Source organism: Mytilus trossulus, chromosome 6, assembly GCF_036588685.1.
Source record: "Mytilus trossulus isolate FHL-02 chromosome 6, PNRI_Mtr1.1.1.hap1, whole genome shotgun sequence".
NCBI classification, from domain to species: domain Eukaryota; kingdom Metazoa; phylum Mollusca; class Bivalvia; order Mytilida; family Mytilidae; genus Mytilus; species Mytilus trossulus.
The window spans coordinates 34,318,866-34,378,304 of NC_086378.1; the positions used below are offsets into that span (position 1 = coordinate 34,318,866).

General features: G+C 32.3%; 1 protein-coding gene and 2 long non-coding RNA genes across 3 annotated transcripts; 1 reads left to right on the forward strand and 2 right to left on the reverse strand.

Moving 5' to 3' along the window:
- Positions 1-5,752: 5,752 nt before the first annotated feature.
- On the reverse strand, positions 5,753-55,999 carry LOC134721211 (sodium- and chloride-dependent glycine transporter 1-like). Its single transcript, XM_063584015.1, has 16 exons — positions 55,884-55,999; positions 50,013-50,104; positions 42,841-43,003; positions 40,771-40,902; positions 40,145-40,297; positions 17,392-17,458; positions 16,745-16,877; positions 14,319-14,453; positions 13,584-13,687; positions 12,876-13,000; positions 11,786-11,898; positions 10,598-10,738; positions 9,736-9,835; positions 8,484-8,584; positions 6,611-6,772; positions 5,753-6,020 (listed from the first exon to the last, which is right to left on the reverse strand). The coding sequence occupies exons 1-16, from the start codon at positions 55,891-55,893 to the stop codon at positions 5,814-5,816; spliced, it is 1,938 nt and encodes a 645-aa protein (XP_063440085.1). The 5' UTR covers positions 55,894-55,999; the 3' UTR covers positions 5,753-5,813.
- Positions 22,196-27,516, reverse strand: LOC134721212 (uncharacterized). Its single transcript, XR_010107830.1, has 3 exons — positions 27,422-27,516; positions 23,681-23,768; positions 22,196-22,806 (listed from the first exon to the last, which is right to left on the reverse strand). It is a non-coding gene; the product is annotated as an uncharacterized LOC134721212 (long non-coding RNA).
- LOC134721213 (uncharacterized) lies at positions 35,784-37,692 on the forward strand. The gene is made up of 2 exons (XR_010107831.1): positions 35,784-35,873; positions 37,305-37,692. It is a non-coding gene; the product is annotated as an uncharacterized LOC134721213 (long non-coding RNA).
- Positions 56,000-59,439: the final 3,440 nt, after the last annotated feature.

Genomic DNA, 59,439 nt, shown 5'->3' on the forward strand with positions numbered 1-59,439 from the left:
AAATTGGAAAGTACACTTACCCAAAAGTCTTTTACTGAAGTTAAAGGTAGATCACAAGTATATATTTTTTGAGACAGATTTTTTTTTAAATTTGCAAAAATGAAGATTTTACTATGCTCTTTTCAAAAATTTAATAAAAAGTATGGGTCACCGTGCTATTTTTCAAGCTGTGAGGCGTTGAAAATTGTCAAAATTTGGGTTAGTTTGTTCATGAAAAAACACATTAGTGTGCATAAAAAAAATTCTATGAGATAGAATTTTGAAATAAATTGTGAGAAGTAAGGTTTTTATAATATGTTTTAAGAAAATAAAAAGAAAACATGGTGTCACCGAACTTGTTTTCTTGCTACAAGTAAAAAAAAAAAAATCCCTATTAGCCCAGTATAAATTTTGTACTAAAAGAGTTATCTCCCCTAAAATGGCTCATTTGAAAAAAAAATGATTTTAAAATTAAAAAAAAATATATTTGTTAAAATAATTTGTATAATATGATTAATTAACAAGTTTTCTTTAAATATAAAAAAACAGTCTAACCATTGAATTGCAAATCTGTCTCCAAATTTACAGATTTAGACAAATAACTAGACCGATTTTGTACTGTGATTGTACAATCCAAGATGGCGGTATACCATGAATCTACCTTAAGAAAAAGCAATCGTCGATAATCTGGACACTGCAGATTTGCTTCATAGTAAAAAAAAAATGATATTGGATGGGGATCATGGAAATATAAATATATATAAAAAAAAAACTAAAGAAATATGGAATAATTAATATTTCAAACACACCAGGTGAGTTCGAAAATCCGTGCTACTCATATATTTGTAAAAAGTCTTCATACCCTATATATGTTTTGAAAAATTGCATTTAAGCGCTGTCAACCAAACATTTTCAATAGGATTATTATAAAATTGATATCAAACGTTTCTATTGGCAAGGAATCAATCAGCACCGATCAACTTTTGCCATCTTTACATTCATTGGAAATAGAAATTAAATGGGAAACACAATGTTTACCTTAATGTACCATTCAAGTGTATATCAATATTAAAAAACATCTCAAAGCATCTTCTTGAATTTTTTATTATCAATATGAAAATATAGCTTTTACAGTGGTACGATTGCCAATAAGACAACTATCCACAATAGTTTGAATGAAGTGGCTATAAGTAATTATAGAAAACCGTACACCCTTCAATAACATGAATAATGAGAACGTACATTTGTTTATGTTTTATACTTCTCGTTCTAATTTTGAAACAATGTATTCATTTTACCGCGTTTCGGAAAACATCGAGAAAATGTTGTCTACAAGGAACGTTTTAAAGGGTTATGGCCCCTTATGTTGCCATGTGAATTACAAAATTTTCAAACTGCAATAGTATCAAAACAGCACAGACAATGAATAATAGAGGTGGACTATTTTGTACATATACCTTGGGAAAAATTCATGCAAAGCATTATTATTTATTGTTTCATTACATTTAAAAGATAAAAGGGATTTGTGGTAAATAAAACCAAGACTTTCTTAGAAAATCCACCAACTTAAATACAGAGATTTATAAGATTTTAAACAAAGATTACGCACCTGTTTTCCATGATGTGTTAGCGTTTATTATTTACAAAAAGTATTATTTACAAAAAGTCCTAAACAAGCTTTAAATTCAAAAAAAAAAAAAAATCGTGATAAGTTACTAAAGTCGTCGGCACCATTGAAAAGATGTAGCTGAATTGGTCCATATTTTGTTTTGTTTTAACCAATATCTAGATTTATAGACTTGTTATACGAAATTCATTGTTAGCAGTGCATGCAATAATCCTCTATCTATCAAGCACCGAATATACAAATATGAGAGTCCAAGAGGAAAGGCTGTGGTTGGTCTATAAAATATCTTGTGTTAAGCATTGAATCAACACACGGGAACATAATCCTGAAGAACGGTATGCGTTGGTGGTTTTATGATCAAACCTACACGGCTAAATGCATTGTTTTGTTGTTGTTATTGTAGTGTAGTTAGGACCCACATTGCACACTAACCGAATCAGCCAAAATATGTATATATATTTCCCTTGAGTCCATTGACTGTAGGTAAAACGATTTGTCATTCGGGTTTTTGAGTTATTTAAATCAATCGAATTAGATGAAATAGCAACGCTTGATTTTGTCCACAACACATACCCATACCTTAGTGAATGACAGCTGTATAGTAAAAAAGACTTTTTTTTGTACCACAAATATGTGCATTTCACTATAAATTGCAAGTGTTGTAACAACTTTGTAAATTTACGTTCCTAACATAATCATCATTATTATGTTTTATTAAAAACATCTTGTAAATCATTATACGTTACTTATCAGAGTTTTACTTGTTATTATTAATAGAACATGAAAGTAAAATAGAAATTTGGAAATGATTGAGCAAACAAACCCATTTCCATGGTAAACAACAAAGATACCAGTCTTATAGTAATTGTGTTTCTTCTTGTACAGACTTCAAAAATCACATTGATATCAGAGAACCTTGACATTTGTTTGTTGACCTCTTGTGGAGACTAATAATGGTGGTATTATAGTTAGGAGGTGATACCAATGCTTTATTTGTTATTTCAAAAATGTTATCAAGCAATTTTACAACACTGAAAAAAACTTAAAAGAACAAAAATACCACGGAAAATAATACACGAAGGGTCCTCTATCAAATGGCATAATAAAAGGCTAAAACACATCTGAAACTGCCTGTAAGATAATTCAACATAAGTTTTTAATACATGTTTAAATAAGAATATTTTTTTTATTGCAAATGAGACAACTACACACAACCAACCGAACCATATACGTTATACTAGTAATAGGATCCGGATTTGACAAAATGGAAAACAATTTTAAAAATAAAAATAATGTTAACAAAAATACATCAAAAACTAAGATGAACTACAGCGAACAGACGGCCACCACTGCATTACTGGCTTCTGACCATAAAGGGGCACATACAGAATTTGTCGGTATTGTACAAATAAGTTGGCGATAAACACTTTCCCGGGATAGTGGTCAACCATCACAACATAAGAATAGTCTTAAGTTTTCTCGTTTGATTGTTTTTACGTTTTAATTCCGGGACCTTTTATAGCCGACTATGCGGTATGTTGAAGGTCGTACAGTGACCTATACATGTAATTGCTAAAGTATGTGCAAGTTTGGTAATTTTGTGAAGAGTTGTCTCATTGGCAATCACACCAGAGCTATTTTTGTAATGTAAAATATGTATGAAGGGCTTGACTCATCAGATCGACTCGAAGCACACGGCCCCCTCCTCCCCAGAAAAGAAACAACCCCAAAAGCACCTCAACTTACGAAACTGCAAAACACACCAATCATCTTGTTGTCATTTGATAGCTGTCTCATTATCGTTTGCTTATATTTACATTCTGCACTTAATAATACACATTCGTTAATAAATTATATCATTATATTTAAAGCTAAATATCGATTAAGCCTGGACAAATTGATCATTAATCCCAAATACCTATGATATTGCTGTTTTATATGATCGAACAAAAGCTCAGCCTTCAGTATACCAATGACGTTTATTTGCACATTGCTCTTTGCTGGTGTAATATCGGCAGTTAACAACACACACAAAATCTATAAATACTCCTATTGACAAAAAAGATACGATTCTACTTTAGTTTCAAATATAAAAGAAAAATGTTTTACTTTGAAAATGGGATTTTGATACCAGTAATCGGAAGATTCCACAAGTAAAAAATATAATAAAAGTACCAAACTCCAGTGTTTAAAAAAAGGGGAAAACCATAAAAACTGACATGATTAAATGCCGTCTCTCAACGGGATTTACTTTTTAAATTATAATTAGTTTTAATATACAGCTATCATGGATTAAAGTGTCACATTTTCTAGTAGAAAATATACTACTGAATTTTTTAATTGGTTTTATGGTAAACCAAACATTTGTTATAATACTAAAATCATTCTTGACAACCTGCATGGAGAGTTTGAAATATGAAAACAAATTTGCAAGTGATGTAGTAAAATTGATAACGTATATGATATTACAGAATAGGACCATTTTTGATTGCATTATCAATATATACTAGGCAAAAAAAGAAACGTTACATTGGTTTTTAATTTGAAAATATCACATATATTACTTTTAAATATTTTCATGATTAAAACTAGTAACCTGAATGATTTATCTATCAAATTTTCTCATTTATAAAAATATCGGAAATGACGTGACGTCATTTTCTGATTTCCAACAAATAACCATTTTTTTTTTAATTTACCTGTATAGATTTGGAATCGAGTTGTCCTTTTTGTCATTTATTGTGTCGAACACGATTGTTAACAAAAGGTCGCATTAAAAATTGAAAAAGTTACACGTAAAACAATGTCCCGTCTACGCCAAAATGTGAGAGAACGAGCTATTGGGATGTTGGCAGCAGGAATGACTCAAGTGCAGGTTGCAAATTATTTTAATGTCTCTAGAATGACTATTGCAAGGCTTAAGACTCGTCTTAGAGATACTGGCACAACAAATGATCGCCCCCGTAGTGGCAGGCCACGTGAAACAACGTTACGTCAAGACAGACATATCCGCATCATTCATCTCCGGAATCGATTTGTAAACGCGTCACAAACTGCACGACAAACCCACGGAAGACATAACAACAGAATATCTGCTCAAACAGTTCGTAACCGATTGCATCAAGTTGGTCTAAGAGCTCGTCGTCCATTGAAGGGACATATCCTTACGCAGCGTCACAGGATAGCGCGACTTCAATGGACACGGGTACGGATTCGATGGAATAGGCAAACATGGATACAGGTTCTTTTTACCGATAAATCTAAATTCAACTTGAAATTTAGCGACGGCAGAGCCAGGGTCTACCGGAAACGCAATGAACGATTTTCTGATGCGTGCGTGCAGGAAACAAATCGGTTTGGTGGTGGCGGAATAACCTACCAGGAACGCACCGAGCTAAAAAAACATCGTTGGTAACCTAAATGCAACAAGGTATAGGGACGAAATTTTGGCTCCAGTTGTTCTCCCGTTTCTCCGAAGACATCGTTTAAACCACGTTTTTCAGCAGGACAACGCCCGTTGTCACGTGGCACACATTTCGATGACCTTTTTCGAGAATAACCATATTCGTGTGTTGCCTTGGCCAGCAATGTCTTCAGATTTATCACCAATTGAACGTCTTTGAGACGAACTTGGACGACGTATCAGAAATAGCCAAAATCCACCGGAAACGCTAGCCCAGCTCCGAACAGCACTTTTCGGGGAATGGAACAACATCCCTCAAGATTTTATTCGACGTCTTATTGATTCAATGCGACGGAGGTGTCAGGCGGTCATAAATGCAAGAGGTGGTCATACAAGGTATTGACATGTTAACCCGAATTCTGTACTCGTCCTGTTAAAATTGTCCAAAAATGTGCAATATTGTTTTCAATAAAAAAACTTGTCATTGTTCTCTTCAAAATTATGTTAGCTAACTATTCCATTAAATTTTTGTTATCATTTTTTTGTTATAAAATATTAAAATGATCTTATAATCATGTAACGTTTCTTTTTTTACCTAGTATATAAGTATTGACTTAATAAAATAATTAATTAAACTCGGGAGTTTTGCGAACATTTTTTTGTATCTATGATCAAAACATGCCATGCGTATCATATGTAGTATCTGTACCTGTATTGCAAAACACCTTATATCCCTTGTATATGTAGTTTTGGTATCATAAAACAAATGCACTTGTAATGTTTGTTATTTAATTTATATTCTTGTTACATTCGTGTTGATTCCTGATAAGTTGGTGGAGGTTCATTTGACAGTTTTGAATTTAGATAGTTTGAATCCGATTGTTCATCATGTATATATGACAGATTGGTTTTTCCATAAATTGGATTTTTAATTCTTTCATATTTTGTACCCCGTCTGTTTTCTTCGAAGGCCGGTCCCCACTCTAATGTAGGCTTCATAAGCGTTCTGACCTACATAAAACAAAAGACATTTTGAAAAAATAAATAATAAATAATTTGCTGGGTTGGTGTGTAAATTTTACGATAGTTACGGGAGCACCTTCGGGTCATACTTGATGTCGGAAGTTTGAGACTAAACATTTTAGGCCCTAAATTGTATTACTTCTAATGCATTTAAACATCTTTGAGCGCTTAAAAAAGGACATCGGTATCGAATGTACGAATTCCCTCATTTTACATTAACTCATGTGGTTTCAACCGCACATCAACCTTCTGGATAGAATATATACATTCCACTTTAATTATTTGTCCTTACATGTTCAAAAAATAATTTGTTTCATGGAAGAATTATTTAATTATTTGATTTAATTGAATATAAGCAATTGAATATAAACATCCTCTACAAAATAAGAAATGTAAGTAAGAATACGTTGTTGGTTTCTGTCATCATATTTTTTCCTTTGATAATGAAACAAAGAATTCGCGTTTTAGATTTTCAATGAATAAAATGGAAAAACAAACGTCACTTTAACATCATGATGAAGGTATGCGTTTGGTACGAATTACATAACGCTTAATTTCATTCAGTATTCCAAACTTACCCCTAACTGACGCCTTGGGATGTATTTGAACAGAAACACAGTAGGAATGGCTAATATTGGAAACAAACAAATAAGCCACCACAGAGCAAGTCCATAGTCCGGATATTCATAATCTTCCAGTGTCAATGGTTCATACTGGTATGCTTTAAACACAATGACAACCTAAAAATGTAAACAGATCTGTACGATAATGTACAAATTTCGCGCGACAAAATTAGTACTTCCATCGTGGCAATAAATTAAGGAAAAATGCCATTTATTTTATAATTAACAACAACTAATTGGTAATAATGACATTAAATTGCACCAGTTTTGACTCATTTTGACAAAACTCGAAGCCAAAACACAAAATTTTAACTTAACTGATTACATACTCTATTAATAAGAGTTATTTAACATAAGGCAAAGGACCCGTCGTTGCCAAACAAATTATAGAATTTGTTGCACCGTAATTTGTTGCACCACAGTTTGTTGCAACGTTTTTTCTCTCATAGTTTTTGTTCTCACATCCAGATCATTTTGGCTCTCATTTATAGGATGGTTCCTGATTGATTGTCGTTATTTGATTTTTTTCTTAAAAACTGATAGATAAAAACTAAGGTTTTACTTACAAACAATGCGAATGGCGTGAGAAAAGACCAACACAAAACAGAATCGTTTAACGTGAGTTGTAAAGATAAAACAGTGCGTAACATTATTTTATCAAAATAGTGAAACTAATTGCCGTACAACAAATGTTCGCATCTCGTCATTTTGTTATTGCCTTTACCATGCGTGTATATATGTAGCTGGGCGAACGCAGCCCGCAATCAATCAGTTAGTCTTCCTTGCGATCCTTTCTGTGGTTATGAATTTTCTCTCTCTTAGTTTTTGTTCTCACATTTATCCCTGTTTTGTTCTCACATTTATCCCTGTTCTTTTTAGCGTTCATTTATAGGATGGACTCCTGATTACCTTTGATAACTATTTAACACCACTGGGTCGATGCCAGTGCTGGTGGACGTTTCGTCCCCGAGGGTCCCCGAGGGTATCACCAGCCCAGTAGTCAACACTTCGGTGTTGACATAAATATCAATAATATGGTCATTTTTATAAATTTCCTGTTTACTAAACTTTGAATTTTTCGAAAAACTAAGGATTTTCTTATCCCAGGCATAGATTACCTTAGCCGTATTTGGCACAACTTTTAGGAATTTAGGATCCTCAATGCTCTTCAACTTTGTACTAGTTTGGCTTTATAAATATTTTGATATGAGCGTCACTGATGAGTCTTATGAAGACGAAACGCGCGTCTGGCGTACTAAATTATTATCCTGGTACCTTTGATAACTATTTAACTGACTTATTTGCTTTTAACTTACAAAAACTTATGAAAACCAAAACGCCGTATAGTGACTAAGAGTGTATTTCTTTCTAACACAAACGATAAATTAACTCATCATAGATATCAGGACTAAATTTTGTTTATACGCCAGACGCGGGTTTCGTCTACAAAAGACTCATCAGTGACGCTCGAATCCAAAAGCGCGCACATGTTTTGATCATTTCTTTCAAACATATGTTTGCAAAATTCACATAAACTTTGACAAACTATGTAAACGCTACAAGTGCGTCTACAGTTTGTCGTTTGTCGTTTGTTAGTACAAACGCTTCATTTGTTCCTTTCTTCAACCTGAAAAAACGAAGTGTTTGTTTCTACGATTGTAAAATTCTGTTTACCAACAACATGTGCATGCATTATTGAAAGTGCAAACAGGGTCAGTAAAGACTTATTAAACGATGTATTTAGCGTTTAGAAAACAACAAAAAACGCGACACAATGTTTACAAAATTGTGGTAGGAAAGAAATGCGGCCTAAGTTTGTTTTACTTACAAACAGTACGAGTGGCGTGAAAAAGGACCAACAAAATCTCCAATAGAAACAAGGCCGTTTACCCAACATCATTTCAATGTCGTCAGCAAATTGTTTGTAGCCTAGAGAATAAATAGCAGAAAATTACAGTTAATTTGCATTGTGAATGTATTCACATTTGAATGCAAATGTATTATAACAACTAAACATCTACGTGATGTGTAAATAATAAAGACAACGCTCTAAATATAAGAGGTAAAACCAGATCTAGATGTGGAAAGTCCAAACTTAATTCGATCGTCCATTACCTTTATGTTTTTGGGTCTTCCCTGATACATGGTGTTAGTAAAGAACATTTTAAGATGGTTGGCAAAGGGTAAATGAAAATGTTTGGTCAGATTCAGGGCACAAAGGATAATTAATCATAGTCGAACCTTGCAATAAAGATACCCGGAAGAAAGTTAGCGAGACAAGAAAAAAATTAAATGAAAAAAAAATACCGAACTCCGGGGAAAATTCTAAACGTAAAGTGACTATGCAAATGGCAAAATCAAAAGCTTGAAAAATGAAACGAATTTATACCAAAAGTCATATTCCTGATTTGGAACAAGCATGTTCTTATATAGAACAATGTAGATTATACCTGGTTTTGTTGCTAGCTTTACCTTTCACTTGTATGACAGTCGCATAAAATTCCATTATATTGACAACAATGTGTGAATAAAATAAACAGACATAATAGGTAAAAATGCAAAAAATAGGGGTACAGCAGTTATTAATGTTTTATAATCTTATCAAAGATAAACAAAAGGAAAGACAAGAATAGAAAAAAATACCCTTGCACTATTACATATGTAAAACATTGTATGCAAACTTGTAGCGTAACAAAAATAAGCAAACATAAACTTCGACATTGTTTGTAAGTACTTCTAATAGTTTGCCATAGCCGTATTTGGCACAACTTTTTGGAATTTTGGATCCTCAATGCTCTTCAACTTTGTACTTTGGTTTTATAAATATTTTGATATGAGCGTCACTGGTGAGTCTTTTGTAGACGAAACGCGCGTCTGGCGTACTAAATTATAATCCTGGTACCTTTGATAACTATTGCCATTAACACACGAACACCTGTTTTTGTAATTTTGTGTCCAGAGCACTTAGCTTTGATCAGGACTTTTAGATCACATTAGAAAATAATGAGAGGAGAAAAAACCTAAGAGACTTAAAAAACCAATTGTTGATAATTTCAATAATCATTATAACAAATACATACCATAAATCCAGTTAATAGCAATACATTCAAACAGTCCAACAAAAAGCAATGGGAAACCACTAATGGAGTTGTCCACCAATTCAAACAAGTAAAATCCTCCCTGTAATCATAGTAATAGTAAAAATTCGATAAAACCCTTGCACTAAATAAATAAACATCAAAGAATGCTTCATTTAGCAAAATGATCGGTAGATACTGGTAGACAGGGTTCGCCAAAAGTGTCGGATGATATGTTTACCCTTAGCTACAGTATTATAAAAGTTTCCTTTTTTTATACGATTAATGATGTATAGAGTTCTCTAACTCAAAAACAAAATATTTCACAGAAAAAATGTATAATATGAATTATGCAAAAAATGAAACATTATCTATAGGGGGTGATACCATGAGGGCCTGCTAGCCCATTATAGCGATACCGACTCAATAGTGTTTTTAAATGTATGATGTAAACTATTTCAGTAAAAATAACAATTTAATTTTGTGTGCATACTCATTTGTATGTAGACATATATTTTTGGTCGATGTTATGCTAAAATATTTTTTAAATAACATTTTATTACATTCGACCGTCATACGAGTGGTAGGTTTATCTAGCTATAAAACCAGTTAAATCCATCAATTTCTACATTATAAAATGCATGAACCAAGTCAGAAAATATAACAGTTGTTATCCATTCATTTGATGCTTTGAACTTTTGATTTTACCATTTGACTTTCCTTCTTGAATTATCCTCGGAGTTCAGTATTTTTGAGATTTCACTTTTTATTGTTTCTTTGTAAAAATATTGATATGTATTTGTTGTTTACACACTTTTCTTCAGAACCAATCAAAAATCATCAACTACTAGTACATAATACATACCCTTGTTGTCATAGGCAAAGCAAGCAAGTAGAAAGACATGCACACTGTCACACGAAAAATTGCTGAATTTCTCCAGTTTTTTCTCAAAGTAAATGCATATTCATCTATAAAGGATGCCATGACAGTTTCCATTATTGAGAACTGTAACAAAATTATGCATATAAAAAAGAAACCCTCAAAATGAGTCATGGTTAATAGATTTTTTTTTTATTCATCACCAAGTTTTGCAGTGAGCTATAGTTTTTGTGTTATGAACTAGAGGGTCTAAAAAGCCTGTGTCGCTCACCTTGGTCTATGTGCACATTAAACAAAGGACACAGATGGATTCATGACAAAATTGCGTTTTGTTGTTGTTGATGTGTTTGTAGATTTTACTTTACTGTGCTATTAATACACAGCATTGTTGTTTGTTATACCATCAATGGTGCATTCGAAAGTCAGATCAATTTTCTTACAAGAATTGTTAGGCGTTTTTAGAATTGTAAAACGCATCGAATGCAAAGCGCTCTGAGGGCTATATTACCTGCTGGAAATGTATTTGACCCTTATGTTCTATTTTCAGCCATGGCGGCCATGATCTATATCATTATGCATATCATTTTACAATTTACAAAATTTATGAAAATTATTAAAAATTGACTATTAAGGACAATAACTCCTTCAGGAGTAAATTTACCATTTTGCTCATCATAACTTATTTGTAGGTCTTACTTTGCTGTACATTATTGCTGTTTACACTTAATCTCTATCTATAATAATATTCAGGCTGGCCGAGTCACCGGACACATTTTTAGAACTACAAACTCCAATGATGATTGTGGTCAAGTTTGGTTAAATTTGGTCCAGCAGTTTCAGAGGAGAAGATTTTTATAAAAGTTAACAGACGACGCCGGACGATGACGATGATCAATTTGTAAGAGATCATATAGGTTTACAGATCATTATATGACGGTTTGGTATGTTTGCGCGTCAAATTCGAAATGTATTAGCTCAATAATCATATGAAATCTCGTGTAGTACGTGTAATTGACCCTTTGTTAACTGTTCATTGGTGCATTTGCATAGTGTTAATATATTAAATTAATGGAGTACACACACCAACAACAAATGGAAGTTTTTAATGACCTTGACTGGCTATACAGCCCTTGCACGATCGGTACAAATACCTATTTATTTATGAATACATACCTCGGAACTGAAACCAATTATAAGCATCATGAAAAAGAAAAGAACAGCCCACACTGTTGGAGCAGGCATGTTGGAAATTGCTTCTGGGTAAGCAATGAATGCCAAACCCGGACCTTTTAATAAACAATAACATAGAGGTGGGTTTTTCCATATTAGTTATCAAGATGATCATATAATGTTATTATCATACATTATTTGGTAGGTGTTTTCTCAGTGGGTCAAAATAAGTGTTAACGTTTATTGGTTTGAGTTGAACGAAAGCAGCCTGCAATCAAGCAGTTGGTTTTCGCTCACTTTATGAAGAAAATATAAAGCCCCTTTTTTATCGTCTCGATTTATATAAGACGAAACGCGCGTCTGGCGTACTAAATTATAATCCTGGTACCTTTGATAACTATTTACACTACTGGGTCGATGCCACTACTGGTGGACGTTTCGTCCCCGAGGGTATCACCAGCCCAGTAGTCAACACTTCGGTGTTGACACGAATATCAATTATGTGGTCATTTTTATGAATTTCCTGTTTACAAAACTTTGATTTTTTGGAAAACTAAGGATTTTCTTATCCCAGGCATATATTACCTTAGCCGTATTTGGCACAACTTTTTCGAATTTTTGATCCTCAATGCTCTTTAACTTTGTACTTTTTTGGCTTGATAAATATTTTGATATGAGCATCAATGCGATAGTGGCGATATTTTAAAACAAGGATGATCTTCCTTTTCCCGCGCGACCGATACAAAAGTGGTCCAGCGTTCTCGATTATCCCAATTTTCTGTGAGTTGAACGCCCTTTAATACGCTCGGAAAAAAAGGATACAGATTTTTCTTACTGAATATTAATGTAATTGCTCAAAATACAATTTCTGGAAAAAAAGATAAACGATTTGTTTTGATTTAAATGCCTGAATTGTTCTATTTATAGAATTTCGGGATCTTTAAGATGTAGTCAATGAAATATGCAATTTGAAACAGAGCGAAACCATGCAAACATTATCAAAATTTCATAAAGATTTTTATTATTCTACGTATAAGTTTACTAGAAATTGGAGGTAAAACAATTAAACAATTATAGTATAGAGTGTTATTACCTCCCCTTGCAACCTCATCAATAGTAACACCTTTTTGGTGAGCCATGAAACCAAGAACGGTAAATATTACTAATCCAGCAAAGAAGCTCGTTAAACAATCTACAATTGGTACAATTAAAGCATCTCTGAAAATATATTGGTAACAAAATCACTATTTTATCATATGATATGTTAGACAATTTTCATTTTTTTAACTGATCTTCCCTTTTAAGTGACACAACCAATTTGTTAGAGATCATATAGGTTTACAGATCATTATATGACGGTTTTGTATGTATGCGCCTCAAATCGAAATGTATAAGCTCAATAATCATATGAAATCTCGTGTAGTACGTCCCTATTCTTCGCACCTTTTGAATTTCATGCGATTCCCTTAGTTCAAGCGTACTTTGTTACTTTGGTTTGTATATTTGTAATCGAGTTATGGAAACTGCTGTTGCATTAAATCTAGTACCACTGATGCCAATAAGGTTTTTTTGGGTTCTTTTTTAGAAATCGCTTTGTTTTGGCCATTGATAGTCTGATTTAGTGATATCTTCAAAACAATGTGATTTTTTTTTATATAAATATCAGATATCATAAAGAATATGTCACTTCGAAACATTTCAGGTTATACAAACAAGATGATTTATTTTGTTCAGTATTTTTTTTTCTTTTTCTATGCTAGATTTCTGTATTGTTCAATACAGAAGTGATAAGAATGCATACCGAAGACAAAAATTGTCAAATTTGTTGTAACTGGCCATGAGAATTAGACCTCCAGAACAGGCACTGAGTGAAAAGAATACTTGAGTGGCAGCGTCACTCCATACCTAAAATAATAGCAATATTTGTTTTGCGTACAATAACCCATTTTTACTTAAAGATTGAGTAAAATAATTGAAATGAACAGAAATATATAGTGGATAAAACTACAAATGAATCAGCTCAAATTATGTTACACTATAGTCACCCAGATTTCTCCCATGCAATAAATTAAAAGCAATGAATGACCGAACCCGTTAATGGGATGTTAAAATATGCGGCCCTCTGAATTAGAAATGGTGACGTAAAATCTGATACGTCGTTTGTTGAGTGCTACACCCTGTATACGTTAAAAGGGTGCAGGTATTTCATAAAATCGAGAGTAAAGTTTAGAAAAATAATGAAATGTTTTAAGCATAAAAAAAACGTGTATTCTGTTCAAAAGCTTAAAGTTTGGGTACAAATATCTGACAATATTCCGTTTTACTTTCTGTATATTTGTGCTCGAAACACAAAATCCAGTTCTAGTATTGGTAGTCTGAGTATGATAATCATGTTCGAAATGTTTATGACCGTAAATCCAGATAGATCTCCGAAAGTCTTTAAAAAAGAAAGTATAAAACAGAACTTTTTTAGAACATTGTAAGTAAATATTAGACACACGATTTGTACTTTTATCAGATTGCTACTACTACTTACGGTTGAATCTGCTAGTCTGTCCCATTGTGGTGTAAGATAATAATATATTCCGTCAGAAGCACCATCTAAGGTAACTCCTCTAATGAACAGAGCCAGCAGTATTATATATGGAAACAATGCTGTGAAATACACAACCTGAAATTTAAAGCAATAGCTATTAACAGGCCGTATAAATGTTCGCACGTGTAACATTAAGTGTATTTATTTTTGTGACAGTAGCAAAGTTAAAAAAAACTGTTCACTTTGTGCGTTTAAGGTGGAATTGGAGTCTAAAATAAAAAAGATAGAATTTGTTCAAACTTTGCCAAAACGTAGTATCTATTGATAAATGTTGTAATATATAATAAAAATGATAGGTCACCGCGCATTTTCTCAAGCTACAGGACGCGACAAAATTACACATTTTGTAAGGATTATGCAGGAAAAAACACAATGTTGTGGTTAGAAACTAAACAAAATGATAGAATTGTTAAATATTTAAGGAAAAGATAGCTTTCAGACAATGCTTTGAGAATTTCAAAAGAAAAGATATGGTCACCGTGAGTTTTTTTCGGCTAAAATACAAAATAGGAAAATTCCATGTAGAATCCTTCAGAAAATGCACTATTTTAGAATTACCTCCCCTTTAAATGGCAATTTTAAAAAAAATAAAAAACAAACAAAAATAATCAACATTTGCAAAAATATTTATATTTATGTTATATTCTTATAAAATGGTTCTTTTAAATTAAAATTCATATTAAATATCTGCATTCCTGGATAAAATTATGCTATCTTGATAGAAAATCTGGACCTTTGGTTCACTGTTTTTTACAATCCAAGATGGAGGAAGACACCCATACCACTTTAATGTTACTTGGGAGATTGTGACACAGTGCTGACGGTTGAATCCATATTTTGACAATTTTACCTAAAATGTCTGTTTTGCTCACTCATCGTTGTAAATATAATGGAATTTGATGCGACTGTCATACAAGTGATATATTTAGTGCTATAAAAACACGTTCAATCCACCATTTTCTACATTTGAAAATGCCTGTACCAAATCAGGAATATGACAGTTGTTTTCCATTCGTTTGATGTGTTTTATTATTTGATTTTGTCATTTGACTCGGGACTTTGCGTTTTGAATTATCCTCGGGGTTCATTTTTTTTTGTAATTTTTCTTTTTACATGTCAGAGGTCTGTGGTAGAATATTCGTCTCGATTCCGTGAACAAGACATTTGAAATTGACACATGCTACATCTCCATTCAACACTTATCATATAGCAGTAAAAACGGGAACTGGTAGACTGTCAATCAAAAAAACTTGCCGGGCAAGAGTGATAAAAAATTACCTAAATAAACATTGAGTTTCATGTACCGGACTTCAACATATTCCGTAGATAAACCCAGTGTTTAAAATTTATAAATATTCTTGTTCCGCATGTGTTATTTTTTCGGCGTACTACAGAGAAAAAAGTACGGTAATGTGTCAGAAACTTATAATTGAAACTGTGTAACAGCGAGATATGACCGAAATCTACGACACAGTTTATCTGTAAGGGTCATCAACTGAAGGTCCAGGTACGAAACAAATCTGATTAGATTTGTGGTATTCTTAATTTTAAGTTCGATCAAAATTGGTATTCTTTTTTTTTAATTGAACGTTGAAATACAAATGGTAGGGCAATTTTAAATAAAAAGTGAACTTACAAAATACATAACTCGAAGAAAAATTAAAAAAGGAAAGTCCCTTATCAAATGGTAAAATCAAAAGCTCAAACACATCCAATGAATGAAAAACAACTGTCGAATTCCCGACTTGGGCACGAATTTCCTTGTGTTGTAAATGTTGGATTAATCCTTGGTTTATAACTAGCTCAACCTTTCAAATGTATGACAGTCGCATAGAATTCCATTATATTGACAAAATTATGTGAAGAGAACAAACAGACATAATTGATAAAAATGTAAAAGATTGGGGTATTTTTATTTTTTTTTATAATAGAACAGACACCTTTTTTTTTATCAATCTCAGTAAAAAACAAACAACTTTGTCAATAACTAAAAAGTAAATGGCATATAGAAAATCTATAGACAAAGCGCATAAGCAAAAGCAAAAATGAAAGACAAGAATGAAAAGAAATGTCAATAGCACATTAAGACATTAGCGGTTACAACAAAACAAACAAAAACCGGCCCCAATAGCACCATAACACAATGTTTGGCGGGATGTGTAAATACCGAGCAACGAGAAAAAGGGTTTTACCAGATATAATTTATATTCCAATGCAGGTGAAGTTGGTATAATTTTTATAATAAATAATTGCTGCTAAGGTGGGAGAAATTTATAATTTCAAAATTAAAATCGTCTTGTTTGTCATAGATTCTGGTACTGAGATGACTGCTATGAAAAACTCGAGGTAGAAGTATTAAAATGTACCTTTCCAAGACTTTTGATTCCTTTTGCCAAAACTGCCAGGACAACTACCCATGCTAACAATAAGCACAGAGCTAGTTCCCATCTAACTGCTCCGAAATCATGTAGACCATCGGACATATTCAATACTCTATCACTGAAAAACACATATTAATTGTGAAGTTAACAATTCCATTTTAAAAGTATACCTTCCTTTATGATACATGTCCATTCTTTATGTCATTTTCACTGCTTTACGTGAAAAAAACACAACAAATATAATCATATGATCACATTAATTCTATTTAAAATGCACAGTCTTAAATCGAGATCTTTGAATCTTTATTGTGACATTCAAATGAATCTTTGATGTCCCTTATGATTATGTTCATAGTTCCTAACTTCTTTTTTTTATATAAATTCTTGGCTTCAAAATGTTAAGCTATGAGCGTTCCTAGTGGACAAAAATCCAGTAAAGCGTTTCGGAAATGATTTGTTTTTTTTCAAATTTGAACATCAGCTGTGAATATGAATGTTATAAATAATCATAAAAAAAACTTCCCTGGAATATTGTGTGATTTTATGATTTCACGTTGCATGACCAAAATAATAGTGGACAATAAATATTTAGAATCAACATTTTTTCTCCACAAAAACGTATCCATACTTACTAAAAGAATTCCTCGCTTTTGGATCTTTCTGTTCCAGTGGTGTTAGTGAAATTACTTGGAATTAAAACTAAAACGGATATATTTGTAATTAACATTCATTTGGTTCATTAGTGCGCGGCAATTCAGGTTTCACAACATTTTATTCGACAGGGATTATTCACAGTAAATGTTAATGCTTTATTTTGAAACTTACTTTCTTCAAAGTATAATAACTTAATATTCTACAGATAAAATGTTTATGAAGTATGCACGAGTCAAATGCCTTGGGAAAATTTTTTGAATAAATAAAATTTTGTTTAACTAACAAAAAATTTATCAAAAATGTTAAGAGAATGCTTTAAATTGAAAAGGAAGGTACTCTTTTTATTCATAATAAATTGTATTAAGAGATAGAGATAAAATTTATTAGAATTGCTTATTAAATGTGAAACGAATGGGAGGTTGAGCTACATGTAGCATCAAAATCAGATTAAACCTTCCATTTTTTTTTCGGAAAATGTCTCTACCATGTCAGATATATGACAGTTGATAAAGTTAGTTTTTATGGACTTATATTTTTTTTTTAACTCTAACTTAGAGTTTTCTTTTAAAAGATAGTCTTTTATACAGGAACTTGTTTATATTTAAAGATCCTTTATTAATCTTCGATAAATAATGTCGTCGGATTGCTGTCTCAATGACTAATACCTGTACCTTCTATTATTTGGAAAGCAATGTACAAGATTTCTGTAGAATCGAATTCATAACAGTGTGGCTGTGGATATTGATTGGCGCACTATAATATCCTATTGACTGGGACAGATTAGGTTAACGTTCGTCTATAACGCCCATTGCTCACGACGTCCTTAATATAGACATTTAAACTGTGGGGTCACCAAAGGTTCTCAACGCCTATATAAAATAATTCGAAATACTAATCAGGAATTTGTGTTTTGATTTATATTGATTAATTAAACGTCCTTTACTTGTGTTTTTGTTATGTTTCGACAATCAATTTTCATAATATGATATCGCAAAGCCATGTTCTTTCTGAAAAAAGAATGACTTACTGGCTTTAAAAGTTGCAATGCATGTATTGATTGATTATCTTTTTCGGATGTTAAAGCGATTTAACAATTCGAATTATGCCATCTTTTCACTTTTATCTGGTCTAATTTTATTTTAGAACGAATGCATAATCCACTTTCACAAGTTGTGCAAATACAAAACATAAAGACAAAATATACTTCTGCCCGGTCTTTTTCGTACTTGAAAGTTATTGGATAGTAAGAAAGCTATTTGGATTAAACCTTGTGAAATTTGCATGCATTTACGTTATTGTATTGGCAACATGTATCATTTGGTGTATATAGGAAACTTAAACTGTTCTGATATACTGCTACTATACTTGTGAAAAACACTTGGCAACAGAAACGCATTCATCTTATTTATATTAAAATCGACCCAATTTACATAGAAATAGACGTCTTCGTGCATTTTGTGATCGCAAATAAAATATGTTCCGGACCTTATGAGTATTTGGACCATACGCGCATGACCATACCCGTCATACGCGTACGGTCGGACCATACGTGTATGGTTGGACCATATGAGTATACGCGTATGGTCATGACATATGCGTATGGTCCAAATACTCATAAGGTCCGGAACACATACATGATATTCTGTGCGTTGTCGGTCGTGTATTATTTTTTTTCTTTTGTTGATGGATTTGACGTCTTTCTGTGAGTGATTATTTGTTCATGACTTTAAACTTACTTGCAAATAATTTAAAACCAAGACTTGAATTATAAAATGTCCAAACAAACCATGGTCTTTTTTAAACATACATCACTTCCATTGAAAAAGGCTAAAATTCGCCAGGTCTTTAATTTCAACTTAGTGAGTTGACTAAAGTAATGTTGCGGACCATTTTCTAATTTTCATGCGGTATCCCTATTTTTTTTTCTCTCGCTCAACTTTTGCGGTTTTTTTTTCATGCCAAGACCTCTTGGAGCTTTCATTCTATAAAGTGTGTATTTTGCTAATGGTTGAATTCCATACGGGGACCAATAGCTTGCTAACGCCTGTTGGTCCCTAGAAAGAATTTTTCTGATTGTCTATCACACTACATATTCTTATTTTAACATACAGTTATATCTATGATAAGAATGAGAATTGAATTGTCATTGAGACAACAACCCAACCAAAGAGCAAAAAAAAGCCCAAGGCAACATGTAGATCTTTCGTATCAAGGGAATTGCTATAAATATATTTATTTCAGGTTAAAAGTATTAGGCCATACTCAAGTTATAAAATAGATCTTGTCGTCAACTTTTGCAACCAGCTTCTATGTTTCAATAATGCACCGTTCATCTTTTTTGGGCTTCGACTTTTCCATTGGACAGACAATTTTGTTTTCGACTATTTTAAAAAGATGCATTTTTTTACAAAATCATACAAGTAAGGAGTCTCTGGCCTTTGGTAGTCTTGTATGTTTATTAATTTGTGTTTAGGATTTAAGTATGACGTACATTTTCACTGAACTAGTACACTTTTTATAATAGTGTTCGATATCGCTCGGGCAAAAATAATCACGAATATAATGCCTACCCATGTTAAAACTACAATAAAGTATAGTTTGCATCAATTATTTCTTGAACCTACCATTTTTTTTGTCTGTGTTGGATTTGTGTGGCATTAAAAAACTAGAGGCTCTAAAGAGCCTGTGTCGCTCACCTTGGTCTATGTTAATATTAAACATTGTACACAGATGGATTCATGACAAAATTGTGTTTAGTAGTTTCTGTGGAAAATGTCGGTGAAAATCTACAAATTTTGTGAAAATTGTTAAAAATTGACTATGAAGGTCAATAACTCCTTAGGGGGTCAATTGACTATTTTGGTCATGTTGACTTATTTTTAGTTCTTACTTTGTTGTACATTATTGCTGTTAACAGTTTATCTCTATCTATAATAATATTCAAGATAATAACAGAAAAACAGCAAAATTTCCTCAAAATTACCAATTCAGGGGCAGCAACCTAACAACCGATGATCCAATTCATCTGAAAATTGCAGGGTAGATAGATCTTGACCTAATTAACAATTTTACTTCCGATCAGATTTGCTCTTAATGCTTTGGTTTTTGAGTTATTAGCCAAAAACTGCATTTTACCCCATGTTCTATTTTTAGCCATGGTGGCCATCTTGGTTTGATTGCCAGGTCATTGGACACAATTTATAAACTAGATACCCCAATGATGATTGTGGCCAAGTTTCAATTATTTGGCTCAGTAGTTTCAGAGGAGAAGATTTTTGTAAAAAATTACTAAGATTTACGAAAAATGGTTAAAAATTGACTTTAAAGGGCAATAACTCCTAAAGTGGTCAACTGACCATTTTGGTCATGGTGACTTATTTGTAGATCTTACTTTGCTGAACATCATTGCTGTTTACAGTTTATCTCTATCTTAAATAATATTCAAGATAATAACCAAAAACAGCAAAAATTCCTTAAAATTACCAATTCAGGGGCAGCAACCTAACAAGAGAATGTCAGATTCATCTGAAAATTTCAGGGCAGATAGAACTTGACCTGATAAACAATTTTACCCATGTCAGATTTGCTCTAAATGCTTTGGTTTTTGAGTTATTAGCCAAAAACTGTATTTTACCCCTATGTTCTATTTTTAGCCATGGCGGCCATCTTGGATGGTTGGCCGGATCACCGGACACAATTTTTAAACTGGATACCCCAATGATGATTGTGGCCAAGTTTGGTTAAATTTGGCCAAGTAGTTTCAGAGGAGAAGATTTTTGTAAAAGTTAACACCGGACGCAGGACGACGACGACGACGACGGACGACGGACGACGGGCGCCAAGTGATGAGAAAAGCTCACTTGGCCCTTTGGGCCAGGTGAGCTAAAAAGAGTATAAACTATACAGTGCAACTTCCAACAAGAATACAAGATTTATTGATTTTTAAAATGCGACCAAAATTAAAAATTCGCTCGCAGCGGAAAATTCAACAGTTTGATTTTCATTGAAATAAAATAATTAACACTGGACACTTTTAATTTGCAAAACACTCATTTGCAAATCCGCCGCCGCCTCAAACAAGAGCTACAATATCATGTATATAACCAAAATGTGCGGAATTACATGGGATTCAATAATTTCATTGGTTGTATACTGTCACTTTCATATTTATTTTGCAATTTGAATTATAAAAACATGGGATTTTCAATATCCCATGGGACAGGGCAAAATCCCATGGGATTTACCATTATCCCATGGGATTTTGGTTAAATCCCATGGGATTTTTTTTGGTCCCATGGGATTATTGTAGTCCCATGGGATATTTGTTGTCCCATGGGACAAAAAAAATCCCATGGGACTATAATTATCCCATGGGATTTTTAATATCCCATGGGACAAAATAAAATCCTATAGGATTAAAATTATAAATATATATAAATATAAAGTTATGTGTATGTTACAATGAATGCTGTTTGGTAGTAAAATGTTTTAAATGTATACAAGTTTTTTTTATATTTTTTATATATACATATATAAAAAAATGTTTTCTATTTGTTTATATGACAATAAAGATTATTCTTATTTTGGAATGTATAATAATAATATTTTAAAGAATAAAGTCCTTTCACTGAAACAAAATGATGAAATTTCTAAATAAATGAAAAAATATTGTTTTGAAATCTTTGTCTTCATGGTCTTGTTTATTCTATTATGAAAAATAGAACTGAAAACATATTTCATATTCTGACTGAATAGTTCACTCTTTTCGTGAGGTATGATTTTCTTTGTTATAGGTTCATTGCAATACTTGTATAGGCAAACAATTTGAATTATATATACCTTTGTGGTGTACATAATAGTATGCTTATATTTGCAAATTTATAATATAAACACTTTTTGTTAAAGTTTTTGCTTTCTTTATTCCCAACTTGCTATGTACAATTATTCAGTCCACTATATAAGAGTGAAGTCAATAAATAATTTCATTCACTAGAATATTCCTGCAATTCTTAGACAAAACATTTTTTCAATCTATTCTTCAAAGATCTTCCTCTGTACATCTTTATTGAATGGAGAGATTCAAATGAGAAGACAAAGCAAGTTTATTTGGACAACAACATTCTAATATCTAGTTCATTCGTTCCATCTTTCAATTGATAATCACATTGTTGTATTTATATGATCAAGTTCTTGTGCATCAATGATCGTGATGATATGACTCCTTTTTGTTTATAGTCATCATGTTCAAATTTCTTCTTTCAAATAAATGTAGGAAAAAACATGTTCCATTTCAAATTAATAAAAAAGTCGCACTATGGAGAAAAATACCAGCTTTAAGTTTTCCGTTCGGTATTGATCTGTGAATGATGACCATGAAAATCGAGATGTCTGACCTACAAATACACAAACTCAAAAATTATCAGTGAAGAGATCAATAAAATGGCTATTTTATCATGTTTATGATATTAATATGATAAACTTTCATTTAAATATTCAAGTACTAAATTACAGAAATCGCTTAAATTTTATAATAGTTTAGTAAAGTACAGCTTATTTAAAATTATAATAAAAAATATAGGCCACAGATGAGTTAAATAAGATATTACATTTCTAATGCCAAAAAATGGCATTTTTGCACCAAAGGGAGATAATTTGGAGCTCTTTAAATGATATATGCATTTTAAAAGTCATCTGGGGCCAAACCGAATTGATTGTTTTGAATGATTTGGTGTACCATGTGATAAAGTTATAAATAAAATGAGTTATGAAAAAAAATTATTAAACATTTTTCTGAAATTGTTATACGCTAGAGCCTCCTTAAATGTCATTTGATCTCTATTGGAGAAATGTCTCATTGGAAATCAGACTGCTAAGTGTTTCTTATTTTTATATCAACCCAGCCATATTATACCTGTCTAATATCAGGAGCTTGTGCATAGTTCAGTGGTTGACGTTGGTTTATATCCGTCATTTTTATTTTTCATAATTTTTTGTTTTTATAAATTAGTCTGGTATATTTGACGTTTGAATTGATGCTCTTTTTCAAATTTGGTTGGTGTTGACTTTTATAGATTACTATAACATGTATAGGGTATGGGTTTTCTCATTACTTACAGGTCATCAATGGCCTCTAATAAGTAATTACAATGCTTACATCCACTAAATTGAACTCTGATGGATAGTTTTCTCTTTCATCATACCACATCTTATTTTAATAAATATTTAATCATTATTCAAGGACAAAAACTTTTATAACAGTGGACTTACCATTTAGGCTTTGTTGACCTCTGTAAATCTAATTTTGTTGATAATTTCTTCTGTTTATAGTTTCTCCTTTATCTTTCATGTTCTTGCCCTACACATAAAAGGGTAAATATCATTTAATGACAAAATAACTACTACATGTATTACATAATTAGTAGGCAACTGAAAATTTTGTCTGATTTGTATATAACATCAACTTACTCATCATTCTTGCTGTTCAATATCATGAATATTATCATTATTCTATGAATATGAGGTAAAATTAACCTTGGCAGGCAGACATCTTTTTTTTTATATGATACCTTGTAGTCATTCCATACAAGTAGACCTATGCTTAAAAAATCTAAGGCCAAAATTAAAAATATGTTTGTTTCCCCTCCCCCCACACGGGTCAAAAATAAGCGCCCGGGTCAAAAAATTATTTTCCACAATAAATCGAAATTATTTTTTTCCTGAAAATAATTTGTTTCCATTTTTGGAATATGCTTGAAAGCTAAAGGATTGATAATCTAAATAAATGCACTCAAATTGAGCACAAACAACTGATAAGTGGCCTGGACTGGACAAGTCAAACCATTCATGTGACCATGCTATGACAATCACATCCTGTTAAAAAAAACTAGAGGCTTTCAAGAGCCTGTGTCGCTCACCTGTTAATGTGTTTACTGATGTCGGCCATCTTCGTTAGTAGGCGGGGTCATTAGAAACTTTTTTTAAAATAGATACCAAAGTATTATGATTGTGGCCAAGTTTGGTTAAATTTGGAAAGTAGTTTTAGAAATGATTTTTATACAAGTTACAAAAATGACGAAAAGTTGTTCAATATTGACTATAAAGGGCAATAACTCCTTAACGGGTCCTCTAACAATATTGATCATGCTGACTTATTTGTAGATCTTACTTTGCTGAACATTATTGCTGTCTACAGTTTATCTCTATCTATAATAGTATTCAAGATAATAACCAAAAACTGCAAAATTACCTTAAAATCACCAATTTTAGGGCAGTAACGGTAACCCAACAACAGGTTGTCCAATTCAACTGAAAATTTGTGAGGGGATATATCTTATTCTGATGGACATTTAAATCTTGAAAGATTTGCCCTAAATGTCTTAGTTTCAAAGATATTTAAAGCAAAACCTGCATTTTACCACTATGTTCTAATTTTAGCCATGTTGGCCATTTTGTTTGGTAGGCTGGGTCATCGGACACATTTTTCAAACTACAAACCACAATGATAATTGTGGCCAAGTTTGGTTAAATTTGGCAAAGTAGTTTCAGAGAAGTAGATTTTTAAAAAAGTTACAAAAAATGATGAAAAGTTGTTAAAAATTAACTATAAAGGGCAATAACTCCTTAAGGGGTCGACTGACAATTTTGGTCATGTTGACTTATTTGTAGGTCTTACTTTGCTGAACATTATTGCTTTTACAGTTTATCACTATCTATAATAGTATTCAAGATAATAACCAAAAACTGCAAAATTTCCTTAAAATAACCATTTCACAGGCAGCAACCCTTCAACAGGTTGTCCAATTCGTCTGAAAATTTTAAGCAAGATAGATCTTGACCTGATCAACAATTTTACCCCCATGTAAGATTTGCTGTAAATGCTTTGGTTTTTGAGTTTAAAGCCAAAAACTGCATTTTACCCCTATGTTCTATTTTTAGCCATGGCGGCCATCTTGGTTGGTTTGACGGGTCACGCTACACATTTTTCAAACTAGATACCCCAGGGATGATTGTGGCCAAGTTTGGTAGAATTTGGTCAAGTAGTTTCAGAGGAGAAGATTTTTGTAAAAGTTTACGGACGACGGATGACAGACGCAGGACGACAGACGACGGACGCCAAGTGATGAGAAAAGCTCACTTGACCTTTCAGGTCAGGTGAGCTAACAAGAACCTGCCTTCCTGGTCTGTTTACAAAGGGTAGACCCGGGGGAGGGGAAACAGACATTCTTTTAAATGTGGCCTGATAAAATGACAAAACCATGAAAACTTATCATTGACCAAAGAACAATAAAATGCGGTCATGGTTTATATATGAATCTGCCATTCAGACATGCACACCTCACAATTGTTTCATATCTACCAAATATAATCTACCTGTTACTTTAAACATATGATAAACTGACAAAACAATACCGTGTTTCATTGACCAATGAACCATGAAAATGAGGTCAAGTTAATATAAAATATGACAGACAGCTAAGTGCATCTTACTATTATTTCATTCACTAAATAAAGGGGCCTTATTGCTTATAGTATCCGGAAAATAGACCAAAATACAAAAACTAAATATTTTCAAAGTTCCTTATACCCTGCCAATTTGTTATGGTTGTGCCTGTTCCAAGTCAGGATCCGATAATTCAGTGATTGTCATTTGTTTATATGTAACATATCTGTTTTTCAATTTTTTTGTACATAAATTAGGTTGTTAGTTTTAAACTTTCAACTTGGCTATCATGTGTAAAATCATACAAGTGTTGGGAAAACAGGAAGTTGTCGAGTGATGAATCTGAAAATGCATCAGACGGTATAGCTGACTTATTTAACCCTGACACCAAATTTCAGAAATCCTTCTATTGTATTTCTTAAGGAAAATGGGACAAAAAATATTCATCGGACGCAAGGATGGATGGACAGACAGGGGTAAAACAGAATACACCCCCCCTTTTTTTTAAATGGGGGCATAATTTTAATACAGGGCTATAAAAACCCATGCAAGATGTCAAAACAAAAAGAAGTAACATAATTCTTACTTGTTAGGGGCTATTTATTTATTGTCGGTTATACATATCTCATTGCAACATATTAAAGGTCTGTAGAGCTTTTATCCGACATACATATATGACAAGCACAATACATTTGTACATGAAACATAAAGCTCATCACTGAGATAGTAGTCTCAGATAGAGGGAGGCGGGGTCAACCAAACACCCCTATTCAATCTGAATGTAGGACAGAAAGTCACAGTCAAAAAGTCACACACTGTCACAGGACAAAAAGTCACAATTTAGTTTTGAGATTATTTTTCTTTGAACACGAAAACACTCTTTTTGTATTTTTCTTGAAGTTTTATACATGAACATGATGTAGCAACTTTAAATTAAAATTTATTAAAAACAAATAAATCAGTGCATTAGGTTTGCGCACATTACCATTACATTTGCGCACAAAAATCATTACGTTTGTGTGCAGCTTTTGATTACATTTGCACGCATTTTTTAACAGGTAAATATAAAAAAAAAGATATAGTATGATTGCCTTTTACAGTTGACTATGCGGTATGGGCTTTACCTTGGTCTTTGCTCATTGTTGAAGGCTGTATGATATGACCTATGGTTGTTAATGTCTGTGTCATTTTGGTCTCTTGTGGACAGTTTTCTCATTGGCAATCATACCATATCTTCTTTATATTGGCTTATTGGTGAAGGCCGTAAAGACCTCTAGTTGTTAATGTCTGTGTCATTTTGGTCTCTTATGGACAGTTGTCTCATTGGCAATCATACCACATCTTCTTTTTTATATTATGAACAATTTCCTAAAATTAAAAATGAATATATGTAATAAAAAGAAGATATTTCAAAATCTTTTTTCATTTATATTCAATCAATTGTCAACAAATTGTTTGTGACTTTTTGTCCTATCAAATTTGTTACTTTATGCCTGAGTTTGACATGTGTTTGACTTTTTGTCCTGTGACTTTTTGTCGGAATGTCCTGTGACTTTCTGTTCGTTTACCTTCCATCTTAATCAGTGAACTGAATAATTGTTTTTTGCAGAAGTCCGGGGAGTGTTAAAAAATCACATGTGCAAGTTGAGAGTCAACACTTACAATACTTTTTCAGAATGTCAGCAAAAAAGAATCACTGGTGACAGGGGAGTGTAACCGATGAATTGATCCTGAATCAGATAAGATTTTCCCGGTACGTCTAAACACCGCTCATGAGGACCTCCTGGGTGCACTCATGCAGGGCACACAAAGTGCACTCATGGCAGACCCTATTTAGTGGCCGTCGTATCTGCACACATGATGGATGTATATATTCGTTATAGATCGTCATACACTTCTCATTTTAGAGTTAAATTTGCAAGCAACCTCTTAAGATTTTAAAATAAAAATGCTACTAAAAATATATTATTTCCCCCAAGGATTTGTATAGTTGTTAACTATACAAATCCTTGCTTCCCCCAATTTTCTCAATTTTTTCGCCATATAAAATATTTAGGCGACTGTGCTTTTAGTGAATATAAACGATGACGAGGCCTCAAGAATAAATATAAATATGAAATAAACTGGAACATCGATTAGCATAGATCGAGCAGCAGAGTAAACTTCCACATAAATCTCGAAGTTATTTACGCCGGATAATATAGACCATGTAGACTGTGCTCCTGAATAAAGTTGTCAAATACATTAATTTGTGTTTTTTACTTCTACAAGAATTTTGATTCAAATGCGAATTACGCACCATTTGTTGAGCAGAGAATCATTCTAAGCCAGGAACAGTCTATACTAACTGATAACAGTAAGAATAGAAAGTCTCTGTAAAAAGGCAGTCAATCCTAACAGAACTGTATTAACTTAATGATACATGTACATCAAGTTCCAACACCTCACCAAGCACCCTTGCCTTGCATACTGAGATGGCAAACTGGTGACGTGTGTGTCAGTATAAATTTTAATATAAAACTGCGTAGGTTCATATCGTTTAATTCAACGTTTGTTTGGTTATTTTTTAAGGATCGTTGTAAAATTATACCTAAATCTTTGTTAAAATACGATTTTAAATTGTTCAATTCTTTCTTTTTCATAATTTTGTCAAAGTCTACTTTTTAAAGTTTTAAATTTTACAGAAAAAATGAATATTCCATTTTGATTTGAAGAAAATCTTTTTGAACTGTCATGACATGGTGTTGCAAAGCTGATTACAGGTAACTATAACATACAGTAATTTTCCATTACGACAGTGAGTGTATTCTCGGGTGTGTATAACGTATAGTTTTCTAGAGAAAATCCTGTCTACGTGTAATACAGATTGATGACATTATACAACATTTCTTTGGTTAAATGTGATAAGGTATCTGTGTCCATTCCCTATTTCAACACCACTAATTTTTCGAAGAAAAAATCAAAAAAAATTATATGAAATTAAGAAGAAAAGTACAAAATATAAACTTCAGTAATTGCGCATTGAGTAAACATAATTTCAATATTGCATGAACAAATCCGTGAGAAAACGTATATACACATGTATGAATAAAGATGTGTTTAAAAAGACCTATTGGCTTTATTTCACACTAGGACCTAAGATAACTAGAACTAAGCAATGATTGATCCAGAAATTTTCATAAGTGGGGACTCATTGACTGCCTTAGAGGGGTCACGTCCAGTCATGCTTCCGTGATTCCCTATATAATCTACCATTTGTTTCCCAAGATTTAGGAGGGGGCTGGTACACACACATATATATAAATATACCTCTGCGGCGGAGCCAGCCATTTGAAAAGGAGGGGGTCCCAACCCAGGACAAAGGGGGAGGGTTGGTTCCTACCATATGTCCCCATTCAAATGCATTGATCGTTCAAAAATGGGGTGGTTCCAACCCCCGAAACCCTCCCCCTGGATCCGCCACTGATACCTAGTATGCATATAATTAAAAACAGCTTTGAATATATGCATATAAAATAATGGTACGTTTAAAGACCGTTCAGGATCTCCTGGTTGCACACAGGACATTAAGTAACTTAGGGCATGTATATATATAAGAGTTCAGGGTATACATTCGATAACTAACATATTTTATAATTTTGTAATTATTGTTTTGATAAAATCAGAGACATATAATACATGTATTGAGACATATATAATACATGTGTTTCTGAAAAAATCCAACCATCTTTAAAGAAGTTATTTCAGTTTGAATCGACTGTCTTTTGCATTAGAATTCCAAATTTACAAATGCGAAAACCTGCAAGAAAGAAACATTATATTCGGTGATTTTTACACTAAACGTTTTCGTAATTTGTTTTAAAAATATTAAAAAGTACATGTACATCGTTTTTTCAAGATTTGTATAGTAACTGGTTTAATTAAGTCCCCTTGAAGAAATTTAAATTGCGAGACGCTAATTAATAAACTATGATCTATCTATCGGCATGCGTCGTTATTTGGGATACGTCACGGATGACCGATGGTCATATTCAATACGATATACCAATCATCATTTGAATTTGGTCAATTGATCTTTAATAATTAGGACTAATTGGTGATGGCAGAAAATAAGTCGCTGGTGATGGTTAAAAACATATAGAAGTAAACTTTGCAAAAAAAAGGTTTCCTTGGAAAAAATTATGAAAATATATGAATATGCTAAATAATTTTTTTTTTCGAAATAATAATTAAAGACGTTTAGAAATAACAATTTTTCACAGTAGGGAAATTTTCAATTCAAGTTATTTCATTTTGAAAACGTTGAAAAATATAGATCTTATTATATGTACAATGTGGGCCGCTTGGAGATCAACTTGTGAAACCCTGCATAATTAGGGTTTGTCTACTTTCGTCTTTTTATATTGCATTCTATAATCAAGGATTCGTACAAGGCCTTGTTATAATGAATATTATCGCCAATATCACCATAATTACATAAAGAACAGATAAAATATTCTCCTAAAGAGTTTGCCATCTAACAATTCAAAATGAAATGTTGAGTCGAAACTGTGGTACCAAATCTATAAAAAGAATCACTATTTTAGTCGAAATTAAACTGTATATATTCTTTTTTCAAAACTCCTGAAATAATTTAACATTATCTATATAGAGCTTACATATGCAAATCTGTTTAGAAGTATGTGAGCGTAAATCAAATTTGTTTATTACCCACCCACCCTTTTTTCTCCTTCTATAAAATTTAATTGTAAACGATTTTCTTTCTTAATTTGTGTTTGCTCATTAACTGGGGTTCATGCTGTAAAAAAAACTAAATTTTCTCCTTGTGTAAAAGTTATTGATAAAAAAAAATTGAAGCTTCCAGGAGAATAACAGTACGTCTAAACACCGCTTGAAGGACCTCCTGATTGCACTCATGACATACGAAGTGCACTCAGGACCCTTTATAGTCATCGCACACAGGATGGATGCATATATTCTTTATACGCTTCTTATTTTAGAGTTAAATTTGGCAGAATTTGAAATCGAACTTAGATAGATATGTTACATTTGTAATTCTTAGTAAATAATAAGGGCACGTGTCACTGATTACACAACTACTGAGCCATGAATTATCCAATCAACAAAATTAGTTGGATTATCTTTATTGTTGTTTTATATATTGTGTTGTTAGTACAGTGTGACCATGCGGGAAGTAATATTGTGACGTTTAGAATGAATATCACGATCTTTTAAGATTTTCGTCTTTTATTAAAATTTCGTTCCATAAATTTTAAAGTTTTATTCTTAATTTTATTATCATGTCCTCGACCAGTAATTAATTATTTGCACGAGTTTGAAAAGGGAAATAAATGTTCATACTTTAAAAGAATTTATATTAATTAAGGTTTTGTATATGGAATCCGTTCTTAACGGTAAAAGCCGTACTTTTCAAACAATCAAACTCATATACATGTAGTTAGATGTTATTTCTCATTTTTATCGAACTTGTCCAGGAATTTTATTTTTGAGTTATACGAATATTTTAAGAAATCCGTTTTTATTAAGTTTTTTTCTCTAATTAAAGTCGTTTTGTCCAGTTTCACAAGCCTGAAACGAATTTCAATGCGAAAATAAATTCTGAAAATGAACTTGTCTCCGTTTTCGTCTCCGTTTTTTGAAAATTATGATATTTTGGGTATAATTATTTCTAGAAAATATGTGAGTTAGATTGTAGTAGCGAGAAATTATAAAAAAAGAAGATGTGGTATGATTGCTAATGAGACAACTATCCACAAAAGACCAAAATGACACAAACATTAACAAAGAAAGACTATTTCGAAGACAGTTTATTGACACGAAATCCGTTCAAACCACGACTAAGTCTTCGTGCACAGATTTCCGTTAAGGTTAAACTGAATATTGTACATAATTGTCTTCTCTTGTATAATTAAATGGTTTGTTGAGAATAAAAATATACAAATGTAATAAAATTTGATATTCATTCAACATTGTGTTTGTTTAAAAACTTTATTTAGAGGAAGAGAGAGAAAAGAATCACACTGAAAAACAAAAATCGAACTTGTTACAGAAAAAACGCAACTATAAAATAATTTTCTTTATTCGTGAACTGCAAAACACAACAAATTAATTTACCCGTCATCATGAAAAATAAACTGAAAAAGCACATCGAATGAGATATATAGTTTATTTTTTCTATATGCAAATTCATGTTAAAGGTAAAACTGAACTAAACAATACAATTCCTAAAAAACAATAAAGTCAATCCAATCAATTTTGTTGATTGGCTAATTCATGGCTCAGTAGTTGTGTAATCAGTGACACGTGTCCTCATTATTTTATAAGAATTAACATATCTATCTAAGTTCGATTCAGGCGCGGATCCAGAGGGGGGAGGGGGGTCCGGGGGGTTGGAACCCCCCTTTTTTGGCCGATCAATGCATTTGAATGGGGTCATGTAGTTGACCCCCCTTTTTTGTCCTGGGTTAGGACCCCCCTTTTTAAAATGGCTGGATCCGCCCCAGCGATTTCAACTTCTACCAAAATTTAACTCTAAAATAAGAAGCGTATAACGAATATAAACATCCATCATGTGTGCAGATATGATTACGGTAATGGGTCCTGAGTGCACTTTGTGGAGCGGCCGGTTGTTTAGACGTACCCGAAGAATAAATCATTTCCTGAACCTAAAATACATTTATCTGTAATTAAAGAAAATTCGCCTAAAACATTCTCTCATATATTTAAACAATTAATTGTAAAATAATTAATTCAACGTCGGACTTTCTGTCTGTTTACTAATACTTTTCTTGTTCAGTTTAGTTTATACCCATAATAGATGAACGGAAATAAGTACTTTTTTTAGGAAAATTTACAACTAGATGAACGGAATTAAGTACTTTTTAGGAAAATTTACAACTCAAATTTTCAAAAACAAAATTCTACACTTTTTACCTGGATGTTTTTCTGTCTCTCAAACGTAGCGACCAACACCTCACATGACGTATTCTCGATGTTGAGGTATTGACAATATACAATCACATTTATCAATATACAGCAAGTAAGTAATTTGGTGTTGAATGGCAGTAGATCAGAATTTGTTAATTGAACTTTACCTGTTTAAGGGGCACTAGCTGTCAAGTTCATGTTCTTCATCGATTTTAATAAAATTCACATAACGTGTATAGTGTTGAATTGTTTATTAAAATGTTGCCCACAATCTTGGCTGATATTCATAAAACCATTATATTTCATGACACTGCATGAAAAAGAAATTGACTTATCGCATTATACCAGAACCAGAGACATACATATTGTATCTAATATCTCTGCCAGAACTAAAAAATAAACTACAGTAAGTCCACATACACATAAGAGGGTATGGATGTGAATTAACAGAATAGAGAACAAAGGACAAAGTTAAAAGGAATAAAGAATAGTGAAAGAAAGAGAATAATGGAAAGAAAGTGTAAGTTATTAAAAATATAACTAAAAAAAGAAGACAGAAAAAAGACACCCCTCCGAGACGAGCCTTACATGCACTGTTATTACCAAAGGTTAATTTTACGGCGGCCCATTTTATTTTGGCTTAGAAATAAACATAATCGACAAGTTTCCTTCCCCTGCATTCTCGATCCCACATGTAAATAGCACGGGGATTTCAAAAAGACATTGATACATCATTACAACACTTGCCGTCAGTGTTTGAATATATTGATTAAGAAGGTATAGAAGATTAATGCACGCACACTATTATACAACACTTGCCGTCAGTGTTTGAATATATTGATTAAGAAGGTATAGAAGATTAATGCACGCCTGAGACTACTATAGTAGTCTCAGTGCACGCACACTATTATACACCACTGGCCTAAATAGTTAGTCCGCAAACAACGAGGGTCATAAAAACCCAGCACTTTGAACACAGCCACCGGCATGGTGTGAATCTGAAAGCTTCCCACTATCCATTTCTACCCATAGAAAACTTTTGCCTTTCATTTATCAAAAATGAAATATGTTGATATTAATGGTATATAAGAATTATTGGGGAATTCAAACCATTCCTATTGTAAGTGATAAATTTAAATTTATATCAGGGTGATTGAAATGAGGAAAAAAAAAGGGGGGGATCAGGAGTTCAGGGCCCCCTGTTTGGGAAAAGAATTAGTTGATTATATATGGAATCACTGAGTCATGGCAGGAGCAGGCCTCTCTTAGGCAGTCGGTGGGCCCCACTTATGAAAAATTCTGGATCCACCACTGTGATCATGGTAGTCTTCAGCAGTTCAGTTGTATTATCTTTTAAAAATAAAATTACACCTGTATAGTGTATATTCTTTTCTTAAGTGTAAATCAAGGGAAAATACTGTGAACTATCTGTGCATTGGGGCTTACTAAAAGGTATTTTAGGGGGAGTCCATGGGAGGTATTATCCCCACCCTTTCAATTTGAGAATATGCTATTATCTTGTTAACGGTCCAGATCCCCATCCCTAAACCATATATATTCTTGAATGGGACGATAAAACAAATCAAATGAAATTAAAAGGAGGTCTTTGGGGGTTACCCCACCCTGTTCAATTTGAGAATGTGCTATTATCTTGTGAACGATCCAGATCCCCACCCCTAAACCATATATATTCTTTTCGGGGACAATAAAATTAATAATGAAATAAAATAAAATAGAAGTCCCACCCCCTCTAGTTTGAAAACTTGTAAACGGTCAAGATCCCCACCCCTAAACCATATTTATATATTCTTGTATAGAACAATAAAACAAATCAAAGGATATATAGGGAGAGTCCATGGGGTTCACCCCCACCCCACATGTTTGAGAAACTTTTAAATGGTTGAGATCCCCTGTCATCCAGTGGTTAGGTGAAAAAATTTCAGGATCCCTGATCCCCACCCTCAAACCATATATATTCTTGTATGAGACAATAAAACAAATCAAATGAATATAGGACCATCCCCTTTGTCTTGGGTTGGGAACCCCCCCTTTTTAAAATGGCTGGATCCGCCCCAGCATACCATCTAGCTAGCTATAAAGGCTTTAAAAATATGAAATCAAACAAGGAAATTAACAGTGTAGGCAACTGTTTTGAATTTAAAAAAAAGTCTTTTACATATATATATAACAATGTTAAATTTTTTGTGCATTTATTTTTGCTTATCGTATTTTCAATAATGGACAAAATTGCATGATTGAATATTGTAATTTAAGAAAAAACAGCATACATGATATAAAATGGGAAGTGGAAACTGGGAATTTGACAAAGAGACAACAACCCAATCAAAGAGCAGACAAAGGCCGAAGGTCACCTATATATATATGGGTCTTCAATGCAGTGAGAAAAATTCAGCACTGGTCTTCAGCTCATAAATATGTATCAGAAATGAAAACGAGATACAGCTTTCAGTTGTATTAATAAAAACCTCACAATAAGTTCTGAATATCAGAATATACAGTATTGCAAGATTCTCTCAAAATGTACACATAGAGCTGAAAAACTGTCAGTGACTGTAAAATTAATCATGCTTACATTAAAGTCCATGGAGTCCATCTTAATATGCATACTCACATACAAAGGAATATAAGTATGCAATAGACATCAAGTTTTCAAAAATAAGAGTATCTATGCCATTAATTTACGACAAGATCTTAATCAATCTTCAGTAATAATTTCGGTTTGTTTAAATATTTCGGAGGTTAGTATGACCCCCTCTTTGGTGATGATGTTTTCGTTTTAAAGTTGGGAAAATTGTTTGTACATGTACCAACAAAAATAAAAACATAAAGTCAATCTAGAATTATGTTTTTATCATTTTTTATGTTTAGGTTGTCAGCAAGATGAAAAGGACAAGTATGCAGTTCAAAATTCAAAATGTGGATAAGTTACTTTGCAGATTTTCATACTTTGCATGAATGAATTCAAAGGTTATATGATGGACAGCAGAGAAAGAAAAAAAAACCTTTTCAATTATCCTGCTCCTGGATAAATGTAGAACATCTTGTTCTTCGGTAAGTTTTATGCTCTGTTTTGATAGTGTTAGTGCATTCATCTTTCAAGTCTTTCCTCTAAATTGTAAGTTTTTGGTGAGTGTTCACCATGAATTTCAGTAAGTAACTGGTGGATTTACATGTATACTCAAAATTTAGTACTAATATTAATGGGATTTTAGCACGACATTCTGCCAAATGCTTATTAATCATGTTTATGTTCCAGAACATACAAGTATTTGGACTGTACGCATACAGTCTGCCCAATTTTAAGAAGTTGGTCAAGTTTATAACAAACAAATGTACAGTACAGATCAACATAACTGAAATCTTTAATAGATTAATACAAAATGTTTAATTGCAGTTAAAATAAAAACACAGGTTTGGTCGAGCTGGTACCAGACAGTACAAGTATACTTATATGGTCTGACTGTACACATATGGTGGGACTGTAAGTTCTGGACCGTAAAAGTAAGATCTGAATACTGATATGGTCTGGAACATTTATACATGTCTTAAAATTAATATCAAACACATTGGTGTTTTTGAACTTGGTACATTTTTTGTAATAAGTTATTTGATAAACATGATAGAACTATAATGTTTTGGGATATCAAAATCAAAAATATCCCATTTTTACTTTTAATAAAGAAGAAGATTATTGATGTATGTTTAAGTGTATATTAAAATGAGACAGCAAGCCAACAACACAAAAAATAAGGATAAAACATACATATTTTTTTTGTATCAATGTTATAATTTCCAATATGTTCAAAGAGTTCAAGGTATTTTTTCATTGAAATAAAACACAAATTGAAATCTGTCTGAACTTCAAAAGCTTAAAGAAATATTGTTTCTGTTGTCTGTATTTTGTATAATATATTGCAAATTCTTGTGAATAATGGAATGTTATTATAGTTGTCTAAAGTTTCAACATTGATCTTTATACAGTAAATTCATAAATTATTGCATGCATTTATTATTGCGATTCTGTCATTTTAGACTTAAATGCGATTTTGAATTTTACGCTTTTGAGAAAAATCCTGTTTAATCCATATAAAATATTTCATAATGCGAGTTTAAATTATTGCATTTACAACTCTGTTGCATTTTTCCCAAAAAAAAACAACTCGCATTAATTACGAATTTACAGTATATATATATATATTATGTATATAAATTGGGAAAATACCCAAATGTTATAAAGAAGAATAAATTTATTGATTGGTATATGGTATTAGAATAGGAAGATGTGGTATATTGCTAATTTGACAACCCTCCATCAGAGACCAAAGGATGTAGGCCGTTAGCAACTGATGACACTGGACAACCTTTAACAATCAGTAAAATCCATACCGCATAGCTATTTTTATTGAAAATCATATTATTGCTACATGTATGAAAACAATTTTGTATAATCCATTACTTTAGATTTTATTGGTACTTTTTCAGAAGGATTGAAATTCACCACCTAGAATACATGGAGAAAACATAGAAACAAGACCAGAATAAATTCAAAGACAAAAGTTGGATCAGTTATTATTTTCATCACTCTGTGAATGATTTGAAGTTCTTTTAAATTCAAAAAAATATTGAAACCACAATAATGTCAAAGTTTTGTGCTGAATGTCCAAAAAGTGGACTATACCATCAAACAATGCTGGATGATAAGAAACTATTAATGTTTTGTGTTGAGGGATATTGTGAAAAAAATAGATTTACTTAAATAGCTACTAGTATGTTAAGCCTAACAATAGAGTTTTTATTGATTTCAAATGGCAAATAATTGTGTTTCAAGAAAGTTTTCTATAATTCATGAATAAACATATATTGATACTTACATTATCTGCTTTGTTGTTTAAAAGTTTAGTTTTGAACAGTTAAAGAACAATATGCTAAATTAACAATTCCCAAGAAAAAAAGATATTCAATTAAAAAGATTCATCTTATAATAATTTACTACCAATATAGAATACATTGTAACATACACATTACTGTTTATTTATATTTATATATTTACAATTAGAATCCCATAGGATTTTAATTTGTCCCATGGGATATTAAAAATCCCATGGGATAATAAAAATCCCATGGGATTTTTTTTGTCCCATGGGACAACAAATATCCCATGGGACTACAATAATCCCATGGGACAAAAAAAAATCCCATGGGATTTAACCAAAATCCCATGGGATAATGGTAAATCCCATGGGATTTTGCCCTGTCCCATGGGATATTGAAAATCCCATGTTTTTATAATTCAAATTGCAAAATAAATATGAAAGCAACTGTAGAAAACCAATGAAATTATTGAATCCCATGTAATTCTGCACATTTTGGTTGTATACATGATATTGTATCTCTTGTTTGAGGCGGCGGCGGATTTGCAAATGAGTGTTTTGCAAATTAAAAGTGTCCAGTGTTAATTGTTATGATTTACACACCGTTACTTTTTCCAATATAAATATTCGAACTATTTTGTTTGTTGTTTCCTTTATAAATTTACATCATTTTTAAAAGACCACTTTGTGACTTCGATATTTAGTAGACTATAAAAGCGATGTTCATTATCTTTCTTCTGCTGTAAGTTTAATTTAGTTATTTTGTGTCATAATTGCCATCTCGTATGTTTTTAAATTTGAATAAAGAAGAGTCAGGTTGTCTATTACGTCAATGATACAGAAACAAAAACAAAAACCCGACAACAAATAAAATAAGGTGCAACATTCATTCTCCATGAAAAGATACATCACATGGATGTAATTTTTGTAAGAAAAATACTAATTTCGTGAGAAGTTGTGTGTTGGACTTGAAGAGCCAAGGCAAACTGACAAATATCTGAATGAACGAACCGAGTTATGGTATAAAAAAACAAAACAAAGCCCACATGATTAGCATTGAATAAATAGTAGGCCACTGTTAAATGATCACAACGTAGAAGTTTTTGTTCTCTTAATCAATAAGATATTTTCTGAAATAACGCGGGTCCCCATTAACTTAATTTTTTTTTTTTTTTTACCATGAATAAACTTTTTTTATTATTATTATTATTATTACTAGTGCGTGGAGTTAGGGGTATATCTCTGTGTATGGTCCAGCCAGTCTCATATCAAAAAACTTAAAAGTAGTACGCCATACGAACATTATTAAACTAATCAAAATAATACTTCTATAACATCAAAGTCATGATTTCAGATTATATAAATTTTCATCTTATAAGAACATTTAGATACTTTATTCTTACACTTGAAGTACATGCTAATTATACTATATCTTGGCAGTTTAAAAGTTTATATTAACGTTAAGCCTAATAAAATAATATAACTCAACATCCAAATTAGTCATGCTTATGATTTAATATTGCATTGAAAAGCCCCTGCTTAAAATTATGATTCCCGAGCCTGACGAACATGTAATTTATTTTAAAATATATCTCTTGTCATTTTAATATTACATTACTTTAAAAGTCCTATATTAATGCTTATATATAAATTCACGACTTGTTGTAAATACACTGGTTTTTATGGTGGAGGATGCTGTTCATTCATATTTTACAGAGGATTTATTGGGTGTTTTAATGTACATATACTGTTAACATTTATCGGTCTCATCCGAGTGCTCCTAAACAGGAGGGAATTACGAAAGAAGAAGATTGATATCAGCTCGAGACATTAATATTCTAAAAAAGGGAAACTGTTGTAAGTGATGGTATAACAATTATTTAAAACAAATTCCTTACAAATGATTTGTGAAAAGAAAGTTTCATTTTATTTATCAAAATGTGTAACAAGTGATTATTTAAATCCCCACTTGAAGGCCTCCGATAGTCTGAGTGAGCATAAAATCATCGCCAACGACAAACAAGTTATAGGTAAATTTCTCAATAGAATTACTAATAAACGTTTTACCGTCGACCACACTGTTATGAATTTGATTCTAAGTTGCACTAACCTTTCATTAATTTTCATAAGCTAAGAATTTAGAGAGTTAAATATCATTGCGTTTAAACTTTTCATTTTCTTAGGTACAACAATCTATTGTTTCAAATTTTGAATAATTATCCACTTTTTTCCTATACTTTCGCGTTCCATGTAATGAATTTGAAAGCGTCTATAAATTGTTTTCTGTTGTTCATCTTTTTGCCATGGCGTCGTTAGTTATAAATATTTAACTTAAGAGTTTGAACATCATTTTAGTATCTTCATCCTGTCTTTTTTTGTTGTTTATTTGTTACAAATTTAATATTAATATAAAGCAACGCAAGTAAGCATTGTCCAATTCTATTAATTCACCTGTACTGTTTGTATTATTATGTGACGTCACTTCCTGACTCCATGGTAACGGATCAGACATTGATGCAAAGAAAAAGAAGAAACAATAGCCGATGATAACATTATAATACAATCCTATGACGGCTGAAACTATCACTGAACAGTAACCCAAACCTGAAATGATAAATTGCAACCTTTATGATATTTGTTTTAACCTTTTTCTATACATTCGCGAAATTTCAAGAACGTATTTTTAAAGTCATACAATTCAAGGGGAAAACGAGCACCTTCGACAAAATTCAAAATTACAACATAAAGCTCAATACAAAAGTGTGTGTTTATGATTATCCTTATATCTTAAAAATTAAAAGTTGTCTCGATACAAAGACAACTAAGTGCCTATCATAATAAAAGTAAGTAAAAGCGATTTCAAATTTTATTTCAGTGATGTGTTTTCACAAGACATAAGGTCGTTGTGTGTTTATGAACATAACTTTTCCATGTAACACGTTTGATTTTGTTATATTCTAGACATAGTTGTCTTATTCGTCTTCTTCAATGTTCTTGGTTTTCTTGATGCTCAGACCTGCAAGTTTCTGTAATATTGCACTCTAGCATTTAAAGTGTTTTAAAAGTAAAATGAATACCTTTAAAGAGTGGGTTGACTTTCCATATTGCCAATGGACCTAGACTAGCAAATTGTCCAAATGACAGCTCCATAAAGAAAAGCGGCATTCCGACAAAAAGTTGCATGAACCAGTATGGAATGAGAAAGGCACCTGAAAGAACGTGAAAGTCATTAAAGTAAAAAATAAAGCATATGTTTTTGTCAGAACATGTCATACATGTATTTACTTCTCTTGAACTGAATTTTAATGTGCGTATCGTTATGCGTTTACTTTTCTACATCGGTTAGAGGTATAGGGGGAGGGTTGAGATCTCACAAACATGTTTAACCCCGCCGCATTTTTGCGCCTGTCCCAAGTCAGAAGCCTCTGGCCTTTGTTAGTCTTGTATTATTTTTATTCTAGATTTTGTGTACAATTTGGAAATAAGTATGGCGTTCATTATCACTGAACTAGTATATATTTGTTTAGGGGCCAGCTGAAGGACGCCTACGGGTGCGGGAATTTCTCGTACATTGAAGACCTGTTGGTGACCTTCTGCTGTTGTTTTTTTATTTGGTCGGGTTGTTGTCATTTTGAAACATTCCCCATTTCCATTCTCAATTTTATAACCATCAAAAACTCATTACTCATATCGTTTTTCATACCATTTCTATAAAGAAATTAGCTGTATTGAATATCTGACTAGGACATTCAATGTTAGTGTGTATTATGAAGTTACTAAAATGATTAACCATGAAAATGATTTTTTCCTGTATTGTCCAATGATTTTCTTTTATATTTGTTAAAATCCCAATTAATCACGCAGTATAATATTTCAACAAAATATAAATAATTCAAAAAAAAAAGATAGACAGATTATTAAAGCAGCATTGTAACGAAATTTACTATTTTAGGCGTTTTATCAACTGTGTCCTAGAATAACCCTTTCGACAGTCCGTAAAACTGGTACAAGAGAAGGGCGAAAGATACCAGAGGGACAGTCATTGTCAAATGTGTTCAGTTGGCTGTTTGGGATGCATAAATACGCAATCCTAACTATCATAACCATAACCCTAATGATCATAACCCAATGTAGCATGTTAACAGATTAGACGGTATATGTGACCTCTTGTATAATAAAAATTCTAAGACTACCTAACATTTCTTATTTTCACTAGTGGCATTAATTATTTTCCGCCTTAATCTTTATTGATCAACTCTGCAAAATCTTCCTTATTAGTTTTAATTCTAAATAAAATGTGTTTTCGTTCTGAATAAACATGAGCTATTTGCCATTTGACGGAGTGTGGAACTACTTAGTATGCTAAAACAACTAAATGTAACCAGACGAATTTTCCCTCAACGGTGGTCCTGCAAAAACTGGTCATCATCGTGATATATGGACTGCCCGCAGAACAGTGTTATTGACTGTATCAGTGATAATGAACACGCCAATGGCTCGGTCATTATCGCTGTATTAGTCAATACCAGTGTCCTGTGTGCAGACCATTTATCACGATAATGACCAGTTTTTCAATGAACTATTATATAACTGATTTTTGAAAACTTAAAACAACAAATTTCAATAAAAACAATCGCATTTCATAAATTTTAAATTATCCTGAGTATTTCTTGGTTGATGTGTTGTTGCAGTAACATACTCAATATGAATAGATTTCTTCATTATTTGAAATTGTTTAGAATCTTTACTTACAAAATAGCTTTTACATATAGTTGAAATGAGATGTCATGTCTTTGATATGTCAGTTCTTCGGCCTTTCTCAGATCATGCAATTGTAATTCAGGCTTACTTTTCAATAAATTGTCACAAAAATAACTTTCAAACATTATCTCGTCCTGCATATGCATGAAATATTTGCCACTGGACATTGAACATTTAACCATCAAACTTCAAACATTTTGCCGGAAATTTGCTACTGTGCGTTTAACGAATAACCACCATACATCATACATTAATGAGATAATGCATTGCTCGCGTACTAACACCAAGAGTTGAACAAATTCAGTTTGATTTGGCAAGACCTTAATAATCACACAGTTTATCATTATATATACAGATAGATAAAATATGTATGTTTCAATACTTACCACCACCATTTTTAAAAGCCAGGTAAGGGAATCTCCAGACATTACCCAGACCTACAGCGTATCCAACACAGGTCAATATGAATTCAAGTTTACCACCCCATTGGCCACGTTCCATAATTTTGACTGGTTCTCCAATCTCCACACTGTCATTTTTGGTCCCATTCTTGTTAAAAAAAACATTATTCAACAATGCAAGAAGAAAATTGCAATTTCAATAAAGCAGTTAAATGTTATATACGGGTAAGATTTAGAGGATAGAATTTATATACCAAGGTGTGACGCTTCCCTTGCAACAAGTGTTTTCACACTGAAATTTTCTTACTTTCTTGTAAGCTTAAATCATGGCCGTAACTCCCTATGAGGCAGGAGAGGGAACTGCCTCCCCTGAATTTTCTACACTTCATTTTTTTTAAGTAATAAAATGAAATATTGACAATATGTACACGAAGAACTTGAATTTATATTATAAACAACACAAGTTTATAGTTTTACCATAGTTTTAACAGTGTTACCATGATACGTATTTTTTTAACATCTCTCGATCGTACGAGAACAATAATGTCATTATGGTCCCATTCGTTGTAGCAAGGACTTTCTATATTAAGTATTTACTAGTGTAGAAATATTATCTGGTTGTAGTTATAGGCGAGTGACTTAAACCATCAAATTAAATTTTTAATGCACCTACCTAACACACGGCTAAATTATATATCATTTTAAAGCTACACATCTGTACTATCTGTTTTCCCCGGTCGTAAAAATATCGCACGGTGCAATTTCCGTCAAATCGAGATCAAAGGCCAAGGACGAATAAGTGCATATTTCCGAAGATGCCAGCCTGATTGCATTATATGACTTTTATATACTAAATTCACATATGCAAACAATTTAAACTTTTAGCAGAGAGATTACCAGTGATTATTCAAATGCATTTTTTAATATTTAAAGCGGGTTTTTGACAGAGAGCACATGTTTCCTGAAATTCGAGCAAAAGTTAACAAAATGTGTGAAAAATTTTTCTTTCTGGTGCAACTGCAACTCACTATAAACTAAGTAAAACCCTGTTATGACTATCAAAGAAGTTTTTGACATCATAAAATTTCCTAAAATTATGCTTACATCTTATCAAACAGCAAATCATAACAACTCATACAGTTGCCCAAAATACCGCCATCTGCAAAAACTCTGCTTTCAAGCATTTCTTCCTATTCAAACATTGTATGTGGTCAATATAAGATTTAATAAACAAATTCTTAAGAATTTGAAAGATTTAGAGTAAAAATAAATATGCGCGAATCATCTTATTAATGATTGCTTGAAATAAAGGGGTTGAAACTAAGAGATTGCAATCTGCATTATAACTACCAGTCTGAAATAAACATATTTTGACCTTTCTAATTGTTTGATTTGTAGCTTCATTATAAATATTGATGTAGTAAACAGACCTTTTTATTTATTTTATGTGAATTGAAAATTTAGACCAAAATGAATATTAATAGATTGATGAAAATTGAAATTTCAAAGAATTTAAAAAACTAGTAAACACATTATAAAACTTGATTTCTTGATTGCTTGAATTGCGTTGTTCATTGTTTACATGTATTAATTCATAAAATAAGAATAATTTTGAAGAAAAAATATCCATTTATACGCAAAGATTCAAGTTACAACTAGACTTCCTGAAATGCTTGAATGACTAGTTCATTTTTCATACGAGGATGACTTCATGCAAGAGTTTCTGATGACGACCGAAAAGAAGCTATCATTATCTTTAAACTTCACTTTCCACTATATAGATAATGTCATCTCACTAAATAGTGCAAAATTTGTGACAATGTTGGACTCGTATTTTCCATTGAAATTGGAAATACAAGACTCAACAGATATAGTTTACTCCATCACGTATCTTGAAATCAATAATGAGGGTTGGTTGGAAAAAAAGTTTTACGATAAAAGAAATGTGCATAAAACAACCCATAAAAACACCCCTTACTACAAAATTACAAACTTCTCATTTCTATCTAACAACATTATAGCATCGCCTGCATATCTATACTACTAAAGGAGGAGACCGATTTCATTGAGCCGCAACTCCTCTGAAATAAAGGCAACTATAGTATACCGCTATTCAATAGTGATCAATCGATTTACTAGTAACTGAAATACATCCGGGTCACAAAGCAAAAACTAGGGAAACCCATCAACTATAAGATGAACACAACGATATAACAGAAACACTGAACTGCTACAAAAACAAACACGCCAACAAACAAAGAAACAGAGTATGCAATACCAACTGTCATACGCCTGACTTGGTACAGGACATTTGAAGAAAAATTGTGGTTTAAACATGGTTCTAGACCAGAGTTCAAATGCAAAGTTGAAATCAGCCCTTTGAAAATGTCATGGACGCCACTACGAGTTGGTTGACAATTATGAGATATCTGTTTCGCCAGATGACGACTGATAAGTTCCGTCGACGTCACCAAATTGCCGTCATCTCTGCCGTGAATGTCACCAACCTAATAAGGCTTGGCACCGAGTTAGGTAATACATGAGCTACAAGACGGGTAAAGAGAGCAGTGGTGTAGTGGTGAGGGTATCGAGCTACTAACACAAAGGTTCCTGGTTCGATTTCCGTTCCATGATGAAAATTTCAGGGACTAAATTTTCGGCTCTTCCTAGACACCATTTGTGAGTATGGTCTTAAGGAAACAATGAAAGTCCGTCGGAAGTGGACGATAAATGGCTGACCCGTGTAAAAAAAGAGCCATATCTCTTGTACGTTTAACACACGTTTGTTGATTTCGAAAAGGGGCAGACTAATGCCGCTACAAGGCAGCACTTGCACACGCAAAGTGGAAAGAGATTAATTTAAGTGGCAAAACTTGTTTCCCAATCCACTATAAATAAATATGTTTAAACTAAGACGGTTGTCACATGTGGAACATATTCTGCCTACCCTTTTGGAGCCCCTGCATTCACTCAAAATATTTTGGGGGCTTTGTGTTACTCAATCTGTAGCTTTATATGTTGTGTTTTGTATACTGTTGCTTGTATTGTTCGTTTGTTGCCCGGCTTTGTCAGTTTGATGTCCCTTTGGTATATTTCGTCACTTTTCAAGTAGTAAAATCTTTTAAAATAATAGATCAGTGTAGCTAAATGTATCATGACAACGATTTGGTTCTATATATATATCACCGTGAGCAAATTAAGTTACTTAGTATTTTCGCGTATATTTGTCTTATTGCGTTCATCTTCTTCACTTTACTTTGAGGTGATTTTTGGCCGATTTTCATTACTGCAATTTAATGTCTTTTAAGTAAAAAAAATACCAAAGGGACAAACAACATCTAAAACCATGAATCAAATAAAGCTAATTAAACATATGAACAAAAAAAAATAAAGTCCAAGAGACGAACAACAGCCCATAAAACACAGCATACCATGAAAACGATCACTCCAAAAATAGAAAATGATCTTATAAGGTCAGGAAGGGTATTTAACTTTTTTCATTTTGTTATTATACACTGCTTATGGAAGTACACCACTAATTCAAGGTCCCATTGCTTTCTATGTTAAATTCCTCCGTTTCAAGCAGGCACACCTCTTTTATTTTAAGTTCAAATAAAGTGACAATCATTGCATGTCAAAGCAACACCTTCTGGTGTCCTGTACTGAAAAAATCAACATACCTTACATGGCATATAAGAAAGAACTGGTTCCAGGAACTTCGGATGTACCAAAACAGGTACTTACGATATGACAAAAAGGCAAAATGTACCCTCTTTTTTAAATTTCATGCCATTTTCTTATTATTCAAATTTATCAGTCAAAAATTGTTCTACAATGATCACCAGTCATGCAGCTTTCATTTGATACCAAAATCAATAAAATATTCTAAAAATTTTGAAAGTTATGTCCATGCGTAGGAACTATTTTGTGTTAAATATGTACTACTTTCTGGTATGTGCTTTCTGTCCGGGCCTGAATTAGTGGTGTTACACCTTATAGTGTTTTACATGCACAATGACATGCTTTTGTATTTTGAAAGCTTATGTAAAAAATTATCAAATCATCTTTTATTCAAATAATTAAAGAGATTAAACTTCTAAACATCAATATGATTTAATATAACATGATTTTAAACTAAATAAGAAACAACCGCATTCTATTCAATTCGTTTACATCCCGCTCTAGACAACCAAGTGTTTCTAACCAAGGTTACTTATTTCAATGGTGCATACGATTTAGTCGCAAAGTCATGTTTGCATTTTAACATAATTACAAAAAGTAAAAAAGTTTGACTTAGTTAAAATCAGTTTAACCTCAATTTCCTCGCATATATTATGTTCTAACTTTAAATATCCCTTCTTTTATTGTGAAATCTCATTCTCCTTCCTGATATTCACAATTAGCGATGTGCTATTTTAACATAGATTAACAAAATGATCGCTATTTGAAGATGGTAGATTTTTGGGCAACTGCAAACACTTCAATAGAAGGCTGTTTCATGAACAAAAGTTAAGAATTACATCTTAAAATTACAAAACAAATATTCCTTGACCTGAAATATATATATATATATATATATTTTTTAGCATAAAAATATCGATTCCCGAAGCTATATTTTGCTTTTTGAATAATTTTTCGTTTTTTTACGGATTTGTGATAAATTTCAATTTTCGTGAAATTTTGCTCATCGAATTTCTTTTTTTTTGTTTGATTTGGAAATTATACATCATGTTCCATAAAGTTCATATGATCTTTTGAAAAATTTTAGGGTACAAGAATTAGAAAATAGCGTTTTATTTAATAATCGCAAAAATTGGAATGTTTTTTGCATGACCTTTGACCTTGATTTAACAAAAAATGCACCGTACGATTTTTTTACGACCGGCCAAAACAGAAAGTACAGATTATCAGCTTTCGAATGATATATAATACAGCTGTGTGTTAGGTGGGTGCATTAAAGTTGTTAACTAAGCGTCTTTTTGAAATAAGTCACTCGCCTATTATATACATGTCTGTTCGGCTTTCAACAATATTGAAATTCAAGGCCTCTTCGATAAAAAGAATATTATATTGCGTTCTATGATCTTGCTTTATATGTTTTTTTTTTTAACTTACCAGTTTGATTTCTAACAAAAATATCTTTAAATACAGATAATAATTGTTTGCATAAAAATTGCTTCCAGGATCCAGCAATACTGATGTAAATTGAAGGAAAACGGGATATTTTTAGCCACTGATTTTATTGAGAGAAAAAAAAAATCGCGGTCACGATGTATTTAAATATTAATAATTACTAGAACACACCCGTGATATCGCGGGTCCGTGACTGAATTAAAGTATATAACTATGAGTTGAACCCGTCGACCTGGAACTTCTCAATTATTGGTAATATTAATTATTTGAAAAACAAAAGGTCCTGGAAGGGAGTATTTTTTTATCAACAGCATTGTCCTATATTAGTTAAAAATAAAGTTGAATCCTTTGATTAGCTGTTTTACGTCATGCCCGCTAACAAATTGAAAACTGCTTATACGCCTTATTTTAAGTCCAGAATTTTAGTATTCGTATTGCCATCTCAGAAAGTCTTACTGATTTAAAAATACTACAATAGGGAACAATTTGTTAATGATTGAATTAGTACTGCAACCCTGTAATTATGACCCGTGTATATAGCAAAATCCGAAATACACCGTTTGGTGGTGCGCCTGTCAGATGCGGAACGTACAGATAATGCAATAGGTAACAGGTGAATATACTATCGGTATCGGTATCGGATTCGACCCGGAACTCGTTAATTAATGCCACTATTAATTATGTGGAAAATAAAAGGGTCTGAAGCGGTGTTATTTTTAATCAACACCATTATCCTTTATTGGCTATATATAAAATTGAATTCTTTGATTTGTCGTTTTTAACCGATGACGGCTGACAAATTAGACCTCGTAATTTTAGTATTATAGATAGGCCAAAGTACGGCCTTCAGAACAGAGCCTTCGCTCACCCCGAACAGCAAATTCAGCTTGTTTTTGCTTCAAGTGGCAAGCATTTCTGATGTTTTCTAAAGTAAAAGAATCGAAGGAAAAAGGGTCATTTTTAGCCATTTTACTTAGAGAAAAAAAATCGGCGCTATCATGGAGGCCTCAATCGGCGGTCCCCAAACCCCTGCCTCCCCTGAATTCGAACCCTAGTTACGGATAAAAAGTTATTGAATGTATACTTCTTAATTTTTTTTAGATGTTTTGTAGTTTTTTTTTCTTTCTTTGAAGTACCATTGCTGGTCGACATCAATCTTCCAAAAAAAATTATACTATCGACAGTCATGTTTTTGCAATCATATTTCGATATCAATACTTGAAAGAAACAAGATTTCCAAAACTATATAAAATTCCACAGTTATCGTTTCGATGCTCAAGTTTAGGTTATAATTTTGCGTTTATCGGTCTCCAATATTTTATTCTCTGAATTTTGATTGATAACCCCTTCAAGCCTGGCACCACACAATTTGATTTTTTTTTAAATATGATTTTTGTTTTCTGTGATTTTACCTTATAAAGCATGTTTTGTTTCCTGTGATTTTGTATTATGAGTCCTAATTCATATGCTTTGTAACATTTACTTCTTGTCAAACGAATTTTTGAAATTGGTTTGACAAAGTAAAACAAAATGGTTTAGTTGTATTTGTCTATATGTGACAATCTGTTCTCTCATCTTTGAGTATCCCATAATGACTATCAATCAGAGAACCAAACCGTCAGGAATGATGAATTCAACCTTCAGGTTTATTTGGAGTAAGTCTCAATTGATCTTTAATCGCTACGACGATGAAAGTTTTTAACGACACATGACCGGCTATACAGCCATTGCACGGTCGGAGTCTTTAGTGTCTCGTGGGGCGGTTTTTTTTAAGGAATGTGATTTGTTTTAGAGTTTTTTTCTTCTTTCAGTAACGGTACTATTTATTTTGTTCATTTGTTTAAAATAAATTGATTCTGATTTTATCTTTCAAATTGGTATGTTCAATTTTCTATTCTGATAGTAAATGTTTTGTCTGTGATTAATTAAAGAAGCATATTTCAGCCGGTAGTTTGGAATTTATTAAGTGACAATTTAAAAATATTTGATATAAATATTATTGTTCATTTTTAAAGCATATTTACCTGAGAAGGAAAATGGACGCCTTTTTCAACCTGACTCGAAAGTTCACTACCAAGCCCACTGTCAAGACTTCCTCCGGGGGAAAGTTTGTGTTCTATTTAAATAAAAAAAAAACCACACACTATGTATTAATATTTTAACATATCTGATTGTTTAAAACGACCATAAAGGTCTTCGGTGCATGTAAAACTAGTATGATATTTTTTTCAAAGAAGATATCATGGCCCCTGGTTCTTACATAATTTCACTCCACAGGTACGTGTCCTTGACAATTTTTAGCTCACCTGGCCCGAAGGGTCAAGTGAGCTTTATTCTTCACTTGGCGTCCGTCGTCCGTCGTCGGCGTAAGCTTTTTACATTTTGAACATCTTTTACAGAACCACTGAATGGAATGGAACCAAACATAGCATGTATGTTCCTTGTGAGGTTCTGACCAAGTGTTGTTACTTAGTAGCCGATCCATCACCCAAGATGGCCGCCATCGGGGGACTTAGTTTAACATAGGACCCTATGGGAATTCATACAAATGTCTTCTTTTAGAGAACCACTGAGTGGAATGAAACCAAACATAGCATGAGTGTTCCTTATGAGATGCTGACCAAGTGTTGTTACTTTGTAGTCGATCCATCATCCAAGATGGCCACAAGCGGGGGACTTCGTTTAACATGGTACCCTATGGGAAATACATACAAATGTCTTCTTTTAGAGAAACACTAAATGGAATGAAACCAAACATAGCATGAATGTTCCTTATGAGGCCCTGACCAAATGTTGTTACTTTGTAGCCGATCCATTATCTAAGATGGCCGCCAATGGGGACTTAGTTTAACATAGGACCCTATGGGAAATACATACAAATGTCTTCTTTAAATAGAGAAGCACTGAATGGAATGACATCAAACATGGCATGAATGTTCCTTATGAGGTACTGACCAAGTGTTGTTACTTTGTAGCCGTTCCATTATCAAAGATGGCCGCCAGCAGGGGACTTAATTTAACAGATTACCCTATGGGAAATAGATACAAATGTCTTCTTTTGAAGAACCACTGAATGGAATGAAACCAAATGTATCATGAATGTTCCTTATGAGGTACTGACCAAGTGTTGTTACTTTGTAGCCGATCCATTATTCAAGATGGCTGCCAGCCGGGGACTCAGTTTAAGAAAGTACCAAATGGGAAATACATACAAATGTCTTCTTAAAGAGAACTACTGAATGAAATCAAATCAAACATAACAATATTAAACCAAATTTGGCCTGAAACATCATTATAAGTATCTGTTACATTTTTTTACATTTCAAAATCCCAAGTATAGAATCAGGTGAGCGACCGTGACAGGCTTTTGAGAGCCTCTAGTTAGGGTTTATAGAAACAAAAAATTCAAAGACAAGTGCCCGAGTGTGTTCGCCTTATCTTTTGCGTTTAGTCGATTGTCTTTATTTCAACGCTAAACTGGTATTTTTTGGCTTTGGTAATGTATAAAAACGTCTTTTTAGATTTTGTAATGTATAAAAAAACTATTTGTTTGACAGTTTTCTTATATCTGATACCCTGTTATGGGGATGGAAAACTTCATCGCAACAACTGTGTGACGGGTCGATAGGTTATATGATACAAGGCAAACACAATGGAATACGGAAGGTTTTAATTATTTGCAGCCAATTTCAATTTTGCTTTAAAAAAATAAGAAGATGTGGTACCGTTACGATTGCCACTGAAACAACTCTTAACCATAGACCGAATTATGTAGAAAGTTAACAATTATATGCTACGAAACAATAAACGGAAAACAAATATGACATACAACAACATGGAAACTACTGAATTGTAGGCTTCTAAATTGGGACAGGTAAACACACTGTGTGGCGGGGTTAAACATGTTTGCTTGATGCGTAACATTTAAACATACGTTGTTTTGATTTGACTTTTGTGTCGATATGATCAGTTTTTTAACGTTTAAACTAATGCTTTATGAACAGTTGGTTCTTACATAACTTTTCAGGGATAAGTTGAAGACTAAGAGCTCTAAAATGTTTTACACTGCCATTTGAGGGAAAGAGTTCCATATGGCACCCCTACGGAATAAACTCTAATACTGTTGGTGGTGCCATATGATACTTTTACCGCTTATACTACTCAGTGGGTTTTGCTAAAAATGACCTATCGTTAAAATCATCGTCCTTTTGTCTCTTTTTATTTTATAGAAACAGAATAAACAAACCTAGAAGTTATAAACTCTATAAAAAGTACCGATCGATCCCTGCAAATTTCTATACAATTTTCCAGTAAAATTACTAATGAGATGATGATGATGAAAAATATTGCCCGCACTTACATAATTATATTCTTTATAAAAACTTGTGACTATTTCAAATATAATGTTCACATTTAGAAAAAAAACCCATACATATCCTTATCTTATATTGCATTACTTTCTGGGGATGAAATGAGAATATTCATCTAAATAATGCTATTTCAAAAATGGATTTTGTGATGAATGTTGGAGTTAAACAAATCACTCAATTAATGTATGTTTATCAAATATAGACCATAATGCTATATCTTTATAGCTGTTATCCTTTGTTTTTCTATAATTTATAGATTTATATATAAAAAAAAACAACAAGGGTTAATGTAAATTTCGTTTAAACTTATACCGTATAGTCGGATGAAAAGGCCCCGACATGAAAAATGTGAAAGATTAAATTAGGAAAACTAACAGCCTAACTTATAATAGATACGAACCAACGGCAATCACCAAACTACAGGTTACTGACTTGGGACAGGAACTTATAGAATGGGCTATTAGTTCGACAGCATGAAAATCATGATTTTAAAAAAAGTTAGTAAACCCACGCAGTTGTACCTTTTAAAGATTTCTTTCACAAGTATCTTACACTGCATTTTTCCTTTTGAATGAGGCATGAAGTGTTAAAATTCAATAGAACATTTAGATAACACTGTTAGAAAATGAATATATACAAGGCTGTAAAATAAAGATGAAAATACTTGTAAAAGTTATGACACAATATGCTTAAGTACATATAAACTAGTACAATCAATCTCAACGTGTACCAATTTAAAAAATGACAGATTTATATAACAAAATCAAGTTGACTTCTTTTTTAAAGTTTAATTTATTATTGTATTGTAACACGTAACAATAATTTATGTCTGCAAAGTTGGAGGAGGCAATACTCCTTAAGAACAAATGAAATTAAACAACTGTTGTTACCACAGTCCCGTTCTCTTTTCCCCGATTAGAGCTTTCTTACATATTGACGAAAGGTACGTATGCTTGACGAATCAAACGTAAGACTCGTTTTAGGGATCCTTTATTTCGACATATTTAAATAGTCGTTGAACTTCGGACAATTATCATGGCGTGCATGCAACGACACTTATTAAATTTGATTTTTCTTGAGATATAATTAGGATTTCGGGACGTAAGATAGGTTAGAATATGATTATTGAAACCACCAGGTCGGAGAAGATAACACTACAAAATATTCTAAATATAGAGTAGTCAGCCGACAAAACTGCCCCTAGAAGACTAAAAACCGGCCCCTCCACCACTCTTCAATATTACAATGTTGCACTGTTTAACCTAAGAAAATGTCAAAGAAATTATATTTTCTTCTTCCCTTACAGAATACAAATACTTCCTTGATTCAAAATTTGCAACGCTCAAAATAATAAAATGAAAATGAAGAAAAAGATGATCTTCATTCTATGCCATTTGCTGGTGCTCGTTTCATAACTTTTGAATCATCGCCTCTCCCCTGATAATATGTATTGCCCTCCTAAATGTGTATATATATGATACACCGGCATGACCGGAGGAATGGAACGGTTATTTTAGCGTGTGGCTGCGTTTTGCCTATAGTCCTGAACATTCATGAAATATTAGCCACTGGACGATAAGTGACAACTTCGCGTCTATCTTCCAAACATGTGTACAGTTAAATCGACATTATAAAATCCACAATATACATGGTGCAAAATAATAGATTTATTTTCTTGATATACAAAGTCTTTTTTTCTATATTTATTCAACATTCCTTTTTAAAAACATTGTAGCATCATTTTTTAGCAAATCTCGATATTCCACTTTGACAATTTGCTGAAAGTACTGTATTAAACAAATAAAAATAAATGTGAATCTTGTCGTTAAATTTGACGTACTTCAATAATGTATTTGAAATGTTAATCGTGAAACTCGTGCTTTTAAAATTCCCGCGGAAATGTGTGTAGTCGTGGTTTACGTAAGTAACGTATCGGACGTAAGTGTATTTGCCACTATTTTTCTCTGTTTGATTATATTAAAATCGTGTATTATTTGCGATATTTTTTTTTTTTAATAAACATGATTCGGAAAAGAATTCTGTTTTACTGGATAAAACAAAGACTCTTTTAACTGTTATTGTAGAAATGAAATACGTGCTAACTTTACGTTCGTTCGTACCTTTCGTCAATTTGTAAGAAAGCTCTAATATGACATAATTACACTTAGTACAAATGCTTAAACGAGGAACACTACGGGTGCCACATGTGGATCAAGATTTGTCTCTTCCGGTGCACCTGATGTCTCTCCCGTTTTTTAGTAGGATTCGTGTTGCTAAGTCTAGTTTTCTACGCTGTGTTATGTGTACTGCTGAGTTTATTTTCGTCGTTTTTCGTATTGTTGCAATGGCATTGGTAGGTTGTTTTCGACTTATTAGTTTGAATGTCCCTTTGATATCTTTCGTCTTTCTTTTACATAGTAAAAATTGGTCCGAGGTAGGAAACTCAAGATTTTCTTTAGATATAGGTTTCTTATAAAATATCCAGCCACAATTGTTGACACATAATGAAAATAGAGTATTTAACCCTCAGTGTTGAACTCGAATTTATCATGGATTGGTGGCTTGGATATTAGTGTTTAACAACACTTTCAACACTATTGGTCATATTGTGACGGCCAGTTTTTTTTGTAAAGGAAGCCGGAGTGTATGGAGAGAACCACCGACATTCAATTTATAATGGATTACAAGCGAATAGCGGGAATGTATAATCGATATATCAATTATATATCTTTACCCAGTATATCTCGTATTTTCAGTGTTCTCTCCATTCTACGTTATTGATAAACAACAAGGGTCCACTACTTCAAGTGAGTTCACACTAGCCGGTCGTATACAGTAATATCGACAGAAGAAAAAAAGGAATTGCTAAGAGTCTCAGAAAAAAATAGTAGGTAATGTAAATATATTTTGACAAATTGCCCAATCTACACTATGCTATCGCCAACAACATCTAGGATTTAATTAAAGTACAAAAAAGGAGGCGCAAGCAATCTGTCTTCATAAGATGCTTTAAGATAAATGTCAAAAGTAATGATAGGTGTATCGATAAATCAGAAAACAATTATATAAGGATACAAAACACATTCAAGCTCAAAAAAAAAAAGAAAAAAGGGAGAGGAAAAAAAAGCTAAATTTTATGACCTGTTAGAAACACATCCGTATTTCGGCGTGGTTATGATCCATGACAGTTTCTTGTTTACCCTAAAATACTAATTCAATCAAACCGCGTAAATAAATGATGATGGTACATATTAACTTTAAATTAATTGTTGAAACATAACTTATTTAAAAACATGAAATATAACCCTTTTAAAACAAAACAGATTTGCTAAATAAATTAAGAATATGTCTACAGTTACTGTTCTTTTGTAATCCGAGGACCAGAACGAGTTAAGCCATTCAGACAGTCTGATGGCTTGTTAAACCTTTAGTACTATTATTTCAAAATGAAATTTTAGATTTTTTGTTTAAAAAAAGAAATTCAACTTAAATTATCAGTTTCCCCTCGAATTTAAGCAATCTTACCTTTATCCATCGTACCGGGTAGTCCTGAGAAATAATTGAATATAAATATAATTGTTTATAACAATTCTCATAAATATTGATAGACATGCAATTGTAGTTGTTACGGATGAGTTTATACGACCTAATAGATTAGACGGAAGATTTATGATCATTTGTTCTTTTGGGATAAGAAAGGACTTAATACAAATATATAACAGTGAACCTTTAGGTGTAAAACAGTTGATTGAAATATTCAAAAACACGTAATATTTCTACCGAATTAAAAAATTGTTCAACTGATGGCATTTACATGCATTTAAATAGGAAATATTCGTTTTACTAGTACGTGTTATTTAATCTGGATTAGTCCAATTGTCCAATTAAAAAAAAACCTGATGTTTTAATGTGTACCTACATGTAAAACTGTGCTTTTTGAATATTTATCCTAAAAACAAAGAGTATGTACCCGATGAGGACATCGTATTACCTTTTTCAGTGAAAGTTTGATATGCGTAGAAATGATTATTTGACTATTAATATATATAAAAAGAAGATGTGGTATGATTGCCAATAAGACAACTCTCCACTAGACACCAAAATGACACAGAAATTAATAACCATAGGTCATCGTTTGCCTTCAACAATGAGCAAAACCCATACCGCATAGTCAGCTATAAAAGGCCCGAAATGACAATGTAGAACAATTCAAACGAGAAAAATAACGGCCTTATTTATGTACAAAAAATGAACGAAAATCAAATGTGTAACACATAAACAAACAACAACCACTGAATTACAGGCTCCTGACTTTGGAAAGGCACATACATATATAATGTGGCGGGGTTAAACATGTTCGCGGGATCCCAACCCTCCCTTAACCTAGGACAGTGGTGTAACAGTACAACATAAGAACGAACTATAAAAATCAGTTGAAAAAGGCTCAACTCATCAGATGGACAAAAATACAAGTGGACGTGGCCAGGTATTTGTACATCCCAACAACAAAAAGACACTATGTACAGATCTGAGAGTACTCGCAGTTAATTGACAACTAGTTCAAAGCCAATAACGACTAATAAAAAAATCGTGCATCTAAGACTAAATAATCAATCCGTACACATCTAACAGCAAATTGACTTTCAAGACTTGCTTTCCTAGCTCCGGAGTCACTTTTATTACTTCCCACGCTCGTTTAAAATCTTAGAATTGGGGGTTTAAATTAAAAAAAAAACCATGTCTTAAATCATTATTTATTTCAAAAATAAGAAGAAATTGGAGTAATTTTCCAGAATTTATCACTTGTAACAGTTACAGAATCTTAAATGACGTAGAACATTTTTATTTCTTCTTGTTTCAAATTTGTATATATATATTGTACATCAGGATTAAGGTATTTCAATTATGTTTTTTGTTTATTTTTATTTATTATACTAAGAATATAAAGAATAAAATATTTAAAAAAAAATGAACATATAAATTTGCGCAGAGCCAGACTACTCGTAAAACTTTTGATAGAGTACATAACCTAAAGATTATTTTTACAATTAATAGTGAGTTTCAATTAATTACAGTTTGAATTAGAAATGTTATACCAGCTTTAATGTGGAACATCTTCTTTTTAAAACTAGGATTAATAAATCCTCGGCAAACAAAAAAAAACTTCACAAAATAGAACTTCCAAAGGTTAGAGGTTGGCAAGCATTTCCTAAAATAAATCTTAAACATTGATTACGTATTTGTTAAAAAAGGATGGTATAAAAAGGCGTAAAACTTTTTGCATTACTTCTCTAATATTTCAAAGTAGCCATCTTTATTTTCATAATTTCTGTCAATTTGTACGCTTTTTAGGGAGTTGTATCATGTATATATCCTGCATTTCCCGAAATATTAAAGAATGTAAAATCCACCAACAATTATTTACTGTAACTGTATATATAAAATTGCCTACAATAAAACGATAAAAGTATATTATATTGCAGCCATATGTAGATATACACCCATAATTTATAGTCATTAATAAATTTTAGTATACTTATGTTTGTTGACATGAGCACAAATGTCTTCATACTTATAAGCAGATAAAGATGGACAGTCCTTCGTTTCCGTATATTTTTTTTAATTTTTTTTTTTATCTGTTTTACCATTAAAATCAGCTATGAATATATTTGCTCCAAATTATTCTCTCTATTCCCTATACTCATAGTAAATTTTTCTCTATCTTTTTTTTTTGCCCTTCATTCTTTCCTTTTTGACCAGTATTCTCTATTCTATAAACCCCATTCCGACCCATATATAAGATTGAAGCTGACGATAACTGTGGAAATTCAACTTGTTGCCATCAGCATCTTACTAATGAATTTGGGCTTCAGTATACATAATGCATTTATCTGAAATCTCCCTATGATTCTTATTCAGTTCACCACGGGTCTTATTCATATTCGCGCCAACTAGTATGTATTTTGCTTGATATTGTTAGCAACACTTACAGTTAAATTTTTCTAGTGATTATAATAGTGTTGACTGATTTACCCTACTTTTTGACGTTTTTACCAAATGAATGTTTGTTTGTTTAGCTAACAAATTGTTATCAATATAATTAAATTCTATGCGACTGTCATATAAGTGAGAGGTTTAGTTAGCTATTCAACCATTTTCTAAATAACGCATGCACCAAGGAATATGGCAGATGTTATCTATTCATTTGATGTGTTTAAGCTTTTGATTTTGCCATTTTATAAACGACTTGCCATTTTTATTTAACTTTGGAGTCGGTATTTTTGTTACAGCACTTTTTTCTTTATAAAATTTGCAAGTCTCCCGCATGAATTATAAGAATGATGGAGTGTCGTCAATACTTCAAAGTCCATTCCGTTCCAGCTGAAAAGAAATCAAATTTTGAATATTTTGTTTGATATTTTAGATGTAATGTATATTTATAATGACATCATTCATTTCCTAATCTTATTTCCAAAGAGCTGACAGTTTGGTGTGTATTGTAACCCATATTTTTTTTCTGGCATCTGCATAAAATGTTATCAAAACATCGTTATAAGTGCTACTTGTGTAACATATTTCTAGTTATTTCTTCCTATGGCATATACATGTCAAATCTGCTTTAGTCAGTTTTTTGTGTGTGTTCTAATCATCTGTTTTCAAGAATTCTGTGTATATCTTCCTCCGCCGTAAGCTTGCTGTGCTATTTAAAGATGTCAATGAAGTATTTTAAAGTGAGATAACTCTTGCAAAACCAAGAGCCTCAAAATAGTTCAGGCAATCGAATAAAAGGATGCATTCATACTGATAATAATATCAAATTAAAAGGAAGACTGCAATATTGTTTGTCTCTTTTCGAAATAACCTAAAACAAGAATGTGTCCACAGTACACGGATGCCCCATTAGCACTATCATTTTTTAGTGGACCGTGAAATTGGAATAAATTCTCTAATTTGGCATTAAAATTAGAATGATCTTATCAAAGGGAACATGTATACTAAGTTTCAAGTTGATTGGACTTCTACTTTATCAAAAACTACCTTGACCAAAAACTTTAACCTGAAATTTGCACTATCATTTTCT

Excerpts from the sequence above, each read along its gene's own strand:
- LOC134721211 (XM_063584015.1), bottom strand. Across the intron at positions 40,903-42,840 it reads GGCTTTTAAAAATGGTGGTG|GTGCCTTTCTCATTCCATAC; the intron begins GTAAGTATTGAA and ends ACGTTCTTTCAG. Across the intron at positions 17,459-40,144 it reads TAATAATACAAACAGTACAG|TTTTAATTCCAAGTAATTTC; the intron begins GTGAATTAATAG and ends TATCCGTTTTAG.